The sequence below is a fragment of the Juglans microcarpa x Juglans regia genome, chromosome 7D (assembly GCF_004785595.1).
Source record: "Juglans microcarpa x Juglans regia isolate MS1-56 chromosome 7D, Jm3101_v1.0, whole genome shotgun sequence".
NCBI classification, from domain to species: Eukaryota; Viridiplantae; Streptophyta; class Magnoliopsida; order Fagales; family Juglandaceae; genus Juglans; species Juglans microcarpa x Juglans regia.
Genome location: NC_054606.1, coordinates 25,097,854 through 25,164,218, shown reverse-complemented (window position 1 = coordinate 25,164,218; position 66,365 = coordinate 25,097,854). Strand labels below are relative to the sequence as shown.

The following is a 66,365-nucleotide window of genomic DNA, read 5'->3' as shown; positions in this document are numbered from 1 at the left end:
ATATATATATATACACACACACACACACACACACATATATTCTCAGATCATCTCTGGAAAATGTCAAGGAGATTATGCCTTGACATTTTTTTTACTAAAGAGGAAAAAATAATAAGGGTAAGTTATATTGGATGAGCAAGTTTGGCTCCAAGGAAAAGGGGAGGGAGAGGCTGGAAAAATGAACTGGAATTTACATATATCATACATACATAAATTATGGTCTTTTTTGATAAGATGGCTGATCTGTAGCAGTTGGGGGTTTTCTAAAGTTTGGAGGACCATTGACCGAATTTAAGAAATTCAATTTTATAGTGATAATGCTTTCACTTATACATGGAGATAAAAGAAGAAAAGTCAGAAAGGTGCAATCATCATCATTGTCTCTCCCAAGATATGAATAAGAAATACCATTATTATCTGGTCAGTTCTATATTCAGGTTTGTTAAGATGGATAGCCGATGGAAAAATTGTTTCTCAAATTTGTTTAACCTGATATAAGACATTAACACATGGAAGTCCACTATTGCCCAAACCCTTTCTAATAATCTCTTTCAAGCTTCATCACGTGGATTCTTAAAACCTGTGCTAATATTCCTTTCTACTGTTGCTTCTATTTACTGGCCAAGATGCTTGCCTAGATAAATCTCATACTGGAATGTGTTTATAATTGGTTAAAGAGACAGTTTCTTCTTTAAGTTTTACTAATCCTCCTTTAGTTTCATATTGTTTGCCCAGTTTGACACATTACTGCTATTGAGGATTGAAACTGTACATTACCCCTCCTGCAGCTCTGGGCTTCGCGTCAGTGGATTGAGGGCTTCAATCTGAGTGTGTCGAACACAGAGAGAGAGAAGAAGAAGAAACCTTAGAGAATAAGTGTAAATCTTAGAGGAGGAGAAGACGAAGAAGAAGATATAACCTGCGAGGAGCTCGGCCTTCGGGGGAGGAACTCAAAATCGCAGTGCAGGGCCTCCCTTAGAGCAGAGGAGTCTCGGGGTGGGGGGGAGAATAAGGAAAGAGAAGGGATGGGAGACAAAACAGGGAGGGAGGAAACGCGGGGGGTTGGGGGAGAGCGAATCTTGAAGACGAAAGGGCAATCTCGCGTTTGGGGGGCTCGGGGAAACGACGCGGGAGGGTTGGGGGAGAGAGGAACGAATATTGAAGACGAACGAATGTTGGGGGTAAATTCAAAATGAAACGAAAACGTGCGTTTGGGGGGGAGGGGGGGCTCGGACACGTCATGTGTGTAAATGAGTTCAGCAAACAATGGATGTATAATAGAGTTTTCCTTTTTTTATTCAATTTTTTTATTCACATTTTTTTATCATTTTTAAATATTTTAAAAATATATAAAAAAATAAATCCAAACACTAAAAATTACTTCCATAATCATTATATAAAAAAAAAATCACTGAGTGATCAAATGGAGCGATAACTATTCGGTAGCATGGTAGTTTTTTTCTAATCCCAAAATACCATTTTAATTTCATTCTTTCCTCTTCTTTCTAAATTAATAATATTTCATGAGTTTTGTGGCGCCCACGACTCCCATGTAAGGAGACACGGGAATCGAGATGCCGGGATGATGACAACAGGGTCACACATCCCAACGTTAGTGCCAAATGTGTACATGCAACAGTGTACAAAAACAACGCAGCGGATAATTAATACAACTAAGTACCAGAATTGTTAATACAATTTAAACAATCAGTAAAAAGATTTAAAATTTATACAGTCATCCAAAATAAATATTTTACAAGTCTCAACCCAAAACGAGTGATCCCAGATCACTCCTCAGGCGGAGCCGAATCCTCATGCTCCCCTCAGCCTCATCTGCATCGAAATCTGCATTACCACAAAATGGTACCGCAGGTAAGTACAAACCAAACAATAAAAATACATTAATGCGACCAACATGCATGCATATGATGAAATATGCATTATTCGCAAAAATTCTATTTTTCCTGAAAATAGATATTTTCCAACACACGCCAAAATTTCATTTTAGCCCAAAAAGAATACTCCGTCATTTACAAGAAAATGACCCAAATCAATAAAACCTCATTTTCCCAGAAAATGAATCACATAAAATCCTTTTAATCAACACACGCTATTTTCTCCGAAAACAGCCCATTATTCCATTAACCAATGCACCATGATCTCCCATAAGGATCATCCGCACGTCCTGGCTTCGTAGCGATGCTCAGTTCCGCGCCTAGCGCGTTCGTGGCCAAGCACCCACTACGCAATAAGCAATGCCCAGTTCCGCGCCTAGTGTGTTCATGACCAAGCATCCTCTAACCCCCATCAGCAGAGGGGCCACGGAGTCGGCACGAGACCATCTCGTCCGATCCCGTTGTCGCCTAACGACAACCCAGGGGACGTCACTTAGTATATTCCGCTCCCGAGTGACCAGAGGAGCTCTACCGAGATAATACCCCATCTCAGCTTAGGGTCGTAATACACACACACCCAAAATCCTTTAACACATGAAAACCCAGTTTTCATGAAACACATGAACATGAATGCATGTACACGAAAACCCAGTTTCCTTTACAAACATGATCATGCGTGCAATATGCCATGTACATGAACAACACCATACCAACAACCAACATTTCACAATACCAACCAAATACACAACTCCATCCACAATCAATCCGACCCCCAAACTCCTCGGACTCAGTCCGGCATGTCCAACCAGATTACAATAATATGGGTTAGTGCAAAAATATATTTAAATCACAATAGTTCTTTGGAAAAATACTTACAGTGCTATAATATGATTTTCGAATGATCACGGAGGTGCAAGAAGTGCTGACTCAGCAACGTAACAGTATAAAATACAATGTGGCCGTGGGTCTCAAATACCCACTTTTGAATGGGGACAAACTAAGACCCGAAATTGATAGCGTAGGGCCAAAAGAGGTCGGTGAAGCCAATGGTGGTGGTGATTTGCCGTGGGTGGCAGTGCAAATGGTGGTTTTAGGCCAAAAATACCCAAATCAGAAATAGGGTTGGATGTGCTTCACCGGTGATGGATCGGAGCTGGGGTTGGGTCCATTGAGTTGCTAAGAGGTCGAGGATGAAGTGGTGAAGAAATGGTTGCCGGAGGTGGCGTGACGGCGGCGCTGGAGTGAAGAGAGCGCCACAGCTTGGTGTGGTGCGTGGGGGCTATCGGCGGCGCGAGGGGGGCTAAGATTGGTGGGGTGGTGTCGTCGGCCGGTGGGGAAGCTGATAGGAGGGGCGGTGTCAAGCACGACGACGCGACGGCGGTGGGCTAGGGAAGAGAAGAAAGCGGGCAGAGGGGAGAGGTGCAGCGCGCACACGGGAGAAGGAGAGAGGAGAGAAGAAAAAGAAAAGAAGAAGAAAGAAAAAGAGAAGGAAAAGAAAAAGAAAAAGAAAAAAGAAAAAAATTGAAGAAAAGAAATGAGGTTTAATCCTCACATCTTGGGTCACAAAAATGATCCAACGAAAAAGATTTTAAAACAGCAAGTCAATTAAAATAATTTAAACGTAATGATAAAATGAATATAAAATAATTAAATCCAACAATCAATTAATTTAAAATAAAGAACAATTTAAATGCATCACAATAATAAATATTAAGAAAACATATCAAATTTAATTTTCACAATTTAAAGATCATAAAAATAAGCCATTTAAAATATTCGATAATTTTAAAACAAGAGAATAAATTTTTGAATTATTAAAATAATCCTTCAGTAAAAATATATTAAAATACGGGGTGTTACAAGTTTAATCTCGATCAATGTGTTCCTTCTCTTGGGGTGTAAATTTACACCGAAAAATCGGTCCGATCCAAGACCGGTTCGTGTATTACGGAAACCGGCAGGAACCGGTCCGGTTCCGGTTTTACGCTTTTCCGGACCGGTTGGAGAAATATATATATATATATATATATTAATATTTTATATATTAATTTTATACAAAATTAATATTATACAAAATATTTTCTATATATAAGTTTTATATATAATATATAATTATATGTGAAAGTTGTATATATATTAATATAATTATATATAAGATAATGTTATATAATTTATAAAATAAAGTTTAATCTTAAAGATGAAAATTTAATTAATCATGTGCTTTAAACATAAAAATATATATTAAATTATATTATATATAGTCTAATATATTATATAGTTATACTAATATATAAGTGTATAACTAATACTAATATATAACTATATTAATAGTTTAATATTAATACTATTACATTGTCTAATATATTATATAGCTATACTAAATCACTATAAGTTTATAACTAATACTAATATATAACTATACTAAATTACTAATAGTATAATATTAATACTATTATATAGTCTAATATATTATATAGCTATACTAAATCACTATAAGTTTATAACTAATACTAATATATAATATAGACTATAGTTATACTTAATTTAATATAGTTATACTAAATCACTATAAGTTTATAACTAATACTAATATATAGCTATACTAATAGTCTAATATTAATAAAATTATATAGTCTAATATATTATATAGCTATACTAATATATAACTAATACTAATAGTCTAATATTAATACAATTATAAAGTCTAATATATTATATAGCCATACTAATATATAACTAATACTAATAGTCTAATATAGACTATAGTTATACTTATACTAATATAGTTATACTAAATCACTACTACTAATACTAATATCATTATAATATATTAGAATTGTAGCATAATATATGTATAATAGACTAATAGTATTAAGTTCACTATAAGTCTCCTATATATAATATGGATGTCAGTATTAATATTGTTATAGTCTATATTTATTTAGTATAAAGCAATTAAAAATATTAATGTAATTAACTAAATGTAATCATATACAAAATGTGAAAACTAAAAAGCGTAATATATTGTCAATTAACATAGATTCATAATATTAATACATTGACATATTCTAACTCTAAGTTAGTAACAAATTAGCAATTAACATCATAAATATAAATATAATTAATTACTTTTTTAATCACTTAATTAAATAATCCACATTGAATAGTTTATTTAATTTTAATTTTAGTAATTTAAATAATTTTTTTAATTAAATTATGTGCCAGAAAGATAAAAGAATAACAATATACCTCATCTGCCAAATACAAAACGACACCGTTTAGTAAAAAACAGGACCTAAACGGCGCCGTTTAAGTCCGGAGGGAAAATTTTGAAACTGATTTAAATAAACCATCTGTTGAAACGGTGCATTTGAGTCCAATTTCAATTCAAACGGCACCGTTTCAACGAGTTTTCGTCACTTCACCCTCTCCCCCCTCAGTTTTCACTTTTCACTTTCACTTCCCCCCACTCTCTCGAAAGGCGAAAATCCTACCCCTCCCTCCCTCGCATCCCCCTTCCCCTCCAGCCCCTCCGATGCCCCTGTGACTTCGTCAAAGTTCTCTCTGCAGACGACGCCCGTCTCTCAGACTCTTTGTCTCACTCTCTCGTCTCTCTGCCTCACTCTCTCGTCTCTGTCTCTCTATCCCCTCACCAGCCGTTGCACATAACTTAGCCGTAGAACCACAGCCTACCATGCACAGACCCTCGGCCTCACCTCACCCTCTATTTGATTCCTTACGGACCCACGGTAATTTATTTTTGTGTTTTTTAAATTACTTTGAAATATGCTAGAACCGTAGATGGTATTTGTTTTATTAGGGTTTTGAATCTGAAATTTATGATTTTTGTGATTGTGTTTGTGATTGTGTCTGTATTATTAGGGTTTTATGATTGAGTTTATAACTTTAAGAAAATGTGATAATTGCATCTAGGATATTGCATCTGGTTTATATATATATTGTCAATATGTAGTAAATTAAAATTAAATGGCATCCAATTCACAAATATTTCAAACATGGTACATGGTCACTTCCTGATTATTCAGCAGTGCCCAGGAAATTATTGTATTGATTGAACAACATTGTAACAATTTTCAACATAATCACTATCTATATAAACAAAATCATCTCTAAGTTTGAATAGGTAACGAGAACTGAAACATCTTTAAATGTGGCTCAAAACTACCAAAATCAATTAAGAATCATATAGTAATTTGCATGCACTAACAAATGACAAAATGTCAAACTTACATTTTAAAAAAATCAGAAAACCAAACCGGACCTGACCGGAAACTGGTAAAACCGGAAGTACCGGTTTAGGACTGTAACCGGTGCGTAATCAGTTTTGAAAAATGCAAAATCGGTACATACCGGTTCGGTCCTAAGTTTGTCCAAAACCGGACCGAACCGGACCAGTTACACCCCTACTCCTCTATTAGACTTTAAATAAAAAATAGTTAAAAACAAAAACCAAAACAAACAAGGAAGGAAGTGAGGGGGAGGAGCCAAAGCTCTCACCCCTCAAGCTGTTTCGGAATGGAGAAGTTTTTTTTTTAGAGAAAAGTTAGAGGTTCTCTCTCTAGGGATTGTTGAGATCAGCTAAAACATCTCTATTTTATAAATGTTCCCTTGAGGGCTAGCATTCCCATATGTAGTGGCTAATGGCTTAGATCTCTCGATTTGGTTTTACTGTATTTATGTTCATGTTGAGCTGCAGAATTTGCTCAAATATATGGCACGATGTTCTTACTATTTCCCCTTGCCTTCATGACATCTGTCTGGTATCTCTTAAAGGACGAGAGAAATAAACCTTGATCATATACATAATTTGGGAAACTTAATGTGCATCCATACTATAGCATAATTTGGTTGGAAAATTTAATTCTGGACGTAGCTTAAACTGTTCAAAGAATTGCTATAAGATATTATTCATTAGTTTTGTAGTCGAAAGAATTTTTGTTTTGGATTGTATAATATACTTTGTAGTCAAATAATAATAGATCTCAAATGCTTTAGGCCCTTCAGCTTTCGTTTCATCATTGATGCAGTCTTAATGCTTGTTCAGTTAGAGTGGCAATATATTTTTCAATTTTGATCATCTCATGTATTTTGACAGTCAAATATATATGATCATGACCTGTTTTCAAACATATTCTGGCAGTCAAATAGATACATAATTTTAAATAAAAGAGGAGAAAAAAAAAAGAAAAAAAAGATGATGATCTTACTGCTATTTAATGCACCTTAAATAGATGGTCTTATATATATATATATATATATATATATATATATATATATAATCTTTATATATAACAACCATAGCCAATGTTAAGCAAGAGCTGGTGCAATCTTTAAAAGGTAAAATGGACTGTCAAACTTATAATTAGCAGATAAGAAGCAAATAAATGACAGCAACTCAAACAATAATATTATCTATTTAGTGCACCTTCATCTATTTAAGGTGCATTAAATAATAAGTTTGACAGTCCATTTTGCCTTTTAAAGATTGCACCAGCTCTTGCTTAACATTGTTTATGGTTGTTATATATAAAGATATATGCTCATAAAACCATCTCAGTATGTGCTTTGAAATAACATGGAGTTTTTAAGCTTTAAGATATATGCTCATAAAACTGATGTGATGATTTTGTGATGATGGTTCTTATCTGAATTCCATTGTTTGAAGTGCTGATCAAGTTATTCTGTTTTCTTTGTGTCTGTGGTGGGAATGACAGGAATGCCTAGCCAAGTGCAAGGACAAGGAAGAATTGAGGTAGTTGGCATGTTCGGTGTTCCCATGTGTTCCACCTCAAGTGTGTAGATCAATAGCTCCACAACCTCCAAATTATCTTGTTGTCCTCTTTGTAAATTGTACTAGGACTCGGATTGGTCCTGCTTTGTATAAAATTAATATTTTCATGGAACTCTTAATTCAAGAAAAAAAAAATTAATAGAACAAAAAAAATTAAAAAATATATTATTAAATTTATAATATTTTATTATTATTTTAACTAATAGATGGATAATTCAATATAAAAATAAATTTTGAGTGAAATAACTGAATATAAAATTAGGTACATTTAGAAAATTCAATACTAAAGCTCTTACATATGGCACATGCTCATATTCCCAACATATATATTCCACATGGCCCATATGGCACATTGGGGCTAATTCTATGTCAGTCTGATGATAGGTCATATCATGATTTATAATAATGTAGTCGTCTTCCTACGTATCGCGTGGATCGGACTGCCCCGTCATTCTCTTTGTATATATATATAACTGCCTAGCTGGAAGTTTTTATTTTTTTCCTATTATTGAATATATTATCTTATCAAGAAATAATATAATATATGAAACAATATTGCAAGAAGAGCCGGGTCCAAGCGTTCATCGATCACGAGATTTATCGCATCTTTTTTTCGTGTCTTTTCTAATCATTATGGTTTTGCATTATTTGAAAAGCTAGCTCAGGGGAATGGATCTTATCTACATTTATTTTTCACCGACGAAATCTGGGTTGTTGTTTGATATCCTTGGGGACGGGAAAAAGATTATTAACCTTCAAGTGATCTTGAGGCTGTGAAGGGTCAAATTTAGACAACTTGTTTGCAGTTTTTCTGATCATGTAAGAGACGTTAATGTCCATGCATGCTTCTGTCAAGCTTGGCCTGATCTGGTCCAAATATATGGTTTTTTATCTGAGATCTTATAACGTCTAGCTAGCTACTACGTTTTAATGTAATATCGATGTTACTCTTTTTAAATAAAATAATTTTAATTTTGGATGACAATTCGAAGGGTAAAAATATAATATTATAAAATTAAGACAACTTGAAATAATTAGGTAATCGAGTCATAAGATATATACTTTGGTATATATATTCTTTTATGCCGTACGTGGACCATATTAAGATAATCCCAAAATATCATCATTTTAATTTCATTCTTTCTTCTAATTCTTTCTAAATTAATAAGATTTCATGAGCTTAATCTCAGTCGATGTGACCTGTCATGTGTCCCATATTATGAATTTTTAGTTTTGTCGTATCATTGAACATAATGTACAACATTTACGTTGAGATAAGATATCTTAGATATGGCACATGGCTCATATTCTGATCCATATATATTCCATAATAATTAATTCCAAAATCTTGTTTTTCTGATGAAAAGGGACATTAATGTCCATTCATGCATGCATGCTTCTGTCAAGTTTGCTGGCCTGATTAGGTCCAAAAATCATATGGTCATTGAATTTAATTAGAGTGAGCTTCAAGATTATATAATAGTTGGATGGAACTATCAGACTTTAAAAAAAATAAATAAATAAATAAAGGGGACGGCATTTTCAAGGCAGAGAAAAATTTTAAATAAATAAATCCCGATTAACATAAAATCAACATCAAACAAATTAGGTATTAAAGCCTAATGCTAGGCAAACCAAGAAAATTCAACCCAAACAACCCTCGTATACGTAGGGACAAATCATCGAAACCCACGTATACACAAATTTTCTCCTCTTAGCCCAACCTTGCTAGAAAATCTGCAAATTACCTTCTTTAAAGGGTAACCATCACTATCACAGACAGGATAGCTACTAGCTAGGTTCAAAATTTCTATTTTTTTCCTTATAATTCAAAGCATTTTGAATAGTGCCTTAGGAAGACAACTGTACGTAATGGATTGTATCTTTGGCTGAAAAATTGGTCACGGTTTTTTTGGATCAGTTGTGCTATGATTGATGGATGTATGCTGTTCAGGGCACTGCATTTATTTCTCATGTCTTTGTGCGGCTGCACTGGCTGGCATGGGACCAATGGCTGTTGTATCTCACTGGACCTGTCTTTTGAACTGACATATATTTTCAGGCTCATTACTGGTTTGGCGGGCCGAATGACTTTGCTTTTTCCCATGCAATAATTAATATTTTTTTTTAAAAAAAAAAGAAGATAATTTACGTGATCAAAACTAAAAAAACTTCAAAAAAGCATGTGATATATATTATATATTAATTAGTAATAAATAGTTGTAGTATAATTATTGTTTTACACTGCAATATTCCCATAAAAATGACATGAGTGCAATCGTATGTATCATTCATATATTAGTACTCCCAGGAAAATACAGAGCTGTATATGACTATTGATTAATTACTGATTGTTATAAACTGTATTCTTCTTCCGATTTTTATTTACCCTTTTTATATCTTCTAAAGTTTCGAACATACGATAACTCCAAAAGACGCTCCAAATTTAATTGGCTCCTTTATCTGAGAGCCTTATCCCTGATCATCTTATCACCAATATAATGTAGCTGGCCTACTTGTAGTCTTGTATTGATCAAGTACAAGCTGTTTCTTGGCAAAATTACTCGTATAATTATCATCACATCAAGATAAGAATTCGTTACATGATGAAAATACTCGTCATGTAACCATCTATAGCTAGCTGGTTATCAATATTCGTTACTTTATTTATTTATTTATTTATTTTATAATACTTCAATCTTTTCAATCAATTCATTAATTCTTAATTTTTTTTTAAAGATTGATGTACTGTTATTTCGCTAACCCAATACCAATGAGCTAGGGTAATGGCCAATGGGAACCGCTTCAATTACTTGTGTGGTAACTTCGATCCTGGGTTAGGCTGGCAAGCATCTTTGAAGTCTAAAAGCTGGTTATGAGAGTGAGATGAGAATTTTATAAATAATAATAATATAGTTTGTGAATAGTAGTGAAAGAATTTGGTTAAAGTTATTTTTGGGTTTCGGAAAAGGAAAGAGAAAAAATTGAATAAAAAATATTATAAAATTAAAATATTGTTAGAATATAGTTTTATAATATTAATTTTATTTCGAGATTTGAAAAAATTAAATTACTTTTTATTTTTTATTTAAAAGTTTAAAAAAGTTATAATAATTAATTTAAAAAAATTGTAATGATTAGTTTTAAAATTATATATATAAATTATGTTTATAAATGAAATCTGAAATGAAAATTTTGAAACGAGATTTATTTCCAAACCAAGCATGGTTTGCGCGCGGACGGGCAGGCCTATCGATCCATGTTCAATGGCGTGTAAGCTATTGCACAGTACGTACTTGCACTCACCCAATGTACAGTACTGATTTACCTCCTCCATATCACTGATCTGTCATTATCAAATGGCTTCGAGTATTCCATGCATGCATAATTTGCCTTTTTCTTATGATTGATCTGGTCACCATCAAAGGACTTGGAATATTGCATGCATGCATGCACGCGTACTAAAAGACACTTTATATAAAATATATATATACTAAATTGAGATATAAACAAAATATCATTTTCTCTTCCATTTAAAACAAGATTTCATGATGACATTCCGAGATCACCATATACGTGGCCTATTTGTTACATTCATTTTGCAATATGGGAAAATAATTTATTTTGAGAAGTGCTATACGACATCTATTGTAGTGGTGCACACAATGCATACACTACGTGGATGCCTCTCATCCAATTATTTTTTTTTTCTTCCTTTGGCTTCTCTCTCTCATCTCTCTCACCAGCGTCTCTCTCCCGTCTCTCTCTCATCAACTCTCTCTCATCATCTTCACTCTCTCTCTCATCTCCACTCTCTCTGTCTCTCGTCTTACTCTCTCTCTCATCTCCACTCTCTCATCCCTGCTCTCGGTCTCTCTCTTTCTCTCGTCTCGCTCTCTCTCTCATCTCTGCTCTCTCTCTCTCTCTCGTCTCGCTCTCTCTCTCATCTCTCGTCTCGCTCTCTCTCATCTCTGCTCTCTCTCTCTCTCTCGTCTCGCTCTCTCTCATCTCTGCTCTCTCTCTCATCTCTCGTCTCGCTCTCTCTCATCTCTGCTCTCTCTCTCTCATCTCTACTCTCGCTCTCTCTCTCTCGTCTCGCTCTCGCTCTCATCTCTGCTCTCGCTCTCTCTCTCTCTCTCTCGTCTCGCTCTCGCTCTCATCTCTTGTCTCGCTCTCTCTCATCTCTGCTCTCGCTCTCTCTCTCTCTCTCGTCTCGCTCTCTCTCTCATCTCTCGCTCGTTCTCTCTCTCATCTCCACTCTCTCTCTCTCTCTCATCTCTGCTGTCACTCTCTCTCTCTCGTTCTCTCTCTCATCTCTGCTCTCTCACTCATTTTCTCTCTCAAACATATGGTGTATATTTTGACACCTAATGTGTGCAAAATTGGCTTCAATAAACAGTGGCTTCTATATATAATATTTCATTTATTTTTGAATTAATCGTTGTGGTACTGGACTACTGCGCACACCATGTGGAACACGTTGATCGACTAATTACGTCCAGTCAACAATTGCCAGGCCAGCCGGGACCGATTCACAGTAGTTTATTGGTATTATCTAATGATCTACACGTGCCTAGAAAGAAAGAAAAGACAAATATATCTGGACGTATTTTCCCTTTATAAAATCTAGGTTTAGGTTTACATGATATATACACATATAATATATATATATAGGTATTTATATTAATATAATTACATCTTTCGATCGAGTAGCGATGAATATCATTATATCAGCTTTCGATCGGAAGAGAAGGAAAGCCAGCTCAGGCCAAAACACGTTTTCTTTTTTCCTTTTTCCTAAAGAATTTGTTTAGAGGATAAGTTTATATGACTTTTTATTAACTGCAAGCATGCTGATGATCAGCCATACATGATATACACATTAATTATACTTGAAAAGTCTAAAATTTCCAAGGGAATCGATTAGGCGCTATCTAGCTGGACCATTTATTTGAACATATATATATATATATATATATATATATATATATATATATGCTGAAGCTAGGAAATTATACATAGACGGTCCATGCATTACATGATTCAGAATCCCCACATGATACGCTACAGTCTATAACGACAGCGAAAACACAGGTGTCTCGAGTGGCTAAAAATAATTAGAACCACTTTCCTGCATTTAGGCAGCCAAAAAAACAAACACAACATGCACCACTTACGATAATTCCAAATTGAGAGTCCCTCCACTGACCACATCAGTGTCGACCCTGATTCGAGAGCCTTCGAAAGCCTAATTATCTCTTGTATATTAAATTAGAACTATCAATTTGAATCTATAAATAGACACACATATATATATATATATGTATGTATGTATAATAAACAAATTTTTCCACACATTAAAATATATCCTTGTCCAATCATCTCTTATAATGAGGCGTCATACATTTATAAAATTAGAGGTGTCACTATATAACACAAACCATGAATTCGACACGATTATAATACAAAAGATAAACAAGTTTAGATTTGATATAAATTGGTTTGGGTCAAAATAGGTTAACCGGATAAGACATGACTAATAAATGGATAAATTTCAGGTCAACCCGGAAACACACGATCAACCAATATACCACGAATAAGTTCTATTTTAAAAATTTATAAATCTTTAGCCTTATATGTATTTTATTGTTATTGGAAATATGTGATATTAATATTAATATTTGACTCCGTTATACCTTGATCTATTAAAATCTTTTTGTTGATATTTAATTTTATTTTTTTTAAATATTAGTTTTCTTATATATTACTAGATTAGATTTTGATAATAAAATATTTTATCATCTATTCAATTGTAATTGTCAATTATTTATATAGTTATCATTGTATTATATATGAAATTATATTAATTGAATTAAAAAAAATAAATGTACAAGTCATCAGCTCAACCCATGGATTTATATGAAATAGATTAAATAGGTTGAAGTGGGTTAAACGAGTTGAAACGGGTTTAATGGATCATGTCCAGGTTAACTTAATAAAAGTTAATTACTAAATAGTTTAAGCGGACCGGTTGTATCGTATCATGTCACCCATTAATTAAATGGGATGGATTTGGGTTTTAGGGTTTAACCCATTTAAAAAATAGATAAGGTTTTGGTTGACCCATATAATTTAATATCCATAACTTGACACAATATGAACAATTACAATTGCTAACCCTATATAAAATAACAATACCGAACAACAAAATTATCTTGGAATAATTATTCTGTTGCTAAAATTATTTCCAACGTAAAATAAAGAAAGCTCTCTGGACCTGATAATATATATTTCCAAGTTAGAACAAATACAACAAAAACCGCATAGGTCTGTTGATCAGGGAGCCTCAATTATTCCCAAAATAATTTCGTACTTACTACTCCTGTCGAATGAGCACGAATTTCGCTCGAGCTGTGCTATAAAGGTATATTTAATAATGTTTAATATAGAGTAATGTGAGGATATTTTTCACATTCTGCACCCAAATATATTTAACTCACATTTTTCATAGGGTGGGGATATTTTTTTATAGAGTGGGATGTGGGGTGATGAATAGTGATGAAGAATAATTTTTCTAAATTAAATTCCCGGCCCTTAATTTAGTTCTTTAATTTATTTATATACTTTTCATAATTTATTGTGAACAATTTTCAAAATATATTTATCAATATACAGAAATTCAGTGAGAGTTTAACAAAACATATATCTAGCAGCTTTCTAATTTCTATCAGTATATTTATTAATATATATATATATATATATATATATATATACCTAGTCAGTATAATATAGTAATAAAAGATCATAAATCCTTGAGGAGAAGGGTTTTTACCATTTAACAAGATATTTTCAGCGTTAATATAAGAACAAGAAAATTAATCTAACTGCAAGGAACTCAAATAAAAATAGAAAAAACTCATGTACGTATAAAAAGAGAGTAATAAATTACAACAAATTGTAGAAAATCGAAAGATCATAATTAATCAAAGGAGGATATTTCAAAATTATACATTATATTTTTTTATTTAAAAATACATATTAAGGCTGAGAGTTTATTTTAATTTTTTGTACAATTTTAATAAGAAAGCTTGTACATATATATACATTAAATATATATATAATTAATCTACTCATTAGCTACTATTCACTACCCCACCCTATATTCTATGAAAAAAAAACTATAAAATGTGGGATGTGAGGGTAAATAGTAACTGATGTGTAGCAAAATATATATATATATAGAATAATGCTACTGCGACCGACATTTCTAATCGAGAAGCTGACTGACAAGTGCAAATGCACTTTTTTATTGTTATATATTTTAAAAACTTTTAAACAAATAAAAAAATATCAATTCACTAATAATACTTCTTTAACCATTAAGTTAAAAAAATAAAAATTAAAAAATTACAATCGATCAATTTTGTCGGTCAATTTCATCAGTCTAAGTAACTTTTTCTATAATTTAAAAAAAATCTAATCAACTAATATAATCATGTAATTTAATTAAAAATAAATTTAATTTTATAAAACTTGATCTTCTTTTATTTTTTAGCCAATTTTTATAAAATTAAATTCATTTTGAATTAAATTACATGATTATGTTGGTTGATTAGATTTATTTTTTAAAAAATTATACAAAAAGTTAATGTTCTAAAATTTTTAATCTTGATTCAAATAGCAAGAATATATATATATATATATAGCTATAATAAAACAGTATTAATAAAAAGAGATGTATATCATTACCCGTTACAGGACCTGTCTTTTGAACTGACATATATTTGGCGGGCCAAATGACTTTGATTTTTTTCATGCAATAATTAATATTTTTTTTAAAAAAAATAGAAGATAATTTACGTGATCAAAATTAAAAACTTCAACAAAGCATGTGATATATATTATATATTAATTAGTAGTACATAGTTGTAGCTAGTTACATTATTATTGTTTTACAAGTTTAAAGCATATTTTTGGATACATAAAATAATAAAAATGTTTTATTATATATGAGTATTACTAATCATCCGCATCACTTATTATATTTATTTTTATTTTTATTATTTTATTCTTTCAAATTAATTTCTCATCATCTATATACCATATATTTAGTAAAAAAAATTGAAAATTACTATGATATATGTTTTGAGGATGATAGGTATACTTTTTTATTATATATAGTAGCAAGACCAATAGGTTTAACTATGTCAATTTTTACGGCTTCAATTTTCAAGCAGCAAAATAAGATTTAGATCTGATTTTTTTATTTTATTTTATATTACTTAATTATTATATTTTTTTAAAACTTCTAAATAAAACAGGTCCTGCGCTCACACAATCATGTCCAGCACTACTAATTTACCTTTTTCTTTATTTATATATATTGATCTATCATCATCGAATGGCCGCTGGCTTCGAATATTACATGCATGCATAATTTGCCTTTTTCTTAGAGAAGCTCAGAAGTGCTAGCATTTTTTTTTTTTTTGTCATTATTTTTGTATTCTTTTAAATATTTTTACAATATTATTAAAAAATATTTTCTTACTCGTTAAGTAAATATAATATATATCGGCATCTAACTGGACACAAGTTTCGGTGAGAGTAACTTTTTCCATTGATCATGGACTTCGAATTTTAGAAATGTTCCAATGCCGTACGTCAAATCTGATGCTACAGTGTATATATAATTCAAAATATCATTTTCTCTTCCGTTTAAAACAAAATTTCACGATGAGTTTTCCAGATCACCATACGTGACCTAATGCTACGTTCGATAAGGTTCTGTTTGGATTCAGAAAGTGTTTTATCTCACCGTTACAAATTTTCTAAATTTTCATATAAAATAAAACACGTTGGGACTAATATCTAGTCAATAGTTACCCAATGAGGATTGATGCACATTAGTTAATGAGTTTTGCAATAAATCAAAAACTGTTCACACCACACACTCCACACATGACGTATAATTTTTTTTTTTATATAGGATGTGGGGATATTTTTTATAGATCAGTGTGTGGTGTGGGGTGGTGAATAGTATCTAATGAAAATAATTTTTCTTAATTAATTGGCATTATCTAATGATCTACACACGTCCAAAGAAACAAAAGGCAAATGTATATGGACGTGTTTTCCCTTTATAAAACCTTGGTCTAGGTGTGTGTATATATATATATATATATATATATATATATCTTGTATATTAAATTGGAACTGTCAATTTGAATATATATACATATATAAACATATATAGTTAATTTTCGAAACATTAAAATATATCCTTGTCCAATCATCTATTATAAAGGGCATACATTTATAAAATTATGGATGACAATATATGACACAATCTATAAACTTGACACAATCACGATACCAAATAAACATGTATAGGTTTGATATAAACTAGTTTGGATCAAAATAGGTACTTGACCCGATAAGATCACATGATTTAGGATTAAATTTCGGACCTTGATTGCACAACTTAAAAGTTCGTGATGATTCCACTGATCACTTCCATCTAGAGATAGTTATTGGCCTCATGTCAAAAAAGAAAAACAATAAAAAAACCGAGACAAAATTAGCTGATGGGCTCACATGAGTTCAATGCTATATTAATATTAATGATGTACATGTAAAGTACGGAGTAAAAGTCATTCCTATATTAGTGATGATCTTACTTATTATATATCCGGCCAACGTGTTCGGTACTGTATACAAATAGATAATACATGATTTAGTCTCTTTGTTTTTGCAAATGAAATGAGATGAATTAAGATTAAAGTTCAAAATTAAATAAAATATTGTTAGAATATATATTTTTAATATTACTTCTGTTTTGAAATTTGAAAAAATTGAATTTTTCATTTAATTTTGTATGAAAATTTGAGAAAATGATAATGCTTAGATTAGATGAGATGAGTTAAGATGAATTGTGAAAACAAACTAGGAAAAAACCCAATTGGCTTGCCTCTTCTCCTCTATAAAAAGCCGAGTTAGTGACACTCACAATCACACCAAAACCCATTATGGCGATGAAAGGGTACATACTCATAGGCCTTCTTGTTCTTGTTTCCTCTTTCGCCAACACCATCAATGCTGATGCTATCACTTCCAGTTACGGCATTTCTACACTCAACAGGACCAGTTTTCCCGAAGGTTTCACTTTTGGTGCAGGATCATCTGACTATCAGGTAAGCCCCAGGTTTTCTACGTACATGTTTATATCTTACATATTTTGAGTTTTAATCCGTTCACAAAATAAGTTATGCATATACGTGCATGCCCCAATAAATGTTTGAATTCCAGTATGAAGGTGCAACGCCGTTGGAAGATGGCAAAGGAGAAAGTATGTGGGATTATTACAGCCACAAATACCCAGGTCTCTGATCTCTCTCTCTCTCTCTCTCTCTCTATATATATATATATATATATATATATTACGCACGAAGCGTTGATTGTTTTAGAGAATATAAGATAACTAAGTTTATCTATATCTCTGGTCTCAAAAATGAGAAAATTATTATTTCAGATGACATGAAGACGAAAAACTAAGAACGTACTGCTATTTCCAGAAGAAAAAAAACAATTTGACATTTTGGGGAGTTTTGAATACAAAAAACATTTTAATTCATCTCATCTCATCTAATCTAATTATTATAACTTTTCTAGATTTTCATACAAAATATAATAAACAATTCAACTTTTTCAAATCTCAAAACAATAATAATATTAAAAAAATATTTTAACTATATTTGATTCTTTTTTTAAATTCCATCTCAATTTCTTTCATCTCAACTCACTATCCAAACCTCTGATTAATCTCCGAAGTGAAATACTAAGGCTATAATCAGAACACAAACTTACATCAACCCATTTATAGGACTCACTATTTTTTCAAATTCCTATAAAAAAATTAAACTTATCTTTACCTACTGCATACATTCAAACACATATCTCAATCTATTTATATTCAAACACGTTTTAATGAGACCCATAAAATACTAATATGCACAAATCAACTTAGATCATGTCAACTGAAATCACCTTAGCATCCAAATATATAATATATGACCCATTAATCATTAAAAATATTTTCGAACAAACTTTGTGGTTAGGCTTCTGCTTTAGTCTTAAATAATATTATTAATTGGATTTGTTTGAAACTGTAGAGAAAATACTGGATGGCAGTAATGGAGATGTAGCTAATGATCAATATCATCGCTTCAAGGTACGCGTATCCTTTTCTTTATAACCCGTTTTGTGGATAAATAAGAGTAAAAGGTATATACCACATAATAAAAAAATTAAATGATCAGGTAGCATTTTCGTTCCGCTTCCATTCTATTATGATGAGCTAGCTTTGTGATCAAGTCCTAAAACTAAAAATAAATAATTATTATTTTAAAGAATGTTATCTGAGAAATTGTTAAAAAAAAAAAAAAAAAAAGGAAAATGCTTTTTTTCTAACTTTTTTATGCTCAAAAAATAATTATAAAAGATTAATTGTCTTTTTGGAAATTTTAGGAGGACTTTGTGCTTCTGAAGGATATGAATGCAGATGCATACAGATTCTCAATCGCATGGTCCAGACTGATACCAAGTAATTAATTACATGCTTTTCTGCATCAATGATATATCTCTAGCAATTAATTTCCGATGCCTATATATATTCATTGTCTATTTTTTAAAAGCTTTCGATATGATATATAATCATAAGTCATAAGTACTATTCGTTTGTGTTCAATTTTCAGCCGGAAAGATTAGTGATGGTGTGAACCAGAAAGGAATCGACCACTACAACCAGGTCATCGATGAACTCGTAGCCAAAGGTCACGGGCGTCTACATTAATCTATCATCATATACTAATAAGGAGGTGGTCATGTCCACCTATAAGTAATTCACTGATCATGTATTAATGGTACTTAGAATTATTGAAATGCAGGTCTTACGCCCTATGTGACACTCTTCCACTGGCACATCCCAATGGCCTTAGATGATGAGTATGGCGGTTTCTTAAATCAAAGCATTGTGTAAGTGATGACTAAGTCACGACCGTATCACCAACATTCCATATATAGAAATGGCTAATTCTAATATATCCATGCATGGGTACGTAATTTTTAGGGAAGACTTCAAGGACTTCGCAGAGCTTTGCTTCAAGGAGTTTGGTGATAGGGTAAAGCATTGGACCACCGTCAACGAGCCTCATATGTTCTCCAATGGTGGATATGCAGCAGGGGTTTTAGCACCTTTTAGATGTTCGAGCTGGCAAAATTTGAATTGCACCGGTGGGGATTCAGCGACGGAGCCATATACCGTCACCCACAATCTGCTTCTTGCTCATTCAGCTGCCGCAAACTTGTATAAGACCAAATATCAGGTTCCAATACTATTTTATATTTACCAAAGTTGAAGTTTACACCAACAAAATATCATATATAATATATATATGTATGCCTTTGTCGTACGGACGTTGTGTTGACTTAAACTAGATCAATAGACATGGCTTGATTAACCAAATCACGTTCACTATGTTCAGGCAGAGCAAAAAGGTGTTATAGGGATAACACTTGATTGCGATTGGGTGGTGCCATATTCTCAATCGGAGAAAGACCGTGCTGCCGCGTTACGTGACGTTGATTTTAGGTTCGGATGGTATGTATTTCTTTAATTAGTTTTTTTCCATGTTCACACCTGTTTTAGTTTTTAAATTATAGGACGATTACATCGCAATTCATATCCTGATCTCAATTTGTGGATGGTTTTATATTTCGTTGCAGGTACATGGAACCCCTAACAAAGGGTCGCTATCCCCTCAGCATGCGTACGCTTGTTGGTGAAAAGCGATTACCCAGATTCAGCGTAAATGAATCGAAGCTGTTGATCGGATCATACGACTTTATCGGATTAAACTACTATACTACCAATTATGTTGCTGATGCAACTGAAAATAACTCTCTGAACAATAGCTACTTGACAGATCCTCGTGTTAATAAAACAGGTTCGCGCGACGGGGTCCTCATTGGTCCACAGGTATATGAATTATAAGTAAATTAATATAAATTTTTCATTGTATAAGATTCCGAATGGATGATATTGGATCTTACAAACGTTGTCATCTGTACCAACAGTACATGATGGCAAACGAAAACAGTCTTGGGCAAATTTTTATGTAGTGATCAGTTATTTTCTATAAATCTCAGGCTGGTTCAAGTTGGCTCTATGTCTATCCTGAAGGAATTTACGGTCTTCTTGTCTACACAAAAACCAAGTACGGTGATCCAGAAATTTACATCACTGAGAATGGTAATTTTCTCAACCTTTTTCAATTATTGTTGCATAAAGTCGATGGTGAATTCTTGTATGTCCCATTTTATCTAATTAAGCTAAACTGTAATCTTTTATTAGGAACCGATGAGCTCAATAATGCCTCAATTCCTCTTGAGGAAGCTCTTATGGACACCCACAGAATTGATTATCATTATAAGCACCTTGAGCAGGTTCATAAGGCTATTGGGTAAGTGCTTAATTCATACAACTCTGTCTCTCTCTCTCTCTCTCTCTCTCTCTCTCTCTCTCTCTCTCTCTCTCTCTCTCTATGTATCATCTATGACCTTTAATTCATTTTTTTTTTCCTTGGAATAGGGAGGGCGTGAAAGTTAAGGGATACTTTGCTTGGACATTCTTGGACGACTATGAATGGTTTTCTGGTTATACGATTCGATTTGGCATCCACTTTATCGACTATGAGAACGGATTGAAAAGATATCCTAAACTTTCAGCACAATGGTTCAAGAATTTCCTCAACAAATAGAAATGAAGATTTTCGCACTACGAACTGCCTATCAAACTGGGTGGTCTCAGATCAATAAATTGAGCATATAGCTCTTCTCTATGAATATTGTACTTTTTGAATTATCTAATGTTCTTTCTGTATCGGCTGAAACGCTTGCAGAATAATAAATTGCTCTACGGATGCAGGTGATCTGTGTCTTTAATTATGCGTGGGTTGTTCAAATTTTCACATTTTTAGCGTGTTGAAATTTTACAAACTAACCCAAAATTTTCACACAAAATAAAATAAATAATTCAACTTTTTCAAATCTCAAAACAATAATGATATTAAAAAATAATATTTTAACAATATTTTATTCAACTTTTAACTTTCAGTTAAAACCATCTCATTTCATCTTACTTTATCAATGATCGAAATGCTTTGGGCTTTTACATCGACTTCAGATCCCGACCATGCATCACCTAAAGTTTCTAATTAAAATCCTAACTACTCTGCTTATTGAATGGGTTCAAATTTTATTAATGCCTTAGCATTTCACTTGTGATATGTTGAGTTTAGATCTCAAAATATTCTTGTTTTTCTTTATTCTAATGGCTACCATAGATACATAGTAAGTCCTCGAGTGACAAATTTGAATTTTTTTTTTATTATTCATTAGATTTAAGGAATTGTAAGATATAATAATGGAGCTTTCTAGTAGGTTTGAATTAATTAGTCTAATGAATCTGATTGGAAGCCTCTTAAATATAACTTAATTCTGAGACATTCTTTCATACATTTTTTATAGTTCAATGCAATGGCAGAACCAACAATTGTGTCGAGAGGGGGCAAGCTCTATACCAGCAATTGTGTCATATTTATGTAAAGAGTAATGCTAGATACAGTTTAGAATTTGCAAGCTCTATGCACTTTTTTTGGAAAAAAAAATAGGGTCCATCGTTAAAAAATTATTTTTTCATATGGGTCATAGTTTTACCAATTTTTCACAAAGGGAGTGTACGGAGTTTGCACATCTTAAGACTGCAAACATCATCTCTATTATGTAAATTAAAAAGTGATTGAAAAATCATAAAAACATAACTACAAATATTAGAGGTGTAACCAGGCCGGTTTGGTTCGGTTTTGAACAAAACTTGGGACCGAACGGGACCGAACCGGTATGTACCAATTTTGTATTTTTAAAAATCGATTACGCACTGGTTACCTTCTTAAACCAGTACTTCCGGTTTTACCGATTTCGATCCATTTAAGTTCAGTTTTCCGGTTTTAATAAAGAGACAATTTGTCATAAAAAAAATTTTTTTATAGAAAAGAAAAACTGCAATAAAAAAAAAAAATCTGTTTTATTAAAAATCTGCTTTAAAAAAACTGTTTATAAAAATCTGCTTTATAGAAAAATCTGTATGTAAATGCTATAAAAAATCTGCTTTATAGAAAATGAAATAGAAAAACTCTGCTTAATAGAAAATGAAATAAAATTAAATTAAAAAAAAAATCTGCTATAAATGCTATGAAAACTGTAAAGAAAATTCTGCAATAAAAAAATACTAATAGTATACTATATCATTGATAGTGATAGTATTAGTATTACTATATCATTATTGCATATATAATTATTTAGTATAACGAATACTATAGTGATTTATATATAGACTTAAAGTATATTACTAATAGTAATATAGTATTAGACTATTAGTATTAGGCCATAAAATGTAAATTGTAATTAACATACATTATATACTAATGTATATTATTATTACTAATTTACTAATGTACTTATCAAAAGGAATATATTGAGAATTTATTAGTCCATAAAATATTATTAATACATATATTTTATATTTAAAGCATATGATCAAATAAATGTTCATATTTATTATAAATTATAATAACATTATTTTATATATAATTTATATTTATATTTTTAAATATAAAAGTATATATAATATAAAAAATATTATATAGAATATTAAAAGAATTAATTTAAGATATATAATATATGGAACCGGTCCGGTCCGATATGGTTTTAAAAAGCCTAGAACCGGAACCGGACCAGTACTGGCCGGTTTTGAAAATAAGGAGACCGGTTCCACCAATTCGTGCCGGTTCAGACCGATTTTCTGGTTTATTTGTACACCCCTAACTACAAACTATTTTTCATATAGATCATCGACTTTAAATAATGATTCTTATATTTTTACTTTGGATCCATGTTAAAAAGGCCAATATTATATAACCAAACACTTTGCGATCCATATTAATAAGTTTATTATTTCTCTTAAACTTAGTTTTAATTTTAATTTTGAAGAGGCTACATCCTTAAAAATAGATAATATATTGAAATTAAACATAGTTTTGGGACTATAAGAAAGAAACAAAGAAAAAATAAATAAAAAATAAAATAAAATAAAAATTGGAGAGAGGCATTTGATCTAGGTATATTTAATTTTAGAAAATTTTAGAGAACATAAGAAGATTGTCAATTTTTTGGAGGGTCATTTTCTATATTTGTAGAATTATGTATAAAATTTAGGAGGTATTTTATGTTTTGCCCCCATTAATTGTTAAGAAAACATCTAATGGAACTTTCCCCTCCAATCACTACCATATTGATCCTTTAGTGTTGTTCTGGTAAGAGGATTTGGCCCATAAGCCCAACGTTAACACAAATATCAGCACTCCATTCATCGATCCACTTGAAACAACAATAACAAAGCTTGCGAGTGTAGCAGCTTTTCACCAAGGCATCAACCAATAATTGGCAACCAATCCCTTTGCTCAACATCAAAATTAACTATCATGCGACCAGAAAATTGACATGCTTCATAGTGTATATACCATCCCATACTACACACACTACCAGCAGGGTAGAGGAGGTAGACTTGGATGAGGGTGAAATGGCATGGGGGGAGTATATGCGAGTTTGAGTCGCTGTAAATGATCTTGAGCCATTACTACGAGGCACAAAAATTTCCATTAATGCAGGCAAAACATCTTGGGTCTGACTCTCCTATGAAAAACTTCCAAACTTCTATTATGGATGTGGTCACCTTGGCCATGCAGCAAAGGAATGCCAGTCATGGAAATACTCTAAAGGTGATGTCTTTCCCTACGGTGCATGGCTGAAAGCCAAAGCATTGGATGGAAGATGAAGGAAAATATCCCAATACACCCACAAGCCCCCTCTACGGCTGCCTCGAAAAATGTGATGGCCATAGCGGGGGTTCCTATGCAGGGAGGAGCAGGCGATGGAAGTTGCGACAGGGTTGACTGACTTGTGTTAGGTGATCGATAGCAAGCGAGTTTTGCAGAGAACTTTGTGGGGGCGTGGACCTAGCCTCGTAGAAAAGGTGATCTCCTCGAAAACAACTGAGTGAAAGGAGAGTCTCGAGGAGGCAGAGTAGGGATTGCTCTTAAAGTTAACTCTATGACCAACGTAGCTGCTGACAGGTCTAGAGATGGGAGTAGAGAACAGTTACCTCGCAAGGATGGGCCGAATATTGAGGGGTCTGAGGAGTTACACCTCACGTCGAGTTACATTCCGATACAGGAGGAGTTTGAGGTTGATCGTGGGAATTCAACTGGGAGTATCTGTAGTCAAGGGAAACATGTGCCAGCTCTCAATAAACGATCTCTACATGACATGTTACATTCTGGGGGTGTGCTTGGAATGGATACTGACTTCCCAGGGGACACTGAGCAGCATCTATTTGGGAGTGAAAGGGTTGTGCCGTCACTAGTCTTGAGGGAGGGGACTATTGAGATCCTACTTGGGAAGTTACTCAAAGCAGCTGGACTTAGCCTCATAGAAAGAAAGGGCTCAGCAGACCATCCGTCTAGGCCCAAGTAGGGAAGGCCTTGCAAGAAATGGACTAGAGCCTGCCCTTTTTTGCTTTTAAATCCAATAGATAGCACTCTGCAGCAGTTTGAAAAAAGGGAAGAGGAAGGCCACTCTGCAGCCTTCTAAGGCTTCAAAGCGTGGGAGGTGCAGTTTGAAGGAGGATGGGTATGGTATTACAAGCAATTTATATCCAACGATGGAGGCTGCAATGCAGTCCTGCCGAGACCAATGAAAGCCATAACTTGAAACTCTTGTGGGCTTAGGAACCCACGAGGAGTTAGAGCACTTCGTGACTTGATCATGAGGGAAGATCCTCGTGTGGTGTTTTTACAAGAAACTAAGATGACTACTCTTCAGATGGAACATGTATGTGTTACAGTGAATTTTGACTGTTGTTTTGCAATGGCCTGTGAAGGAAGAAGTGGGGGTTTGGATCTACTTTGGAAGAACGAAATAAATTTATCCATTAAGAGTTTTTCCTTCAATCATATTGATGCTGAAATTCAGGATGATGAGAGGGGGATTGTTTGGAAATTGTCTAGATTGTATGGTCATCCAGAAACTGAGAAAAGAGGAGAAACTTGGAGTTTGCTCCTAGCTCTGGAGGAAAATGGGGATGTTCCTTGGCTTGTTTGTGGTGATTTCAAGCATGCAAGACATCTTCCCTTTCATCACCACAAAACACACATTCTCCCTCAGTCACAACTTGTTTTTTCCTAAGATTATGTCTAGTAGGCATGATCTCTTTGATAGCTTTCCAGGCAAATATTTTCCCCTTAGAGGGAAGTTGGATCTTCCAAATTTCTTTACATAACCTCTTCAAAATTGCAGCATTCAAAGATTCCCCACATTGCCTACAATGAGTTAAAGACCGAAACAACCTATAGCCACTCTTTACAGTATAGTCACCATGTGTTTCTTGAGTCCAATAAAGGAGGTCTGGCCCTCCATGACTTAACACAATATTCAGAATTTTTGAGGCCACACTAGGTGAAAACATAGTATTAATCTTGCCTACATCCCACAAATGATGAGTAGCATCCAATAAAGAGTCCACAGTGGCATCTTCCTCATGAGCCATAGCCCCACCTTCACTCTGTATAGTTGGCAATTTAGGCATCCCAGGTACCCAATAATCTTTCCAAATCCTTACTCTATGACCAGTACCAATCCTCCACTAACAGCCAGTTGCCATCTTGTGTATAGTGCTCCAGATACCTCTCCACACAAAAGAAGGGTTGGACCTCATTTTAGCCTGCTTAGTCTCACACATCTTAGACCAGCTCATCCAGTGAATTTTGTTCTCATCGTTCCTCTGGCCCCACCAGAATTTAGCTATCAACTGTTCAAGCTCAGTGCACAAGGTGGAAGGTAATTTGAAGTAGCTCATGGAATAGGTAGGGATGGATAGTGCAACAGCTTTAATCAGAATTTCTTTTCTCCCAACTGAGAGCATCTTTTCTTTCCACCCCTGCAGTTTTTTCCAGACTTTATGTTTAATATCAGAAAAAGCTTTCTATTTGGACCTCCCAGCCAAGGGTGGAAGCCCTAAATACTTTTCAAACTGCTGACTATGTTGCACCCCCAAAGCTCCAGTATCTCAGCTTGTTTAACAGTGTGCATATTACTGCTAAAAACAATACTTTTCTTTTCTTTATTGATCTTTTGGCTTGAAGCTACTTCATAACAGTCCAATAAATCTTGAATCCTCTGGTTTTCATCCACAGTAGCCTTGCAAAACAAGAGGCAATCATCAGCAAAATGTAGATGAAAAATGTTAGGAGCCCTTCTGCACACTTTTATAGCTGTGATTTCCCCTCTCCCCTCAACTCTTTTCAACAAAAAAATTAACCCTTCAGTGCATATGAGGAACAAATATGGAGATAAAGGATCCTCTTGTCTAATACCTCTAATGGGAACAATAGGTCCTTTAGGCTCTCCATTTATCAAATTTGAAAAAAAAGATAGATTTAACACACATCATCACTAAATCAATCCATTGAGCAGCAAAACCCATTTTCTCCATAACAGATGCTAGATAGGACCATTCCACTCGATCATAAGCTTTACTCATGTTCAACTTAATAGACATAAAGCCTTCCTTACCATTCAAGAGCTAGAGATGATCACATCAAGCAAATTTTTAAATCTATTTGCTAGGACTTTAGATACTAATTTATACAACACATTGCATAAACTAATAGGCCTAAACTCAGAAATCCTCTCTGGCTTATTCTTCTTAGGAATTAAAGTAATGAAAGTGTGATTGAGGAGGGAGGTAGGATACCAGTTATGAGGATTTGTACAACAGCATTTGTCACATCATTCCCCACTATGTGCCAATATTGTTGGGAAAAAATGGGGGTCATACTATCTGGTTCAAGTGACTTAGTAGGATGCATTTGGTCTAAAGTTGTCTTGACTTCTTCTCTGGAAAACTCCTTAAGTAAATCATCATTCATTTCTTTAGTAACTTTACCACTCAGGCCATCCAAAAAATCCTAGTTATTGCTTTGTTGCTCAGACTGAAATAAAGACTAAAAGTAGCTCAAGATGAGATGGTCTCTATTCTCATCATATTGCCATATCCATCCTCACCTTTCAAACCGTTGATTATGTTCTTACTCTTCCTCTGAGAAGCCTTGTGGTGGAAGAACCTTGAGTTTCTATCCCCTCCCTTAAGCCACAGAGCCTTTGCTCTTTGCTTCCAAAGGATTTCCTCCTTCTCCAACCATGACTGGAGATTGTTTCTAGCATCCAACAAAGCCTCTTTTGAGACCCTACTAGTATCCTCAAGTTGTAGTCTTTGAATGTTGGCTCGAGCTCTCCTTATGTTTAAAAGTACATGTCCAAATTTCAGTTTGTTCCATTCTTCTAACGCCCTGCTGCAACTAGTCAATCTGCCAGCTATATCAACCATGTCTCGAAATGATATCCCCACACTCCTTATCCTCAACCCACATGGCCTCAAATCTAAACAGTTTATGCCTAGCCTTGTTAGCCTTAGCATTGGGAAGTAATATAATTGGCAAGTGATCTGAATTAGCTGCAATGCCATGAACAACTCGAGCAGTAGGGAAACATTGGCAACATGATCCATACCAGGAATGATGAACTGTTTCTTGATGTTGTCCTAAGAATCCTACAGCAAAGTTCCCAAGAAACCTTTGAGTTGTTTTTTCTAATCTGTTGGAGCAGTTGGTATAGAAGAAACATGAGGATTTTCGAAAGAAGAATGTGAGTGCAGAGGCTGCATTGGAAAGTAGCTTGGCAATGCAGAGATCCTTCAAAGCATTGAAACACAACCCTATACCTGCTGGAAGGCATCACTGCAGATGCGAAGCTCCCCCTTCTAGTATTTTCAAACTAAATGTTGATGGAGCATTCTCTACTAATGGAGTTGTTGTTGGAGTTGGAGCAATCTTAAGGGACTCGAAGGTGGCTGTTCTAATGTCTGTAGCAAAGAAGGAGCATGCTGCTTTAAATGCAGTGGAGATAGAGTGTTTGGCTATTTTGCAAGGCCTCCAGCTTAGTGTCCACCTTGGTATTCAACATCTAGTGATTGAGAGTGACTCTCTGTTGGTTACCACTGAATTTGCTAAACCAGGATCTTCAAAGGCTGCAATTGGAAATATTATTAAGGAAGCAAAGGAACTGATGACTCTCTTCAACTCCTGTGCAATCCAATACGCTAATAGAAGCTACAATGCAGCAGCACATGCACTAGCCAAATTTAGTTTCAGTGTTAAGGAGATTAGTTTATGGTGGGGTTCATACCTAGATGTAATCACTAATATCCTTTGGATTGATTCTCTTGTATAAGCTTTTGATTATGATGAAATGAAGTCAAACTTCCTATCATAGAGAGAGAGAGAGAGAAAAAAAAGTACCTATCATACATATCATCTATCATACTCAGCACCTTAATAAAATAAATAGAATTTCCATACGTATTTATTATAAATACCAACACAATCATGTATTTTCTTGATGCTATCATATAGCAGCACCACTATTGAACTGAACTTGTTTAAAAGTACTACAACATCTATCGAGGTTTAATGCATCCTGGTTGGGATCAGAATAGAAGCTAAACTAGTGACTAATAGATCATGTTGGAAAGTATTGAGCCCATAATTTTCTATCCCACCAACATTGACAGAATAGACCAATCTGTTGTGTTACTCCAATTGAATATAGGTGGAGTTTATAATACAAGTTGTGTAACTGTACCACGAGTACTGAAGTAGCCTACTTAGTTCAAAATACATGTGTACTGACCATCATGTTTTTAATAAGAGTTTACCCCTTCCTGTGTATCTATATTATAAAGACAGAATACTACACTGATTCAACACAATCAAATTTATATGGCATTTCAATATAACCCAAAAAGAACTTGTTGATAAAATGGAAAAGCATTGTGACTTAAAAAGAAATTACCTATCCATCTACACTGAGAATCCCCCCAACCAATTTGGCATCTCTCTGAGATCCTTCATGAGCCAGAATTATCCTTCAGAATACCACAAAGCCCAGTTGTAACACATATTTACTACACTGCATGTGAACACGCCTTGCCACTAACAAAATACTTTAGTAATGTGGCAGACCTCAGCTAGCCATATACTTGCTCATCTCAAAAAGGCAAAATTTTCAAAGAAGTGGCTTCTCAAAGTATGTTCCTAGGCAGCTCCCTAAGTCTCTCTAGGAGACTCTCCTTGGGACTGCCTCTCGAACTGGTATGTATTCATGAATTTGTCAAACTCAAGTTGTCTCTCCATAAGTACCCTCACATGCCCACTCAACTCATCATATTTTCCTTGTAATGCTCAGCCTCCATTTTATGTCTTCCCACTACTTCAACGTATTGCTTATCGCGTTCATGCTCAATTACCCGAGTAGTCTCCGGTATTACCATCTCCTCTAATCCTCCAGCATACCCTGCTCGTGCACCTAATACCTCCCTAAACACAGATCTTGCTGCATATGTGGTCCGCTACTCTGGGTCTATATCATTGAACTTTCCAACCATGGATTTCTGCACAATCATATTAAATCAGTAACTTCATTACATGTTTCTATATATTGTTGGCATCAAATTAACTAGCTTAGATAAAATGCTGAAACAAATAAAATCCAACGTAGCCTATAGTTGTCTCACATAAATCTCTTCAGCTTCTTCTGTCACAGACTTTCCCTTCTTTTTAGACCAGCAAACATCTTTGTAGAACTCAACCAAGTTGGATATCGTGGAACGAAGCATGATCAAGCAAAAGTGTTAGCCCATATTGCATCATTAATTGATAACAGGTTATATACGAATCTGGTCCTCAAAATTATATGCTGATTATTAAAAGAAATTAAGCTTAATTTGAAATTGACAACACCTGCAGTATGGTAATCAACTGTAGGTAGCAAGAACCTTTTCCTCTAGTATATATTTGACACCCAATACCTTGAATGCGTCGCTTCCCCATCGCAAAAATGTAATTTTTATCTAATTTATTATCATTCACCAGATAAAAGATTAAATAATATATGTTATCAATGAATAATAAATCATAAATCATTAACTATATATAAAATGTATGATATTATTAATAATAAATCATACTAAAGAATAAATTCTAAGTTAGTAAGTAGTAACTATCAATATCATCAATATAATTATAGTAAAATATTTTTTTAATGAGTTAGTTACATAATACATATTAATAATTCACTTAATTTTAATTTAGTAATTTAAATAATTTTTTATTAATTTATATATGGTTATTTTATATTTTATATGGTTAATGATAATAGATTACATTAAAATTACATCTTTACAGTGAATTTTTGTTAGATTTGACTCTGCTTGTAGACGGAAGGGGGAGATTGGTAGGTTTTAAAAGTTTGAGAGTCCACTTTAATGTAGTTATTAGTTTCAGAGGTACATTGTGAATTAAGTGAAAGTTTGAGAGGACAAAGTGTAATTAACCCAAACAAATTACACAAAAGTATAGTTATGAACTTACAGAACCAGCAATATAGTAAAACTACTACACTAATATGGTCAAGGTAGAGGTGGATCCTTTCCACTGTGGAAATCAAGAAGGCAATGAGGTATTTTAATAAGGGATATGCTACCAAACACATTATTTGATGCGGCCCATTGCGCTAAGTTGTGATCCCATCGATTTTGGTGTAAATGAATTTTTTGAGATGTCCATTTCTGAAAAGCCTTAAGAAGGGATGAGCAGTCTGAAATTATGTTGAAGATGGACCATTCAGTAGAAGAAGAGCGGTTGTTGATAGCTTCAGCCACCACTTGGCAATCTCCTTCTATAACTATATTCTGGAATTTTCTATGAAGAGCCTCCTCAATGGCCAACTTGGCAGCCAGGGCCTCCCCAAACACTGGATTGATGGAGTTAATATTACTGGTGGCTGCGAAGATTAATTCCCTAAAGTAGGACCTGCAAATTGCAGCAACAATGGAAGAGATGTTCCTAACTGCTATATCATATGAAATGGAGAAATGATCGGTTGGTGGGGGAATCCATTCAAGAGGGATGACTTTTTCCTGCCTCTTGGTATGCCACATCAGCTTATGTTCATGGTAAATCTTTAGAACCGATTTTGAGAAGGTGAGAGGATTTTGACTTTGAGCATGGTGTATGACTTGATTCCTAAGGAACCATACTGAATCCATGACTATAATAGAGAAAAGTTGAAAGCTATGGGATTCTTCTGGATCTATATTTAGGAATTTTGAAGAATCGAAGATAACCTTTAACCATTCTTTGAGGGGTTGCTCAGCAAAACAGATTAAGTTCAAAGGCCATGGAGAAAGTCTCCATAAGATCTGGGTGTGAGGGCACTCAATGGATTCTTCTTCAGTTTTACAAGGGGGGCACAAGATCTTGGATTTTGTGGCAAAAAGCAAACATTTTGTTGGAAAAACTCTATTCCCACAAAATTTCGTTGTGGGAAGCTCGTGGGATAAAACTCACCGGAAAAAATATTATATCCCACAAAAGGTTTAAGTCATAGCCAATAAATACATTTTCTCACGAGACATCTTGAGGCAAAATTCGAGTGGCTCGCCGCAATTAGCACATTCAACTTAATCAATGATCGTGGGAAAATGTTTAATTTCCACAAGTGCTTTTCGTGGGTATTGGTATTTACCCACTAGATTATGTGGTGGGGAAAACACATTCTCCCACCAGCTTGGTTCGTTAGTAAACGTAAGACCAAACTTGTCCCCATCGAGGCTTCCGTAGGAAATACTATATTTTCCATAATCACATCCCGTAGGTAATAATAGTTTTTCATAGAACTGAACAAGTTTTTTTCCCACAAACTAGTTGATCCGTCGGTAATAATTAATTACCATGAACTTATCCTGTAGGAAATAGTTTGCTACATTTCCTACCTATTTATCTTTTTCCCACAAACACTTCCGTAGGTATGACAGTTAATGTCCATGAATAAATCTTGTAGGAAATAATTTTGGTGGTTGAGTTTAATAATCATTTTTTACCTACCAACTGTAGCTTGTGGGGAAAAGTGTTTTTTTTTTTTTTTTAACGTGCGTAGACAATAGTCTAGATTTGTGATATTTCTCACAAATTGTTAGCCAATCAATACTTTTTCCACATTCTAATATCAATGCAATCAAGCTTTGCATTTTCACTGAAGATCACCTATATATACACGATAAAATCTGTTACACAAACAATATTCTAGACAACAATAATCTATGCAAACACTCAAATTATGTGATCATCTAGGTATCAAATTGAATTTTTTATGTAACATACTGCAATAAACACTCACAGGACTATAACATAATTATATATCAATATGTTATAACATTTCAATCAGAACCATTGTTCAATTAAGGCCATGGAAATACATGATTAATGTTTATTGAGTTGGAATGACGGGAGGGTCATCAATATGCATATATGATACTACTACTTGACTCCAAATTAAACACAGCTTCATTGAATTCATGATGTACTTCAGCTACTTTTGATCTGCCCAGATGACCACCAAATATCATTTTCATCCACACATGAGAAGGCAGATAGAGACCTGAAAATAAAGCACAAAGATGTTAGCCCATGAAAGCAAGGTGTGCCTCACCAGTAATAGGCTTCCATATTGTTATTATTGCTTAAAATATATGTGTCCACATATTTCATGGCATAAATCTCCATGTTATACTACTGATCATTTACAACCACAGACAAACTCACGATGAGGAGGTCAAATCCTCCAGCAAACTTAAAATCAAATAACAAGTATATAGCTGAAAGGTTTTAAAGCAATATTTAATACTATGTGTGCTTACATTCATTAAGTCAACTAAATCTGCTAGGCGTTGAAGAAAAATTGTCTTTTAGGCCCTAAAAAGTGTTGGCTAGCTCCAGCCCCATATAAAATAATGTGGAATATTTTTGTACGGTAGATTCCACTACCAACAAATATGGCTCAATATCAAGCCAACTTTAAACTGAACAGGTTCCAACTCTCCATTAAATCTTTTACTAAATGCATTTAATTTGTCTTCAAGCCACTTAATAGTATTGATGCCTCAAACACATTCGCAAAGTGGCAAAGCATATGAGATTCTTTCATTGCCATGTCTGACCATAGGGATTATTATGTCAAATTCCCCATTTTACTCGAAATTTAAATAGAAATTGTTTAAGTTTGGGGATTCAACCCTATATGAAAGTATTCCAATATATATAATTAGGAGCTAGCTCATGAGAGGCATTTTTTCAGCTTATTCCATAGTAGGCACATCCCTACTATTCCACTAGTGATTACTTTTGTTGCCTCAACATGAGAGAAGAATACCATGAATCCTCCTAATTTAATAACCAGTAACGAAAAGTAAAATTGAGAAACTGACAATGAATAAGTAGGTATAAATTATAAGCATGAAAATGTAAAGACAGTTTCCATATGTCTTACAATTCTGAGAGCCAAAACTGCATGGTAGGCTTTTCAAATACCTCCTTGTATCATTGCCGCTTGCCATTCACTGCATAACAGCACAATAGGATAAAGTCATATCAGAAACATTAGATTTTTAGAATATATATATGAGATTTTCTAGCAAACCAAGCTCATGACGTACAATTCTTAGAGACAAAAGCTGAGGGATCTAGTCTGACATTTCATCTTCATCAGTGGATATCTGTTCTGAGGGATTGGATTGATCATGAACGCTACTAGTATCTTCTGAAACATAGTCCAGGTCAGCGTCGTTGATAAATTCATATGATAGTTGGGGTTGTTGATCGTTTGCCTCCAGTTCTGTTGCATCTATGGGGCTTGTTTCTGCATCATTCCTATGCAAGGGATCTACCACGTCAACATCTGGACAATCGACTAATGTGCATACATCTGCGGATTCATCCTCTTGATAGGCATCACTATCACTTGGAGCGGAATCATGAGCAAGTGACGAAGGTGTAGTTGGAATGTCATATACATTCTTGTTTATGAATTTCTGTACTACATGCCAACTTCTTTTAACACTTGTATCTTTAATGTAAAAGCATTGGGAAGCTTGGCACGCCAACACAAATGGTTCGTCCTTATATCACATCCTATCTGTATTCACACTGGTGATATGGTTATATTTTCGAATGCCTCGCCTTCGATCACCAACATCATACCAGTCACATTTGAACAAGTACACACGACGTCATCCCATGTAGTGTAATGCCACAACATCCATTACAACACCGTAGAAATCTATACTACTTGATTGATGGTCACCAATAACGAACACACCAGAATTTTGACTACGACACTATTGTTCAAGCTGCTTCATGTGGAACCTTTTATCATTCACGATGCATACAGCATACGATGCAATCCAGGGCTTAGGACCGTAGGTGAGTGCATATAGATCATCAGATACCTCAGCCGAGTTCAATGTATGCAGATCTTAGACCTGTAATAAATAGATGAGGGAGCATAGATTGATAGTTAGAAAGGTTGTTTCTATGGTTTCACTCTCATATGAGTCTTGCGAGGGTAAGAAGAGGACGTACACGTTTCTTGAACCTGATTGGAAACTCTTTCTCATGAATACGATGGAAAGAATTTGAGTAACTTTCATTACACTTGTTTTAGTGCTCATTGCACGCACAAGTAAGAAAATAGGAGACGTGCTCTTAGCATGCATATTACTGTAAGAGCATTGGCAATAGCCTAGCCATCGCCAAGTCCAAAGTTTGGCTAGAATCTCAACTTTTGGCTATAGCATCAACTTTTAGCTAGGTGAATCCACGTTGGACTAGCCATCTTAAAGTCAAAATAATAAAATTATATTATATTATTTTAATAATATTTGACATTTTTTTATATTTTACAAATACACTTCATATATTAATTAATAACTTCATTTTAATTAAAGAATTCTTCTTCATCCCTAAACCAATTACGAACTACATGTACAATAAATCCTAGGCAAAACCCAACAGCTCCCAGAACAACAACTATTCGAACCCATAAACTGGAATCAAATGCTTGTAGAACAAAAGCATCCCAAGACCATAACCACAAAATACAGAAGATGGATCCCAAGACAGCACCCACAACAACTTGGCTAACTGTATGGAAACAACAATGCAACAAAGCCTCCAACGTTGCTTGTTTGCAGGCTTCCAAAACTGTCAATGGACATGTTGGATCCCTCATCAAGTTTATGGTAAAATACTAAAATCCTTGCAATAGATCATCGTCGTTGTTGTCATTCTTGTTCAGGCCTATCATTCCAGTGAATCTTACACCACCTTCCAATATTTTCCTACCTGGGCAAAGAAATCTTCAAGTCTCTTAATTCTTCAACATTAGAAATCTGAAACTCAAAACCCCCTCAGCAGCACCCTAAAACTACAACATCCCACAAGATTTCAACGTCAAGCCTTGATTGTAATAAACAAAAATTTATTTTGCAAGTAACTTTTGGTTTAAAGGTCTTCTCAAATATTAATTTCAGAGGCAAATTTGAGATTTTTACAAAAAGGAAAACACTCACTTTGATTGCTGGGACAGAAACAATAAGGACAGGAAACAAAAAGAAAATACATAAGTTGAATTAGGCACATCCATCCAAAATTTCAACTGCACTTACTAAATCTAGTTGGTAAAGATCAGCTAGTTGTTCCATAAGTTGATAAAGGAATCAACATGAAAAATAAGATTCAAACTTTCATATTTCCTTCCTTCATTGGTTTCCTTAGCAGTTTTTTTCATATTCAAACTTTCATAATACCAAATAAAAATGAAAAATTTCTTCCAAAACAAATTTGTTGGTAAAAAATGGAACAATTAGCTCAAAACAAAAAATCTCATAATAAACTTTTCTTTGGGCCCAACAGAGTTTCCCCACTAGATTATCATAATCCAAAATGAAAATGAAACTAATCAGATAAATATAAATAAATAAATATATTCAAAAGAGCTGACATTTGAAAGCCCCAAACGGAGACAAATGATCATCGAACCCAAACAAAATCCCACTGCCCTATAGAACCGCTTGGAATATTAACATTTCTTGTAACGAAAACTTCAATTCAAAGATTAAGATGAAACATACACAACTCAAAAACAATTATATATCTCCAAAATAATGCGAAAATTTTAGTCAACCAAAGCAATCAAGAAACAGCAAAGAAACTCTCAGACGATTCAAGAAACAATCGGTGGGTATGCATCAATAATAGATGATTTCTTGGAGGGTTGGAGTAATACCTAATTTTCTGGATGAGACTTTCAGACTGAGTGATGGAAAGAGAAAGGAAGAGGGAAGTGGAACAGAGGACTTATGACACCAAGAGAAATCGAGAGACGAAGAGTGTGGTGGCAAAAACTTCAGCGAGATGACGATGTGAGGAAACAGAGTGTTGACAACCACGTTTAGAGAACCACCGCATTCAAGATTTAGTGAAACCATGAAACGCATACATGCATAGATCAGGTAAAACCAAATAAATAGATGAAGAACTGCATACTATCCATGAGTCGAAGCCCGTCAAAGAAGATGCGCGAGGTTGACACCCACATAAACGGAGGAAATCTGGTGGAGGAAAAACGGGGAAGAAAATGAAGGTCTCTTGGGTGCTTGCGGTTGAAGAAGACGAAGGATTCAAGACGAAGAGAATGGTTTGTTCGCACGTTTTAGGATGAGGAAAGGAAAAACGAGAGAAATTGAATGAAGAAAGAGAAAAGAACGAGGGAAAGTGGATGAAATAATAAAATATAGGTTTCAATAGTGAACAGTAACTCACTATGTTTGGATAGGAGTCTAGATTTGCTGTAGCTCAAGTCTTAAGCTTTGGACTTTTAGCTAGTTCAATGTAGATTTTTTTCTCACATATAGCCAAATTATGGACTTGCATTGGCATTTGGCTAGGCCATTACCAATGCTCTAAGAAACTAAATTTTATTCCTCAATTTGACATGTAACATTGTTAGAGGATGCTTACTCTAGGTAGTTTCTAATCTATGTGCAGTTGTTAAGGACATACCATCGAGCTGATTTTAAGAGTTTATCGTCTAATTGCCGAGAAGTTGCCATACCCAATGGACGTACTTTTTGAGAAAAAATTGAAAAGCTAGTGTTAGGCTCATCTGAGTCCCCAGCATCAAGATTTCACTCTAGTCGATCGAATCGAGTCTCAACATAATTGAGATAAATTGAGCGAAATGTCAAGCTTTCTAGTTGAATGTATGCATCTGCTATTGATCATTTTGACCTTTATTCTTAACATAGCGCTTGAATTTGCCAATGTACCTTTCAAATGGGTACATCCACCGATATTGAACTAGCCCTGCTAGCAAGGCTTCACATGGTAAATGAACCACTAGATAAACCATGACATCAAAAAATGAGGGAATATCATCTCCAACTTGCATAGAATTACAACGATATCAGCTTCAAGTTGGGCCAGGACATTGACATCAAGTGTTCAAGCACACAATTCTTTGAAGAAATTGCTCAGTTCAATCAAGGCCATCTTAATATCGTTTGTTAAGTACCCACCAACTGCAATAGCTAGTAGTCTTTGCATGAAAACATGACAATCATGGCTTTTCAATCTTGAGATTTTGCAATCACGTACAGACACACACCGAGCAATATTGGCAGCAAACCCATCTGGGAACTTCACATCGGAAAGCCACTGACAAAAAGCTTTCCTCTCATCTCCATATAATGTGAAACATGCATGTGGCATTGTACACCGATTGTCATTGTGCCTCAAATATAGTTCCTTTCTTATACCGAGGTTGGAAAGGTTGCGGCATGAATTGATATTATCTTTCATTTTTCCAGGAATATTCATTAGGGTTCCCAAGATGTTGTCGCAAATGTTCTTCTCAATGTGCATAACGTCGAAATTATGACGAAGTTTCAACATTGACCAATATGGAAGATTGAAGAATATGCTACTTTTTGTCCAGTTCAAGTATTCAGGAGGGTGTTTCCGCTTCTTTCCTAACTTTCCAAATTGCACATCCCCAAGAAGCTGTAATTGATTGTTTATATCAAACCTAGATAACAATTTAGGTAGGATGCGATGCTCTTCTTTACCATTGAAAGGGCGTGTTTTTTTTATCTCTAGGTGTGGTTCTTGAATCTCGGGTAAGAACCAACGATGCCCCGTATAACAGTGCTTTCGCCCATTATGCAACCACATTGATTCCGTTCCGACATTGCATGATGGATATGTCAGTTTGCCTTTAGTTGAATAACCTAAAAGGTTACCATATGCAGGGAACTCGTTGATTGTTCACAATAAAGTAGCATACAATATGAATGTTTCCTATTTCGAGGCATCATATGTGGGCACCCCATTTTCCCAAAGATCATTCAATTCATTGATCAATGATTGCAAGTAAATATCAATTTCATTTCCAGGTGATTTCGGGCCAGGGATAATGAGGGACGTAATAAAGAAGTGGTTTTTCATGCATGACCATGGGGCAAATTATACGGAACGAGGATCACTGGCCATATACTATAAGCTTTAGCCATGTTGTTGAATGGGTTGAAGCCATCACTTGCGAGACCAAGCCTAACATTGCGAGGATCTTCAGCAAACCCCGTATATGTTGTATCAAATGATTGACAGACCTTAGAATCAGCAGGATGCCTCAAATTAATATGATCATTCGATCATCACTCTTTATGCCATCTCATGTTAGTTGCTATCTTTTTGGACATATATAGTCGTTGCAAGCACGGCTTCAAAGGGAAATGACGAAGCACCTTCTAAGGGATTGGTTGGTTCTTGTGTGGCGACGACATCCACCTAGAAGTATTACATTTAGGATACACATTTTTCTGAGCATTTTCCTTCCAATATAAAATGCAGTCATTCAGGCACGCATGGATTTTGTTGTAATTGACGCCCAAACCCAGCTGTAGTGATCATGACTCCTTATATGAGTTAGACAATATAGCATCCGGGAATGCAGATCTTAACAACTTAAGTAGCATGTCGAATGACTTGATTGACCAACCCTCAATTGTTTTGATGTGTAGCATCTTCACAATAAATGAAAGTTTTGAAAAATTGGTGAACCCAACAAAGAGTGGGCGTTGGGCGTCATCTTAAAAGTTTCTCATAAGATGGGTTGTAGTGGGTTCGGGTATAGGTAGCAGAGCTAAAGAACTCGCAGTTTCTATGGTAACATCAAAATATGTCCTTGCTCTGATATCATGTAACATGTCATCTATGTCATCAATGTATTCAAACTCGTCGCTATCCTCCAGATCATCTTCATCTCCAACATTCACATCCCATATTTCCTCCTCCCTGTGAAATATCCAGTCTCTATAGTTTGGATTCATCCCAGATATGAATAGGTGAGATTCGACCGCATATATTGGAAGGAATACATTATTATAGCATACACGGCATGGACACCGAATGCAGCCACTTCCCGATGCGTGGTTTCTAGCAAGTTCGAGGAACTGTCTAACCCCTTTAGCATATTCGGTTGATAAAACTCTATCGATCAAGTTCATCCAAGTCTTGTCCATCTAAAATGAGGCAAACCAATGCTTAGTTCTTAAGTGACAAATATTGTTGAAAATGTATTATTATCCTAAACATTTTTTTTGATAGGTAGAAATCGGAAAACACACTCTCAGTAAGGTATTGTTATCATAAACATAAGTTATCTAACTTATATAAACGAAAGCAATGACAACAATAAAAAGGTACGTTATAGTAATTCTAGAGGTACTTTTACCTTAATTAAACCAATTTCTCTAACCTGTTCCACATAATTTAAAACCATGGAAGGGGTAGAAATCACTAAGAATAGCATTCACCAAAAACTAGAAGAAATCAATAACGATACACGAAGTACATGTGAAACAATAACTAGCTTGAAGTACACATTCCCGCAGTTTCGGGAGTCCAAAGTACTAAAAGCATCCATGTACATGAGATTGAACTCAATAGCAGCATAATTAATTTGTTCACATTACATACTAGCTAGCTGACAATCTGGTATGTAATATATAATCTATCAGGGTTTGACTGAAATATGCATGTTGATCATCAGGACAAAATTGATTGTCAGTGGAGTAAGTATGCATAATCCCACAACTTATTTGTTCTGCTTTTCTATCATAATTAAAAGGATAAATTATGAAAGAAGATGATGCCATCACCCATTAGAGAATGACTTTTAAGATCTCGATCTAAATAGATTTGAGAACTAAGATTTTAAAAAAAAAAAAAAAAAGGACAGTAAAAGAATAATGTAATAATCCCTCGGGTGGAAGAGGCATAATAAGGTAGACAACCATATGGCATATAATTTACCTTCACATCACCAAGGCAAAAATATAACATGATTTAGCCGAAAAGTTCACAATGGGTGCAATGCAGAAATTGAAGGCACCATGTTGCTCGTTCAAATACAATTAAAAATATGGAATGGAGTTAAGTAGAAAGCCAGAAAGGAATATAATATCAATCAATAATCCAGACCTGATGTTGAATAGCAACTTCTAGCTAACACAAGTCATAAAGTTGAGATCATCTATTAAACATCAAAAAGAGGTTGTTTATGTGTATCATACGTTTATAATAAAGAATATCTCCAAATTTAAAGCCAAATAATGCATGTGTATCATGCTTCAAATGAAAGGGAAGAAATGACATGCTTCATAGAAAATCAAGAAAAAAAAACCAGTATTCTTTTAGGGGAATAAGGCAGAAGCTATAGAATGACATGTTTCATACTAAATCAGGAAAAAAAGAACAATCATAAAAGGGCAATAAGGGAAAGCAGTTTGAATCAAAGAAACTCGTAAAAAAGTTGTCTCTCTAGGATATTTGAGTGTAAGTACCCCGACAGAATTTGAAAATGAATTAGATTTATTGACACCCAAAGAAGAGAATAGAAATCTTGTGCATTGAAAGATATTAGTACCTTCTAATTCATTTTAATCGAATAAGCACACAACAGAAACACTGATTCCATAATTCATTTGAACAAATAAGAATGGATATCAATACTTAAAATCCCATTAACCCCAATGATCATTCAAAGCAAAATGGGAAAAATAGTAACTAACCTTAAATGCTCTGACAGTGAAGTTTTCTCCCCTGCAAGGCTGTGACAGAGCAAGATTTTGCAGGTAAATAGATCAATAAATTGCTCAGTTACCTCTTCCACAAGCCTGAACTTGTAGCCAAGAAATAGCGACAATTGGATTCGTAGTATTGCAGACAATTAGTTGAAATGGGCTCACTAGTTCTATTCTACTGTATTACATATTAAAATAAGAAAATAAATATGCATACTAAAATAATTTGTACCTTTTAGAAGAACTTGATCTATATACAACCAGATATGTAAACACAACTAGATGCAAATGACAGAGAGAATCTCAGTCGACATTTGGGATCCTACTCCAGTACTGCAGAAGGATAATTAGGGCATTCCAATTACACTAGTACTAGTACTAGGACATTTGAGTATCTTCTTCCAGTCCCTGAAAGTACCAATATATATTGCTCTGCTCTTTTCACAATTGTAGTTTCAAAATGTCCATGTTTATAAATAGTTAGAGTTTTGTATATATAGATATAACATGATCTAGGTTATTAAATGCAAGTCACAACACATAATACTAATATGGATCAACCATCGATTTCCATGCAAGAAACGAGTACTCAAAAGGAAGTAAGTGGACTAAATTTAATGCTCTTTCTAGTATATGTTTTGGTTGTGAAGGTTTGAATGGCTCATCCATATACGAATACAAGTACAAAGAAGATAAAGAGCAACTATATGCATTTTTAATCAACTGATTCGCAAAAATCCTTGTTCAGAAATGCAATACCTTTAATTCAAATTGTGCCAATGGCCGTCGTTCAGCTTTGAGATGGGAATCGATGGCAAAATACCCTGGTCATCAACGCTTGTTCATACAGATTCCCAATCTAGAGCCCTTCCTCCAAGTCTATCAAATTAACCTTGCATTACTTATCAAGAAACAAGTAGTTTCACTTTTCATCCGTGAATTCTTATTTCCCTCATAGCAGCAATTGACTATTAAAAAACCATTTAACTTAGGATGAATAATAATTGACTATTATAAACAAATACATTTGATAAGGATAGAAGACTTCCCTTAACAGACGTATCTAGAAGACAACTAGTCTAATAGCAACCTATTAAGACATAACCATTAATATCAACTAAACTCATAGTTTGTAAATAGGAATCTGTATTTAGTAATATATAATGTTGTATTTGGAGTCTTGTTAGCAATGTCTGCAATGTTTTTACTTATTAAATCTACACAACTAACAAAAAATCCTAATCCAAGATTACTAACAGAGACTCCTAACAAACAGAGAAATTATATTTACAATTTTAAGATGTGTAAGTCACACGCACTCTATTAGAAAAAAAAAAAGTGAGTAAATCAGGGACTCATATATATAAAAAAATCAATTCTTTAATGGTAGATCCTATTTTTTTGTCGAAGAGAATGTGTGAAGCTTGAACTCCCTATAATTGTATCTCACATTACTCTTCTAAATATTATTGAGTGTAGACTCCACACACGTGTGATGTGAGGGTATTGACAACTGGTTGAGTTGGGTAATTAATTAATTGAACAAAATGAGGTTGTCCTACAGTTCGTACCTTGCAAAGAACTTGGGTTGGGTTGGGTTCGGTTGGTATAATGCATTAATCCATAGGCATTCTGAACACATGCAGAATTTATTTACAACCTTTCGAACAAGTTTCGTGTCAGCCCAGCCAGACCAAGCTACATGGCCCAGTACTTTATCTTTAGCTATTCCGACTGAAGGAATTTCTTTTCTGAGATTTTTCTTCTAATATTTTTACTTTCTTACAAGTCAAGTTCTCCATTTTCACAAAATTAATATTTGAATTTCAAAAAATTTGCAATTAGGTAAGTCACATTACGTATTTCCCGTTAGGAAATTAATGATAAGTTGCCAAGTCACATTAGTATCGCATGTGTCAACTTTCAATTGGCTGACATGAATATTGATGCCGCGTCAGCCAATCAAAGAGTGACACATGGTTTTTCCTTAGTTTTCTAATTATAAATTTCTTAAAATTCAGATATCAATTTTGTAAAAGCTAAGAAATGGGGTCTCAAATTACAAAAAGTTAAAAACCTAAATACGGATTTTACAATTAACTCTAATTTAAAAAAAAAACAAAGAAAAAAAGGATGAAATCGGCTTTCATAGAATTTTGACAGAATTGTGAGCTCTATAAAGATAGGATTAGATCAAAAAATAAAAAATTTTACGAGAAATTGGTCAATAGAAAATTTGAAATGAGGTTTCAAGAGAAACCTTTTTAGAACTATTTTATTCAAATAAAAATACAAATTATTTCATGTTTGAGTTCAACAAAATTTTTTAAATTAAAATTAAAAACTCTTAGATATAGTCATAGAACATTATTCAATACTCTAACATTATTCAATACTCTTTTCAATTGGCCAAACGTGTCTATCATCGGATCCCTCTCTACTTTTTCCAGATCAATTTGGCATTAGTGACTGCAATTTCAATAAAAGACATCACATATGGGCCCGGTTTGAAAATATAAAACTATCTCATCTCATTTCATTTCATCTCATCTTATTATTATAACTTTTTCAAACTTCTACACAAAATATAATAAACGATTCAACTTTTTGAAATATCAAAATAAAAATAATATTAAAAATTATATGTAATAATATTTTATTCAACTTTCAATAAAACATATTATTTCATCTTATTTCATATCATCTCATCTAAACTGCCTAACCAAACGAGACCTTAATGTGATGTCGGTGGTTGGTTGCACAGCTTCATTACACAATGGGGACAGATGATTTCTTGCACAGATTTGTATGAACATTATTTCTATATCTACGAAACTTCCAATTTAGAGAAATAGCAACGGCATAGGCAAAACTAACAGAAATTATATATAGAATGCCAAAATTTCCCTAATTTTTTCCCTAGATCATATGCATTGAATTAGCCATGCTACATCGTTTTTAGTAACAGTAGTTCTATAGATATGTATGATACAATAATTTATGTATTCTTTCTTTATGCATGCCGAACATGTGATTTATTATTAGATGATATTAAATTTCGTATGTATTATTTTCTCTCTACGCCATATATATAAGCATATATGATGTGTATTATTTTTTCTCTATAGGTAGAATACAAAATTAATGTTAATGTGCTTGGATAATACCATATTTTGTTGTTGACTATAGTACTATATATTTTGATGTATAATTTTTTGTACTTTTTATGTATTTAAAAAATATAGATAGAAATTTTTTGTAAATACTTGGGCGGCAAAGTATATTTGGGTTGTTGAATTTTGAAGATGTTATTAAAGTTTATAAATCATGTGTAGATTTGAGATTGATACATTGATTTTGTTCAAGATGAATGCAACCATTTTATAGTTGTATAGACATGGGTTGAGATGAATTTTTTTACCGTCCATTAAATTTGATTTGTACCAATTTATTTTGTTTAGAATGCAGTAAAAAATGTAGATAAAAAATAACTAAATGGTGATGGATACTATATACCACCTCATGATAATTGGATAAACATGAAAGGATGAAAGTGGGAGAAGAGTGAGAGAGATACATAGCATTTTGCTACCATATTGGTTGTTGAAAATTATGAAAATCAAAATAAAAAATTATTTAAATAAAAAATAAATATGTATTAAAACATATATAAAAATTGACAAAAATAAAATTTTATTATTAGATAGAGAATTTAGGGGTCACAGACTGAAAATTTTGATCCATTATTATTTTTCAAACCGGCCCAGACTTTTAGCTATCGGTCCATGAATATTCTTTCCTCTTTTTGCTTTTTTCTTTTTATAGAAAAATTAATGCAAAAAATTAAATGAATTAATAAAATTAAAATTAAGTGAGATCTTTAATGTCGATTATGTAACTAATTTATTAAAAAAATAACTTATTATAATTATATTTATCAATTTATGATGTTAATAGTTACTAACGTGCTAATTTAGTATTTATAATGGTCTATATTAAAATTTTAACATTTTATATATGGTTAATAAATATTAATTAATTTCATTGTCCGTAGATTGTCCATGCTAATATGAAAATTAGGTATCTTAAAAAAAATTACCTAATTACTTTAATTATGTGTAGATATTGGAGCATGTATCTACATATAATAACATTATTCATCATATGATATATTAGGTAATTGATAGCATATTAACATTTTATATATGGTTAATAAATATTAAACAATTTCATTGTATATATGTATTGTATTTTTCATGCTTACTTACAACTTAGGTATCTTAAAAAAAACGTATTTACTTTAATTGGGTGTAGATGGTATAATATGTATCTACATACTATATTAATTAACTGATAGCATATTATTTAATATTTTATATGGTCAATGATGATCCATTGGATGAAAATTACATAATTAACTTAACAACTATTATATAAAATAATATTATATATATATATATATTTAAATTTATATATATACACATTCAGTCAGTCTCAGTTCGGTTAAAAAAAATACACCTTGAGACCGGACCGATTATCGAATTTTTCTACATGTTAGGACCGAGACCGACCAATAAGACTATCGGTCCAGTCCAATCGTTTTTTCCTATTCGGACCGATAGTCTTACGGCCCTAGATATAGTGAAATGACTAATCTAACCAAGGATTCAAATTTTGAGTGGGTAGTAAAAATAAAAATGGTATATTCGCTAAATTTTGTCTAAAGTTTTGCCTAAATGAATACTAACGTTCATACGCAGACAAACCCGATTCCATAGACAAAAATACACATATTACAATGTCACATTTTTTCTCTTCAAGATTTAAGAATATATGAGAAAAACTATATAAGAGGACGGGAGAATATATATACGCAAACGATACGACACATCAATATCTCCCAATTAAGCAGATTGGGCAAAATCTTTTATTTCAAACCCTTTACATGCTGAAGCTTTTGTTTTGGAAAGAGCTACCACTCTAAGTCTTGAACTGGGGTTATCTCAATGCATATTTGAAGGGAATACTTTAGTATTGACTAATGATGTTAAGGGTAAGCAGGAAAATTGCTCTTGGTATGGGTAAATTGTAGAGGATTTGAAATGCTTCTTTTACCATAGGTTAAACAGACGGTTGTAGTTTGTATCTCGGCAAGCAAACAATGCTGCATTGATTGTGAGCAATGTATTGCTTGTGAGCAAAATGTACGGGATGTTTAAAGTTATGCAATGATATGAATCTGTTTTAACTTCAAAAAAAATATATATATCTCCCAATTAAAATTTTATCGACTGAAGTAATTTTCAATGACTTCTGAAACATAAGATTCAAATCCCACTTCTAATAAAGTAAGAACTTTCACTATTGTCATTCATAAATCATACTGGCAAAGTTAGACAAGACGGTGGTGGCAAATTAGTCACGACGCCTTTATAACTCATCAGCATTTGTCTTTACAAAAAAGAAAAAGAAAATACAGAGAGCTTTCTGTCCGTTGATTTGAACTGGTAAATAAAAACGCTGTCTAGTCGGTTCTTATGTGCATTGGGATATGTGAGTTCGATTATTTTAGTAGTTATGTCGTGTACGAATCTTAAATGTGCTAGTTTATTTTTTTTGAAACGGGGATCTCATTTTTTAAATGAGTTTTGTTTTTTATCTACATTTTTTGGAGATCTATTTATTTTATTCTTTTTTAACAGTTTGTGTGGAATTTATGAATTTGAGATTTGTGTATATTATTATTTTTATTTTAATTAGGGCTTAAAAACGAAGGTTACTTTTTCCTTTTAAGGCTCGGTTTGTATGGAGAGAGATTCTCAATCATCTCATCTTATTTCATCTCAACGTTATAACGTTACAATAATATTTTATTTAATTTTTAATTTTTCATCTCAACTCATTTTAAATTCTTAAATTTTCACATAGAATACAAGGTGGTGTTATGTATCATGTAAGTTTAATAAAAATAAATTTATGAATTGTTAATACAATGTGTTAAATTTATAAATTGTTAATACAATGTGTTAAATTTAAAAATAAATTTATAATATATTATGATAGTTTATAAATTTATTTTTATAAAAAAAAATTCGCCAATCTAACATTTTTTTAATGTAACATCGATGTTACTGTTTTTAAATAAAATTTTAATTTTGGATGACAACTCGAAGGGTAAAAATATAATATTATAAAATTTAGACAACTTTAGGTAGTCGAGTCATAAGATACTTTGGTATATTCTTTTATGCCGTCGACCATATATATTAATATAATCCCAAAATATCATCATTTTAATTAATTATTTCATTCATCTTCCTTCTAAATTAATAATATTTCATGAGTTTTTAATCTCGATAGATGTGACAAGGCATGTGATATATTATGAATTTTGAATCTTGTCATATCATTGAATATAATGCAGAACATTCACGTTGGGTTAAGATATCATAAATATAACACAGGATTCATCATATTCCCAACAAGGGATTCATATATATTTAAGTAGTTCTATATCAATCAGATAAAAAGCATGTCATAATTTATAATAATATAGTCTTCTTTCTAGCTACTTACGTCGATCGGGCCGCCCGAGGCGCAATCATCATTTTCTTTGTGTATATATATAACTGCTAGCTGGAACTTTTTATTTTTTTCCTCTTATTGAATATATTATCTTATGAAGAAATAATATAATATATGGAACAACGTGACAAGAACAGCGGGTCCACACGTTCATTGATCAGTAGATTTATCGTATCTAATTTTCGTGTCTTTTCTAATCATTATGCTTTTGAAAATAGTATTTCAAAAGCTAGCTCAGGGGAATGGATCTTATCTACATGTGTTTTTCACCGGGGAAAACTGGGTTGTTGTGTGATATCCTTGGGGGCGAGAAAAAGATTATCAACCTTCAAGTCTTGGGGCTTTGAAGGGTCAAATTTATACAACTTGTTCGCTGTTTTTCTGATCATGTAAGAGACATTAATGTCCATGCATGCTTCTGTCAAGCTTGGCCTCACCTGGTCCAGACATCTGGTTTTTCTGAGAACTTATAACGTCTAGCTAGCTACTACGTTTATCCTACATCAGTGTCTAAAACTTCAAATGATTCCATTAGTTTGAATCCGTGATAATTGAGTTTTTTCCTTTGAAATATATCGATGTTGCATGTTGTAGCCACTTATAACTGGAGCATTGTTCGATTGTACGTGAGGGATCTAGCAAGTTGGTTTGTGCATGCATGCATGCATGCAGATATATATATATATATATTGAGCAGATCATTTACGTAGATTCTGTGAAAAAGAATATTGTGATGGGTAAAACCTAAAATACAGCTTGTAAATGCAAATAATTGGATGGTCATTGAATTTAATTAGAGTGAACTCTAGGAAAGACAACCGCAATCGATTGTCTAAGGAGCTGAAAACATGGTCCCCATTTTTTAGATCGGTTGTGTTGTGATTGATGGTTATATGGTGCCAAGGGCACTGCATTAATTATTTCTCATGTGGAAGATCGATCGGCCGAACTGAACTTTTGTCTGGCTGAGACCTATGGCTGTATATATGTATATTACAGGAGGATAATGATAGCTTACATTTAATTATTCAGTTATTTTTTTTTTTATTTGAATTTGGATTGAAAATATGAAAAAAAATGACATTTTGTATAATTTGTAAAAAAATAAATTTAATTGATTAATATAATCATGTAATTTAATTAAAAATAAATTTAATTTTTTTTAATTGTATATAAAATTAATTTATTTTAAATTAAATTAAATAATTATATTAAATTAAATAATTATATTGATTGATTGAATTTATGTTCTTTTAAATTATACAAAAAGTTTATATTCTAAAATTTTAAATACCGATTCAAATAGTAAAAACAAAAAATAGCTATAATAAAGCAGTAATAAATAGAAATGTAAAGTATCATTACCCATTACCGGACCTGTCTTTCGAACTGACATATATTTTAGGCTCAGTACTGGTTAGCCGGGCCAAATGCTTTGATTTTTCCCATGCAATAATTAATATATATATATATATATATATATATTTTAAAAATAGAAGATAATTTATGTGATCAAAATTAAAAACTTCAAAAAAGCATGTGATATACATTATATATTAATAGTAGTAAATAGTTCCTTCAAAAAAATAAAAAAAGTAGTAAATAGTTATAGTATTTTTATTGTTTTACAAGTTTAAAGCACATTTTTGGATACATAAAATAATAAAATTGTTTTATTATGTATGAGTATTACTAATCATCATCTATCATCATCTCTACGTAATACTTATTATATTTATTTTTATATTTTTATTCTTTCAAGTTAATTTATCATCATCTATACACTATATAACATTTAGTAAAAAAAACATATTAAAAAATTATGTATGATATAAGTTGTGAGGAAGATGAGTATAATTTTTTATTATATATAATACAAAATTAACCAAAAGGTTTTTAACTATGCCAATTTTTACGGCTTCAATTTTCAAGTAGCAAAACAAGATTTTGATCTGATTTTTTTTTTATCTTATTTTATATAAATTAATTATTATAATTTTTTTAATCTTGAAAAAAAAAAAATAGGTCTGCGCTCACACAATATCAAGTACTACTAAGAAAAATATTAAAATAAGAATATTGCATGCTTGCATAATTTGCCTTTTTTCTTAGAGATGGGTCTCGATAAGGATAATTTTTAATTTTTTGTCATTCATTTTTGTATTTTTTAAATATTTCTTTAAAACATTATTTACAATATTATAAAAAATTATTTTTTTTACTCATAAAGTATAAAAAAAAAAATCTCAGCATCCAATTAACCGGATCCAACTGTCGGTGAGAGTAACTTTCTCTCTTTTCTTCTTGCTTTTGATTATCTGTCAGTACTTCGAATATTGGCATGCATGCGTACTAAAAGACAACTTACATAAAATACAAAATATCATTTATATTATAAAATTTTATAATCTATTTTATAATCTATTTTATAACATATATTTTGAATTGAAGATATTTTTATAAAATATTTTTGTTTTAAAATATAATTATGTAATTTATTATAAAAAATTATGTATATTTATCATTTTTCATTGAGAAAACCTTGACGGCCTAACGCTACATTCATTTCGGCAATATGGGAAAGTAATTCATGTCTGAATCAATCGTTCTACCACTGCCCACACCATGTGGAACACGTTGAAACTAACGTCCAGTCAATAGTTACCCAGCGGGTACCGATGGACATGAGTTAATTAATGAAAAAATCTATTTATTATTTATTTTTTAATTATTTTCTTATTATTTTATAATAAAATATTAAATAATAAATTTATAAATAAAATATAATAAATAATTTCTAATTATCTAATAATACATTATAAAATGATAAAAATTTAAATGACGACCAGCATTACTCTTAATTAATTAGCATTATCTAATGATCTTCACCCGTCCAAAGAATGAAAAGACAAATATATATGGACGTATTTTCCCTTTATAAAATCTTGGTCTAGGTCTATATATATCAGCTTGAATATTAAATTGGAAATATCAATTCGAATATATGTGTGTATATATATTTATATAAACATAGTTAATTTTTGAAACATTAAAATATATCATTGTCCAATCATCTATTATAATGAACATATATTTATAAAAATATAAATGATTATATATGATACAATCTATAAACTCGGCAAAATCATAATAAGAAAAAAAAAATATTTAAATTTGATATAAATTGATTTAGATGAAAATAGTTAATTAAATATCGGATATTGATCAGGCAGTGAACAGGAGCTCATATTAATTGCACAACTTAAAAGTTCGTGATGCATGATTCCACTGATCACTTCCATCGAGAGAGAGTTGTCGGCCTCATGTCAAAAAAGAAAAACAATAAAAAAAACCGAGATAAAATTAGCTGAGGATGGGCTCCCATGAGTTCAATGTTATATTAACGATGTAAATGCAAAGTAGGGAGTAAAAAGTCATATTAATAATGATGATCTTACTTAATTATTATATATCCCAACTTGTTCAGTACTGTATACAGATAGATTAAAAAAAAAGGAAGAAAAATCCCAATTGGCAACTTGCCTCAGCTCCTCTATAAAAAGCCGAGTTAGTGACACTCTCAATCACACCAAAACCCAATATGGCGATGGAAGGGTACATACTCATAGGCCTTCTTGTTCTTGTTTCCTCTTTCGCCAATACCATCAATGCCATTGCTATCACTCCCCGTTACGGCATTTCTACACTCAACAGGACCAGTTTTCCCAAAGGTTTCACTTTTGGTGCAGGATCAGCTGACTATCAGGTAAGCCCCAGGTTGCACATATTTTGAGTTTTAATACGTTCACAAAATAAGTCATGCAAATACGTGCATGCCCCTATATGTGTTTGAATTCCAGGTTGAAGGTGCAGCGCCGTTTCATGATGGCAAAGGAGAGAGTATGTGGGATTATTACACCCACAAATACCCAGGTCTCTCTCTCTCTCTCTCTATATATATATATATATATATATTACGTACGAAGCGTCGTCCTTGAATATAAGTTTATCTATATCTATCGTCTCAAGAATGAGAAAATTATTATTTCAGATGACATCAAGACGAAAAACTAAGAACGTACTGCTATTTCCAGAAGAAGAAAAAAATGACATTTTGGGGAGTCTTGGATACAAAAAAGCTTTTTAATTTATTTCATCTAATCTAATAATTATAATTTTTTCAAATTTCTATATAAAATATAATAAACAATTCAACTTTTTCAAATCTCTAAATAATAATAATATTAAAAAATTATTTTACCTATATTTTATTTAATTTTCAATTCATTTTATCTCAACTCTATTCAAACATTCGCTTAATCTCCGAAGTGAAATACTAAGGCAAGATTCGAAATACAAACTTATCTCAATTCATCAAAAATCAATCATCGATAGGATTCACTATTTTTTCAAATTTTTATAAAAAAGATAAACTTATCTTAACCTGTATATATTCAAACATATATCTCAACCTATTTATATTTAAATATCTTTTAATGAGACCCTCAAAATACTAATATTCACAAATCAACTTAAATCATGTCAACTGAAATCACATCCAAATATATAATATATGACCGGCCCATTAATCATTAAGAATATTTTCGAACAAACTTTGTGGTTAGGCTTGTGCTTTAGTCTTAAATAATATTAATTTGATTTGTTTGAAAGTGTAGAGAAAATAGCGGATGGCAGTAATGGAGATGTAGCTAGTGAACAATATCATCGCTTCAAGGTACGCGTATCCTTTTCTTTACTCGTTTTGTGGATAAATAAGAGGAGTAAAAGGTATGTACCACATAAGAAAAAAATTAAATACTGATGAGGTAGCATTTTCGTTCCGCTTCCATTCTATTATGATGAGCTAGCTTTGTGATCAAGTCCTAAAACTAAAAATAAATAATTATTATTTTAAAGAAATGTTATCTGAGAAATTGTTAAAAAAAAAAAAAAGGGAAAAAGCTTTTTTTTTCTAACATTTTTATGCTAAAATAATAATTATAAAAGATTAATTGTATTTTCTGGAAATTTTAGGAGGACTTTGGGCTTCTGAAGGATATGAATGGAGATGCATACAGATTCTCACTCGCATGGACCAGACTGATACCAAGTAATTAAGTACATGCTTTTCTGCATCAATAATATATCTCTAGCAATTAATTTCCGATGCCTATATATATTCATTGTCTATTTTTTAAAAGCTTTCGATATGATATATAATCATAAGTCATAAGTACTATTGGTTTGTGTTCAATTTTCAGCCGGAAAGATTAGTGATGGTGTGAACCAGAAAGGAATCGACCACTACAACCAGGTCATCAATGAACTCCTAGCCAAAGGTCACGGCCGTCTACACTAATCTATCATCATATACTAATAATGAGGTGGTCATGTCGCCCATAAGTAATTCACTGATCATGTATTAATGGTACTTAGAATTATTGAAATGCAGGTCTTACGCCCTATGTGACAATCTTCCACTGGCACGTCCCAATAGCCTTAGATCATAAGTATGGCGGTTTCTTAAGTCACCGCATTTTGTAAGTGATGACTAATTCACGACCGTATCACCAACATTCCATATATAGAAATGGGTAATTCTAATATATCCTTGCATGCGTACGTAATTTTTAGGGAAGACTTCAAGGACTACGCAGAGCTTTGTTTCAAGGAGTTTGGTGATAGGGTAAAGCATTGGACCACCGTAAACGAGCCTCATATGTTCACCAATGGTGGATATGCAGCAGGGGTTTTAGCACCTTTTAGATGTTCGAGCTGGCAAAACATGAATTGCACCGGTGGGGATTCAGCGACGGAGCCATATACCGTCGCCCACAATCTGCTTCTTGCTCATGCAGTTGCCGCAAACTTGTATAAGACCAAATATCAGGTTCCAATACTATTATATCTTTACCAAATAAGTTGAAGTTTACACCAACAAAAATATATATATATATATATATATATATATATATATATGACCAAATATCAGGTTCCAATACTATTATATCTTTACCAAATAAGTTGAAGTTTACACCAACAAAAAAAAAAAAAATATATATATATATATATATATATATATATATACACATACATATGCCTTTTTCGTACGGGCGTTGTGTTGACTTAAACTAGATTAGCCATGGCCTGATTAACAAAATCACGTTCACTATGTTCAGGCAAAGCAAAAAGGTGTTGTAGGGATAACAGTTGATTTGGATTGGATGGTTCCATATTCTAAATCGGAGAAAGACCGTGCTGCCGCGTTACGTGCCATTGATTTTAGATTTGGATGGTATGTTTTTCTTTAATTAGTTTTTTTCCATGGTCACACCTGTTTTTGTTTTTAAATTATAGGACGATTACATCATTTCATATCCTGATCTCAATTTGTGGATGGTTTTATATTTTGTTGCAGGTTCATGGACCCCTTGACAAAGGGTCGCTATCCCCTCAGCATGCGCACTCTCGTACGAAACCGATTACCCATGTTCACTCCAGAGCAATCGAAGCTGGTGAAGGGATCATACGACTTTATCGGATTAAACTACTACACTGCCAATTATGTTGCTGATGCACCAGAAAATAAGTCTCTGAACAAAAGCTACTTGACAGATGGTCTTCTTACTAAAACAGGTACGTACTAATTCAACAGTACATGTACATCTAGCATTGATCGATATATACGTTTGTCTTATGCATATATCGAATATTAACTACATCTTCTTTTTTTGTTTGGCTGTTCATGGCAGGTGAGCGCGACGGGGTCCTCATTGGTCCACAGGTATATGAATTATTAGTAAATTAATATATATTTTTTAGTGAATGGATGATATTGGATCTGATATATGGATTTAATAGCTATTTATTATCCACCTTACCATCAGTACATGATGACAAAAGAAAGCAGTCTTGGACAAATTTTTATGTAGTGATCAGTTCATTTTCTATAAATCTCAGGCTGCTTCGGATTGGCTCTATGTCTATCCTAGAGGAATTTACGATCTTCTTGTCTACACAAAATCCAAGTACGGTGATCCAGTAATTTACATCACCGAGAATGGTAATTTTCTCAACCTTTTTCAATTATTGTTGCATAAAGTCAATGATGAATTCTTGGATGTCCCATTTTATCTAATTAAGCTAAACTGTAATCTTTTATTAGGAATCAATGAGCACAATAATGCCTCAATACCTCTTAAGGAAGCTCTTGTGGACACCCACAGAATTGATTATCATTATAGGCACCTTGCGTATGTTCATAAGGCTATTGGGTAAGTGCTTAATTCATACAACTCTCTCTCTCTCTCTCTCTCTCTCTCTATGTATGATCTATGACCAGCTTTAATTCATTTTTTTTCCTGGGAATAGGGCGGGCGTGAGAGTTAAAGGATACTTTGCTTGGTCATTCTCGGACACCTTTGAATGGTTTTCTGGTTATACGATTCGGTTTGGCATCCACTTTATCGACTTTGAGAACGGATTGAAAAGACACCCTAAACTTTCAGCACAATGGTTCAAGAATTTCCTCAAGAAATAGAAATGAAGATTTTCGTATTACGAACTGCCTATCAATAAATTGAGCATGTATCTCTTCACTATGAGTATTGTACTTTTTGAATAATGTAATTTTCTTTCTGTATTGGCTGAAGCGCTTGCAGAATGATAAATTGCTTTGCGGATGGTCTCCTCCTTTTATTAAGCGTGGTTGTTCAAATTTTCGCATTTTTAGTGTGTTGAAATTTTAAAAACTAACGCAATTTGGATAGTAAAGGTGTTTCATCTTATTTCATCTCATCATTATAATTTTTTAGAATTCTCATCCAAATACAATAAAGAATTCAAAATTTTTAAATTTTAAAATAATAATAATATTAAAAAATAATATTTTAATAATATTTTATTCAATTTTCAACTTTCATTTAAAACAATCTCATCTCATCTCACCATCAATGATCGAAATAATTCTGGGCTTTTACATCGACTTCATATCCTGACCACGCATCATGTGGAGTTTCTTCAAATCCTAACTAATTTGCTTATTGAGTGGCTATCATACAAATATAATAATTCAAAGTGACAAATTTAAGGATTTAAGGAGTTGTAAGAATAAATATAATAATAGAGCTTTAATTTCTAGTAGGTTTGAACTGATTAGTCTAATTAATCTGATTGGAAGCCTCTTTAAATTAATTTCTTTATTCGTACCTTGCAAAGAACTTGGTTGGGTTGGGTTGGTATAATGCATTAATCCGTAGGCATTCTGAACAAATGCAGAACTTACTTACAACCTTTCGAACTAGCTAGTTTCGTGTCAGCCCAGCCAGCCCAAGCTATTCGGTTTGAAGGAATTTCTTTTCTGAGATTTTGTTTTGTAAATTCTTCTAATTGTTTTACTTTCTTGCAAGTCATGTTCTCAATTTTCACAAAATTAATATTTGAATTTCAAAAAATATGTGACAATACGTACATATGTCCCGTTAGGAAACTAACGATAGGATTGCCAAGTCAGATTAGTATGCCATGTTTTAACTTTCAATTGGCTGACGTGAATATTGATGTCGTGTCAGTCAATCAAGACTGACACATAGTTTTTTCTTAATTTTTTAATTACAAATTTCTTATAAAAATTAAAATTAAAAAATATTAAATACGACGATAAAATGTACAAATATAACACACTACCTTAAAAAAATATATAGATAAATATAAGATTTACTTAAAAAAAATTATTTTAATCATAAATTCCACTGTTTTTTAAACTTAAATTAACTATGTACTGTTACTACATCTAATCTTTAAGAGAAACTCTGCTTTATTTTATTATCTATCTATTACTCTTTATTTTATTTTATTTTTAATTTTTTTAACTTTACTATCCTCTCACTATCCTTGTCCAATACTCTTTTCAATTCCATTAGCCAAACGCGCCTATCATAGAAGAAAAATGACCTACACAACATTTTATATAATATATTTTACAATAATATTAAATGAAAGATATTTTTATAAAATATCTTATAAAAATAATATAATTTTATAAAAATATCTTCCTTTTATAATATTATTATATAATATATTATATAATTTATTATATGTATATCATTACTCATCATCAAATTTTTATCAATTTTTTCATATCAATTTGTAAAATATCTTATAAAAATAATATAATTTTAAAAAAATATTTTTTTTATAATATTATTATATAATTTATTATATGTATATCATTATCCATCATCAAATCCCTGTCAACTTTTTCAGATCAATTTGGCTTTAACGATCGCAATTTCAATATAAGACAACGCATCATTAAATGTGATGTTGGTGGTTCGGTGCACAGCTTGGTTACACAATGGGGACAGATGATTTCTTGCACAGATTTGTATGTACATGATTTTATCCCTACGAAACTTCCTATTTAGGTAAGGAAAATGATTTATATATAATATTTTTTATAATATATTTTATAATAATATATTGAATAAAAAGCAAATTTGTAAATCTTTTTATAAAAATAACATTATTTTATAAAAACATTTTCATCTTACAATATTATTATAAAATGTATTATAAAAATATATTTTGTGTATTAATACACGTTAGATAGAGAAGCAGCATCCGCATATATATGCAAAACTAATAGGAATTATATACAGAATGTCAAAATTGCCCTATTTTTGCCCAAAATAGATCATATGCATTGAATTAGCAATGCTACATCGTTTTCAGTAACAGCAATTCTATAAATATGCATGATACAATAATCTATGTATTCTTTCTTTAATATTATAATTCTTTCTATATATGCATGCCGAACATGTGATTTACTATTAGATGATATTAAATTTCGTATGTATTATTTTCTCTCTAGCATATATAACATATATGATGTGCATTATTTTTTCCCTATAGGTAGAATACAAAATTAATTTTAATGTGCTTGGATAATATCATATAAGTTTGTTGTTGACTATAGTATTATTTTCATGTATACTTTTTTGTACTTTTTATGTATTTAAAAAATATAGGTAGAAATTTTTTATAATACTTGGGTGGCAAATATATATTTGGGTTGTTGAATTTTGAACATATTATTAAAGTTTATAATTGTGTAGATTTGAGATTGATACATTGATTTTGTTCAAGATGAATGCAACCATTTTATAGTTCTATAGATTTGGGTTCAGATGAATTTTTTTTACGGTCCATTAAATTTGATTTGTACCAATTTATTTTGTTTATTAGACAGAGAATTTAGGTGTGTAATCTGTCCGATTTGGTCAGGAGGAGGGGTCACAGACCAAAAACTTTGGTTCATCTTTTTTTTTTAATCGGACGACTTTTAGCTATCAATCCATGAATATTTTTTTTCCTCTTTTCCTTTTTATATTTACAGAAAAATTAATGCAAAAAATTAATTATGTTAATAAAATTAAAATTAAGTGTGCTATATAATGTGGATTATGTAACTAATTCATTAAGCAAAAAATTAATTGTGATTATATTTAGCAATTTATGATGTTAATAGTTACTAAGTTACTAACTTAGCATTCATAGTAACGTATATTAAAATTTTAACATTTTATATATGGTTAATGAATATTAATTAATTTCATTATTCGTAGATTGTCCATGCTAATATGAAAATTAGAAATCTTAAAAAAAGTTACCTAATTACTTTAATTACGTGTAAATAGTGTAGTATGTATCTACATATAATAATATTATTCATCATATGAGAAATTAGTTAATTGATAGCATATTAATATTTTATATATGGTTAATGAATATTAAATAGTTTTATTGTATATATATTATATTCTTCATTCTTACTTACAACTTAGGTATCTTAAAAAAAAATATATAATTACTTTAATTAGGTGTGGATAGTATAGTATGTATCTACATACTATATTAATTGTAACACTCTGTATTTTAGTGTATTTTTACTGAAAAATTATTTTTATCAATTCAAAAATTTATTCTCTTGTTTTAAAATTATCAGATATTTTAAATAGTTTATTTTATGATCTTTAAATTGTAAAAATTAATTTGTTTTGTTTTCTTGATATTTATCTATTCTTGTACATTTAAATTATTATTCTTTTTAAATTAATTGATTGTTATATTTAATTATTTTATCTTCATTTTATCATTACGTTTAAATTATTTTATTTAACTTACTGTTTTGAAATTATTTTCATTGGATTATTTTCTGTGACTCAAGATGTAAGGATTAGATCTCATTTCTTTTCCCCACTTTTCTTTTTCCTCTTTTCTTTTTCTTTTCTCTTTCTTTTTTCTTCTTTTTCCTCTTCCCCCAGCACTCTCCCGCGCGCCATCCCTCTCTCTCCCCGTGCGTTGCTTCTTCCTCAACCAACCTGCCGCCATCGCGCCGCCGTGCCCGACACCGCCCAGCCAACCTTTCCCCCACCGGCCGGGGACCCTTCCCCGTAAATCTCAGCCCCTATCTCGCCACCGATAGCCCCTCACGGCCAACACCAAGCCGCGATACCTCTTGCGCTTGTGCGCCGCCGTCATGCCACCACCGGCCACCATATATTCACCACTTCATCATCAACCTTCTAGCAACTCAATAGACCCAACTCCAGCTCCGATCTGTCACCGGTGAAGCCTATCTATCTCCATTTCCGATTTAGACACATTTGGCCTAAAACCACCCTTTGCGCCGCCACCCACAGCAAACCATCACCACCACTAGTTTCACTGACCTCTCTAAGCCCTACCCTATCAATTTCGGGTCTTGGATTGTCTCCGTTGAAAAGTGAATTTTTGAGACCCACGGCCATAGTGCATTTTGCACTGTTACGTTACTTTGCCGCCATTTCTTGCAGCTCCATAATCCTTCAGAAATTATTATATAACACTGTAAGTATTTTTTTCAAAGAACTATCGTGATTTAAATATATTTTTACACTAACTCATATTATTGTGATCTAGTTGGACATGCCGGACTGAGTCCGAAGAGTTCGGGGATCGGATTGATTGTGGATGGAGTTGTATGGTTGGTTGGTATTGTGAAATGTTAGTTGTTGGTATGGTGTTGTTCATGTACATGGGATATTACATGCATGGTCATGTTTGTAAAGGAAACTGGGTTTTCGTGTACATGCATTCATGTTCATGTGTTTCATAAAAACTGAATTTTCATGTGTTAAGGGATTTTGGGTGCGTGTGTATCACTACCCCAAGCCAAGATGAGATATTATCTCGATGGAGCTCCTCTGGTCACTTGGGAGCGAAATATACTGAGTGACGTCCATTGAGTTGTCGTTTGGCTACAACGGGATCGGACGAGATGGTCTCGTGTCGACTCCGTAGCCCCTCTGCTAGCAGGGGCTAGAGGATACTTGGCCACGAACGTGCTGGGCGCGGAACTGGGCATCGCTCGTTGGGGAGTGGGTGCTTGGCCATGAACGCGGTGGGTGTGGAACTGAGCATTGCTACGAATCCAGGACGTGCGGATGATCCCTAGGGGAGATCATGGTGCATTGGTTAATGGAATAATGAGCTGTTTTCTGGGAAAATAGCGTGTGTAGAATAAAAGGATTTTATGTGATTTATTTTTGGGAAAATGAGGTGTTATTGATTTGGGTCATTTTTTGAAAAAATGATGGAGCATTATTTTTGGGCCAAAATGAGATTTTGGCGTCCGTTGAAAAATATCTATTTTCGGAAAAAATGATATTTTTGGATCTGAAGCATATTTCATCATATGCATACATGTTAGTTGCACTAATATGTTTTTGTTTCGTGGTTGTTTGGTTTATACTTACCTGCGGTACCATTCTATGGTAATGCAGATTTTGATGCAGAGGAGGATGAGGGTGAGCCTGAGGAGTCGGCTTCGCCCGAGGAGTGATTGGGATCACTCGTATTCTGGTTTGAAACTTGTATATATTTTTATTTGGAATGACTGTATAATTTTTTTTAAAGATAATTTGTTTTGAATATTTGTATTTAAAATTCTGGTACTTAGTAGACTTATGTATATTATCTGCTGCGTTGTTTATTGTACACTGTTGCATGAACACACACTTGACACTATCGTTAGGATGCGTGACCGTGTTGTCATCATCCTGACATCACGATTCCCTTATTTTTTTGTATGTGGGAGTCAAGACGTTACATTAATTAACTAATAGCATATATTATTTAATATTTTATATAGTCAATGGTGATTTATTGGATGAAAATTATATAATTAACTTAACAAATATTATATAAAATAATATGTTATATATATTTTTAATTATATATGTACACATTCAATCAATCTCAATTCGGTTAAAAAAAATACAACTTGGGACTATATCGATTATTGAATTTTTCTATATGTAAGGACTGAGACTAACCAATAAGACTATTGGTCCAATCTATTCGATTTTTCAAGTTCGGATCGAGAGTCTTATTACCCTAGATAGAGTGAAATGACTAATCTTAATGAACAATCCAAATTTTGAGTGTGTAGTCAAAAACAAAAATGGTATATTAGCTAAATTTTGCCTAAATGGATACTAATGCTCTTACAAACCCGATTCCATAGACAAAAATACACATATTATACTGTCACATTTTTCCTCTTCAAGATTTAAGAATATATGAGAAAAACTATACAAGAGGATGGGTGAATATACGCAAACAATACGACACATCAGTATCTCCCAAAATCTTATCATATGAGTAATTTTCAATAACTTAAACATTAAGATTCAAATCCCACTTCTAATAAAATATTGAACTTTTACTATTCATGTCATTCATAAATCATATCGGAAAAGTTAGACAAGACGGTGGTGGCACGAGTCACGACGTCTTTATAACTAGTACTACTATTACTAATCAGCATTTGTCGTTACGAAAAAGTGGGATTTGTGAAAATTCAGACTTAACTTCACTAATCCAACTTGTGAGAGTTTTATGTCCGTTGATTTGAACTGGTAATTAATAACGCTGCTGTCCATTCGGTACTCATGTACATTGGGATATGTGAGTTCGATTATTTTAATAGTAATGTTGTGTACAAATCTAAAATGTGCTATTTTTTTTTTTTTTAAATGTGTAACTCATTTTTCATTTTTTTTTTTTTGAAGGGATTTACTTATTTTTATAAACAGTTTGGCGGTATTGATGAATGAGACTTGTATATATATAATTTTTCTTATTTTAAGTAATACATATAAACAGAGTGTTAAAAAGACTATTTCTAAACTTTTTAAGGTTCGGTTTGAATTGAAAAGACTCTCAATTCATCTCATCTTCTATTAGTATTACAATTTTTATAAATATTGACATAAAATATAATAAATAATTCAACATTTATCAATTTTAAAATAATAATAAGAAAAATATTTTATTTAACTTTCAAGTTTCATCTCAATTCATTATAAAAATCTAACCTAAATTTTCACTTAAAATACAAAGAGGTGTTATGTATCATGTAAGTTTAATAAAAATAAATTTATAAATTATTGATACAATGTGTTCAAATAATGTATTATGATAGTTTATAAATTTATTTTTATAAAAAAATTTCGTCAATCTAACATTTCTTTTAATGAATATATATCGATGTACTCTTTTTAAATAAAATTTTAATTTTGGTTGACAACTCAAAGGGTAAAAAATAAAATATTATAAAATTAAGACAACTTGAAATAATTAGGTAGGTCGAGTCTTAAGATACGTTGGTATATTCTTTTATGCCGTGGACCATATTAATTTAATTTAATTTTAATTTAATTCTTTCTTCTAATTCCTTCTAAATTAGTAATGTTTCATGAGTTTAACCCGATCCATGTGTGTGGTCATATTATGAATTTTGAGTTTTATCATATTATTAAGGTTCTGTTTGATTGTTAAATTCATCTAAATTTAACTTTGTTCAGTTTAATTTTAAATTAAATCTAACACTTAAACATTCAACTCTCAAATTATTAAACTCAACTCAATTCAATATATAAACACAAACTAATTCTATGTTAGTCGATCGGATAATTGGCCATGTCATGACTTACAATAATATAATCTTCTTCTTACGTACGTCGATTGGGCCGCTCGAGACGCATTCATCATTCTTTTTGTATATATATACAACTGCTTAGTCGGAACATTTTAGTCTTTCCCTCTTATTGAATATATTATCTTATCAAGAAATAATATGCTATAAGGAACATTATGGCAAGAACAGCGGGTCCACATGTTCATTCATCAGGAGATTTATCGCATCTTTTTTTTCCTGTCTTTTCTAATCATTATGGTTTTGCATTATTTCAAAAGCTAGCTCAGGGGAATGGATCTTCTCTACATGTATTTTTCACCGACGAAACCTGGGTTTTTGTGTGATATCCTTGGGGACGGGAAAAAGATTATTAACCTTCATGTTTTGGGGCTGTGACGAGTCAAATTGTTTGCTGTTTTTCTGATGTAAGAGACATTAATTTCCATGCATGCTTCTGTCAAGCTTGGCCTCATCTGGTCCAAACATCTGGTTTTTCTGAAATCATATAACGTCTAGTTACTACGTTTTCCAACATTAGTGTCTAAAACTTCAAATGATTCATTAGTTTGAATTCCTGATAATTGAGTTTTTTTCTTTGAAAGATCGATGTTGTTGTAGCCATTTATAACTGGAACATTGTTCGATTGTACGTGAGGGATCTAGCAAGTTGGTTTGTGCATGCACGCACATATATTTATATTGTGCTCATTTATGTTGAAGTTGCGGTTTGGTTTTGACAGTAAAATAGAATTAGATGATTTTAGATCAAAGTTAAAAATTAAATAAAATATTATTAAAATATTATTTTTTAATAATATTATTATTTTGAGATTGTTTTGAATTTTAAATATTTTTTAATGTTATTATTAATTTAGATAAAAGTTAAAAAATGAGATCAGTTGTATTGTGATTGATGGATGTGATGTGTTGGAAGATGCATACTAGTATGCGGCCTGACCAACTTTGCTCTTTTATTTTGATAGTTTATATATTTAAATTTTTTTTATTTAATGATTATGGAATTGATTTTAGTATATTTGTGTATTTTTTATTTTCAAAACTTTTTAAAGATATTTAAAAAATAAAAAATAAAAAAATAGAATTTAGAATTTATATTGAGACTGCGTACTAGTATTTTTTTTATTTTGAACTAGCGTACTAGTATTTAAAGTCACCCATGGAATTCCGGGCACTACATTTATTTCTCATGCGGAAGATCGATGCAGCCGAACTGGACTTTTGTGTGGCTGGGACCTATTGCTGTATTATATTACATGTCCTGTCTATATTTCAGGGTCAGTACTGGTTTGGCGGGCCAAATTAAAATCTACAAAAAATCTCATGCATGTGATGTATATTATATATTAATTAGTAGTATTATTATTGTTTTACTTTTCAAAAAGTCCCGGGCAAGTTGCATAGCCCAATAAAAGTACGTCAACATTAATAATGTACTGATACGTACATTCACGAGCAACGTATAACTCTCATCGATCAGTTTTCAGTACTACAATATTCCCATATATTAGTACTACCTAGAAAAAACAGAGCTGTATATGCCTAGCTAGTGATTCCTCATGCTTCGGCATGTACTCTTCTTCTCATTGTTGTTTACTCTTTTGTTTTTTTTTATTTTTTTTTAAATAATGGTTAACGTTATGAATATATAAATACTGCACAATCATTTAAAAAAATATATATAAAAAAATTAACTTTTAAAAATATATCTTATTTTGTTTGAGTTGACTGTAATGCGCTTGGGGGATAACTCCAAAAGACAGTCGCTCCAAATTTGGCTCCTTTATGTGAGAGCCATATCCCTCATGATCTTATCGCCAATATAATGTAGCGGGCCTACTTCATTTATTGATCAACAAGCAGCTCGTTGGATAAACTAATTATCGTCACATGCATCAAGATAAGAATTCGTTACATGATGAAAATATTCCTCAAGTATTCCAACCATCTATAGCTAGCTGGCTATTATTATGCATGCAGCTAGGGCCTACATTAATAAGTCCCTTTCTTAAGCTTTTATTTCAGAAATAAATAAATACATGTAAAAATCCGACGATGCGTAAGGTACTACCCTGGCCCTGACAAGCAGCTAGCTAGCTAGGTCCGATTGATAATATGCATGCATGACAGCGGATGAAAAATACACAAGAAAAAACAAATCTACTACGTACGAAAAGACCACAGACAATCTATTGACAGATGTTACATCAGTACATGCAGAAAACATCCCCCCACCCAACAACCAAATTACTTTGTAGTTTGGCTTCGTTTGTTTTGAGATTAAATTTAAAAATTAATTAAAATATTATTAAAGAATATATTTTTATTATAATTAAAAAAAATTATTTTATTAAATATATAAAAATTTAAAAATTATAATAATGAAATAAAATTAGGTTAGTTGAAATGAATAGTAAAAACAAATGAGTAGATCTCAACACAAGAAATTACACGGTTTCACCCTTTTTTTTTTTTTTTTTGTTTTAGTACTTCAAGCTTTTCAACGAATTGATTAATTCCTAGTTTTTTATTATATTGCTGAGCCACACGTCTATCATTGTGATTGATTAAAGCGAAAGAAAAGAAATTAAAGTTGGGTCAACAATATCAACAGTCGAGCTTCACAGCTCAATGCTATCTTATCAAAACTAATAATACAGATTGTGACTAGAGAATATTTACAAAATTAAAAAATTAAAGTATTAATATGGAATAATAATTAAAAATTAAAATTAAAATTTAAAATAGTCTATACATTTTGTC

At 32.5% G+C, this 66,365-nt stretch overlaps 1 protein-coding gene and 1 long non-coding RNA gene across 5 annotated transcripts; one reads left to right on the top strand and one right to left on the bottom strand.

Annotated features, from left to right (window-relative positions):
• Positions 1–17,647: 17,647 nt before the first annotated feature.
• LOC121238445 (beta-glucosidase 12-like) lies at positions 17,648–56,241 on the top strand. 4 transcript variants are annotated; one of them, XM_041135292.1, is made up of 13 exons: positions 17,712–17,897; positions 52,420–52,492; positions 53,236–53,294; positions 53,594–53,669; positions 53,821–53,898; positions 54,012–54,099; positions 54,194–54,449; positions 54,739–54,854; positions 54,978–55,195; positions 55,312–55,343; positions 55,520–55,622; positions 55,725–55,833; positions 55,931–56,241. In XM_041135292.1, the coding sequence occupies exons 1-13, from the start codon at positions 17,733–17,735 to the stop codon at positions 56,097–56,099; spliced, it is 1,542 nt and encodes a 513-aa protein (XP_040991226.1). In that variant the 5' UTR covers positions 17,712–17,732; the 3' UTR covers positions 56,100–56,241. The 4 variants fall into 4 exon arrangements, with proteins under 4 accessions (XP_040991224.1, XP_040991223.1, XP_040991226.1 ...); XM_041135291.1 differs by lacking the exon at positions 17,712–17,897 and adding an exon at positions 52,139–52,325; XM_041135290.1 differs by lacking the exons at positions 52,420–52,492; positions 53,236–53,294; positions 53,594–53,669; ... (7 more) ...; positions 55,725–55,833; positions 55,931–56,241 and adding exons at positions 18,013–18,085; positions 18,876–18,934; positions 19,231–19,306; ... (6 more) ...; positions 21,116–21,224; positions 21,353–21,684 and having other exon boundaries at positions 17,648–17,897.
• Positions 24,085–30,778, bottom strand: LOC121238449. The gene is made up of 3 exons (XR_005935129.1): positions 30,509–30,778; positions 29,788–30,385; positions 24,085–24,131 (listed from the first exon to the last, which is right to left on the bottom strand). It is a non-coding gene; the product is annotated as an uncharacterized LOC121238449 (long non-coding RNA).
• Positions 56,242–66,365: the final 10,124 nt, after the last annotated feature.

Bases quoted from the DNA above. Each gene is read 5' to 3' on its own strand.
- LOC121238445 (XM_041135289.1), top strand. From the start codon at position 17,733: ATGGCGATGAAAGGGTACATACTCATAGGCCTTCTTGTTCTTGTTTCC. The intron at 20,088-20,246 runs GTTCCAATACTA...CACTATGTTCAG, and splicing joins TGTATAAGACCAAATATCAG to GCAGAGCAAAAAGGTGTTAT. The intron at 20,363-20,487 runs GTATGTATTTCT...ATTTCGTTGCAG, and splicing joins GTTGATTTTAGGTTCGGATG to GTACATGGAACCCCTAACAA.